The sequence below is a fragment of the Apium graveolens genome, chromosome 2 (genome assembly GCF_009905375.1).
Source record: "Apium graveolens cultivar Ventura chromosome 2, ASM990537v1, whole genome shotgun sequence".
In the NCBI taxonomy this organism is placed as follows: Eukaryota; Viridiplantae; Streptophyta; class Magnoliopsida; order Apiales; family Apiaceae; genus Apium; species Apium graveolens.
In genome coordinates, this window is record NC_133648.1 from 230,225,903 (window position 1) to 230,297,991 (window position 72,089).

At 38.0% G+C, this 72,089-nt stretch overlaps 3 protein-coding genes, 1 non-coding gene and 1 pseudogene across 4 annotated transcripts; 3 read left to right on the top strand and 2 right to left on the bottom strand.

Annotated features, from left to right (window-relative positions):
- Positions 1-14,226: 14,226 nt before the first annotated feature.
- On the bottom strand, positions 14,227-14,547 carry LOC141697377 (putative mitochondrial protein AtMg00860). Its single transcript, XM_074501729.1, has one exon. It carries the CDS (start codon positions 14,545-14,547, stop codon positions 14,227-14,229), a length of 321 nt encoding a protein of 106 aa, XP_074357830.1.
- Positions 14,548-28,207: 13,660 nt separating this feature from the next.
- LOC141708152 (protein PSK SIMULATOR 3-like) lies at positions 28,208-30,253 on the top strand. Its single transcript, XM_074511631.1, has one exon. It carries the CDS (start codon positions 28,584-28,586, stop codon positions 30,015-30,017), a length of 1,434 nt encoding a protein of 477 aa, XP_074367732.1. The 5' UTR covers positions 28,208-28,583; the 3' UTR covers positions 30,018-30,253.
- A 703-nt stretch (positions 30,254-30,956) lies between these two features.
- Positions 30,957-32,538, top strand: LOC141706185 (uncharacterized). Its single transcript, XM_074509002.1, has 2 exons — positions 30,957-32,041; positions 32,206-32,538. Exons 1-2 carry the CDS (start codon positions 31,196-31,198, stop codon positions 32,311-32,313), a joined length of 954 nt encoding a protein of 317 aa, XP_074365103.1. The 5' UTR covers positions 30,957-31,195; the 3' UTR covers positions 32,314-32,538.
- Positions 32,539-40,019: 7,481 nt separating this feature from the next.
- Positions 40,020-40,481, top strand: LOC141706186 (polyubiquitin-like; annotated as a pseudogene).
- Positions 40,482-44,756: 4,275 nt separating this feature from the next.
- LOC141710297 (small nucleolar RNA R71) lies at positions 44,757-44,863 on the bottom strand. Its single transcript, XR_012570824.1, has one exon. It is a non-coding gene; the product is annotated as a small nucleolar RNA R71 (small nucleolar RNA).
- Positions 44,864-72,089: the final 27,226 nt, after the last annotated feature.

Below are 72,089 nucleotides of genomic sequence, written 5' to 3' on the forward strand. Positions count from 1 at the left end.
TTCCTGTCTATTTTGCAACCTGCATAATCTGCATCTGAGTAGCCAATTAGATCAAAACCAGACTCTCTAGGGTACCAAATTCCTAGATTTGGAGTCCCCTTGAGATATCTGAAAATTCTTTTAATAGCCACTAAGTGAGATTCTTTAGGGTCAGCTTAAAATCGAGCACAGAGACATGTAGAAAACATAATATCAGGTCTACTGGCAGTTAAATATAAAAGTGATCCAACCATGCCTCTATAACTTGTAATATCCACAGACTTTTCAGCCTTGTTTAATTCAAGCTTGGTGGAAGTGGCCGTGGGAGTTTTTGCAGGTGAACAATCCATTAAGTCAAACTTCTTTAAAAGATCATAAATATTTAGTTTGACTAATGAAAATTCCACCACTAACTTGTTTAACTTGTAAACCAAGAAAGTAAGTTAGCTCTCCCATCATGCTCATTTCATATTTACTTTGCATTAATTTAGCAAACTTTTTACAAAGTTTATCATCTGTAGATCCAAATATAATATCATCTACATAAATTTGTACAAGTATCTTAGAGCCATTAACATTTCTAAAGAAGAGAGTTTTGTCAACAGTACCTCTTGTGAAGTGATTATCTAGAAGGAACTTTGATAAAGTCTCATACCAGGCTCTAGGTGCTTGCTTTAGTCCATAGAGTGCTTTCAACAAATAATACACATGGTCTGGAAAATTTGGATCTTCAAAACCTGGAGGTTGGCTTACATAAACTTCTTCCTCCAATTCCCCATTTAGAAATGCACTCTTGACATCCATCTGATAGACTTTGAAATTGGCATTAGCTGCATAGGCTAGAAAGATTCTGATGGCTTCAAGTCTTGCAACTGGAGCAAATGTTTCATCAAAATCTATTCCCTCTTGTTGAGAATAGCCTTTGGCAACCAATCTGGCTTTATTCCTTATGACAATGCCATTTTCATCTATCTTGTTTCTGAATACCCATTTTGTGTCAATAGAACTCTTGTTCTTTGGCTTGGGTACCAGCTTCCACACTTTGTTCCTCTCAAATTGGTTTAGCTCCTCTTGCATTGCTAAAATCCAATCTGGATCCAAAAGAGCTTCTTCCACTCGCTTAGGTTCCTCCTGTGATAGAAAACTACTATACAGACATTCATCTAGAGTAGCCCTTCTAGTTTGTACTTTAGATGTAGCATCACCAATGATCAGTTCAAAAGGGTGATTCTTGGTCCATTTCCTTTGAGGTGGTAGATTAGCCCTTGATGAGGTTGCCTCAGTATTGTCATGATGTGAGATAGAATGTTGATTTGTTGAAACTCCCCCTGAGTTGCTGATCCTTTGAAAGGAATTGGGAGTTCTATCAACCGATGAGGTGTGAATTGATTATCCGTTGACAGGCTGTGATCAACGGATGCTTCGTTATGAACTTCAACGGATGATGCACTTTGTCTTTCAACGGATGCTGCATTGCTTCTTTCAACGGAAGCTGAATTATGACTTTCAACGGATGCAGCATTCTGTGCATTATCCAAAGGCAGACTCTGGTTTCTTCTTGAGATGCCTTCTTCATCATTCTCATCTTCACTATCATCACAATATATCTCAATATTGTCAAATTTGAGTCCTTCATGATGTCCCTCATCTGTTAGTCCATCAATCTTTTTATCATCAAACACAACATGTACAGATTCCATGACAATGTTGGTTCTTAGATTGTAGACCCTATATGATTTTCCAGCAGAATAACCAACAAATATTCCTTCATCAGCCTTTGCATCAAACTTTCCTTTGTGATCAGATTGATTCCTTAAGATGTAACATTTGCAACCAAAGACATGTAGAAAGTTTAAAGTTGGTTTTCTTCTCTTGAATAATTGATAGGGAGTCATGCATTTTGCTTGATTGATTAGAGAAATATTCTGAGTGTAACATGCACAGTTAACAGCCTCAGCCCAAAAATAAGTTGGGAGTTTTGACTCCTCAAGCATTGTCCTTGCAGCTTCAATTAGTGATCTGTTCTTCCTTTCCACCACACCATTTTGTTGTGGAGTTCTTGGAGCTGAGAACTCATGCATGATCCCATTTTCTTCACAGAACATCTTCATGGTTGAATTCTTGAACTCAGTTCCATTGTCACTCCTAATATTCCTTACTTTGAAATCAGGATGATTGTTGACTTGCTTGATATGATTGATGATGATTTCACTAGCTTCATCCTTTGATCCAAGAAAATAAACCCATGAAAACTTTGAGAAATCATCTACAATCACTAGGCAGTATCTTTTCCTTGAAATTGACAATACATTGACTGGTCCAAAAAGATCCATGTGTAGAAGTTGCAGTGGTTCATCAATTGCAGATTCAAGCTTCTTACTGAATGATACTTTCTTTTGCTTTCCTTTCTGACAAGCATCACACAGTCCATCCCTTGTGAATTCCACTAGAGGCATTCCTCTAACTAAGTCCTTTTTGACTAGATCATTCATTGTCTTGAAATTCAAATGGGACAGCTTCTTGTGCCATAGCCAACTTTCAACTGGACTTGCTTTGCTGAGAAGACAAGTAATGGATTCTGCATCTGTAGAGTTGAAATCAGCTAAGTACACATTCCCTTTTCTAACTCCAGTTAGAACCACTTTATTGTCCTTTTTACTTGTGACAATACAGGCTTCAAAATTGAAGGAAACAGTATTCCCTCTGTCACATAGTTGACTGATGCTCAATAAATTATGTTTGAGACCATCAACCAATGCAACTTCATCAATGATGACATTTTCTTTTGAAATCAAGCCATATCCCATAGTGAATCCTTTGCTGTCATCTCCAAAGGTTATGCTAGGGCCAGCTCTCTCCTTAAACTCTGTGAGCAGGGTGAAATCTCCTGTCATGTATCTTGAACAACCACTGTCCAAGTACCATAGATTCCTTCTTTGTCCCTGCACACAACAAAATCAATCAAGTTGATTTTGGTACCCAAGTTTCCTTGGGTCCAGCCTTGTTAGTCTTTTTCCTAGACTTCATTCCTCCTGCATCTTTTGACTTAGGTAACTTTGGGTCAACCTTGGTCTCAGATGTGGTTGGTTGAAGTGTAGGGTTAGTCACAAAATCATTTAATACATTTGATTGAATTTGATAAGGCATAGGTTGTGCAAACATGTTATTCCACATAGGCATATTGTATGGCATTTGAGGCATACTAAATGCAGTAAAGTAAGGATTGTTAATGAATGGCATGTTTGCAAAATGTGCATGGGGATTCTGGTGATACATAACAGGCATAGCATGCAGAGGTGACATAGACATGTTAGGCATGGAGGGATTTGAAGGCATGGGAGCATTTTTAACAGATTTGCAATTATCAGATAGGTGATTAACACTTTTACAATGTACACAACTTTTTCTAGGAGCATACCTATCAGGTGTGTAATTGTTATGTTTATTAATCCCTACCTTCCCATTTCTTTTAGATTTTCTTTTAGTTTCCTTCTTATCCTCAACCAACTTAAGCCTATCTTTCAACTGATCTAAAGTCATGTGTCCTATATTTACCTTACTGACATCTCTGGATGTGCTAGCTCCTTCTTTGACAAAGTTCTTGAGAGTTGAATCATTCTTTTTATTTTTAAAAGAACTTGCATGTTTTAATTGATGAGCCTTCAACGGATGCTCCTTTTCTTCCTTCAACGGATAACTTTCATCATCCGTTGATTCCACATCCGTTGACAATCCATCAATTAATTCTAACTTCTTTTTGTTTTTCTTCCAGGCATCCTCACAGAATGATTCAATTCCCTGAACCTTAGCAATTTGAACACCAACATCCCTAGATGTTTTCCAGGCCTTGATTACCTCTTGCTCACTTTCTAACTGTTTAGAAAGAATTTTTACTTTCTTAACAGCTTCTTCTAGTTCACTCTCAACAGTCAAGCATTTAAGTTTAATCTTTTCAAGCTCAATTACCTGACTCTCTAACACAACATTCCTATCACTTAAAAACACATTATTTTCTTTGATCCTAGTGTTTTCTTTAGCTAGTGATTTAAGAGAAACACGCAAATGATATAATTCATTGGACATATCATTTATGGCTTCATTGCATTCATGTTTAGAAAGCTGAGAGAGATCAGTAGTAATTACCTGGTTGCTTGATGAACTAGTTTCATTTTCATCAGAATTAGCCATCAGGGCTAGGTTGACATATTCCACATCATCATCTTCATTTACCCCATCTGCTGCCCAATCATCTTGAGTGAGAAAAGCTCTTTCCTTTTGTTTGAGCAAATCAAAATACTTCCTTTTGTAATCAACTTGCTCAAATTTCTTTTTCTCAGAATTTGGCTTCCTACACTCACTTGCAAAGTGTCCACTAATGCCACAGTTGTAACATTTGAACTTTGATTTGTCCACCATGTTTTTGTTTGGCTTAGTGAACTTTATGTTTTTCCTGAACTTCATCTTTGCAAACCTCCTGGTCAGAAAGGCCAGATGTTCATCAATATCATTAGATTCATCCTGACTGGAATTGTCTTCATCCTCAGCAACTTGCTCTTTACCCTTGCTTGATTCTGATTTGCTTGTGCCAATTTTGAGACTTGGCATTGTCTTTTCCTCATTTCTGGCTTCAACTTTTTCACTGTCAGCTACAAGTGCAACTGATCCTCCTTTTCTCTTTCCCTTTTCCAACAGCTCATCTTGCTCCATCTCAAGTTCATAAGTCTTCAAAATTCCATATAATCTTTCAAGTGTGAAGTCCTTATAATCTTGAGAATTTCTTAGAGAAACAGTCATAGGCTTCCATTCCTTTGGTAGAGACCTTAGAAATTTTAAATTGGAGTCCTTGACTTGGTACACTCTCCCATACAGCTTTAATCCATTTAATAGTTTCTGAAATCTGTTGAATGTATCATTCAATGATTCTCCTTCTTCAAAATGAAAATATTCATATTGTTGAATGAGAAGCTGCATTTTGTTTTCTCTAACTTGCTCAGTGCCTTCACAGATAAGCTGCACAGTATCCCAAATTTCCTTAGCAGTTTGGCTATTGATGACATTGTCAAACATATCTTGATCCAGGCCATTAAACAAAATGTTCATGGCTTTCTTGTCCTTGTGGACCTCTTCAATATCTTCAACAGTCCATTCTGCCTTTGGCTTGGGAATAGACTGTCCAACAGCAACTGTAGCAGTAGCAGCTGTGGCCACCTTGTGTGGGATATGAGGACCATTCTCAATGCAGTTGATGTAGCTTTCATCTTGAGAGAGAAGATGTAAATGCATCTTCACCTTCCAGTGATGATAGTTATCTCTTTCCAGGATTGGAATCTTTACACCAATATCCTTCTTACTCATGATGTTAGCAGAATAGATCTTTAAACTCTTGTATGTTAAGAGCTTGCTCTGATACCAATTGTTATTCCTAGTGGACTAACAATGAGATTTACAGAAGGGGGGTTGAATGTAAATCTCAAAACTTTTTCAAGTTTTGAGCAGTTTGTAAGACTAAGTATTTGAGTGATCAAATGTGTGAGAATTGCTTGGAGCTGATGCAGACAGATATATATTCAAACACAAATGTAATGAACACAAAGAACTTAAAAACTTTTCTGGTGGATTTGTTGTTCCACCAGAGATGTGTTATTTCAGAAAATCTGTGATTCAAAACTAAATCACAGCTGCTTCCTAGTACAAACTAGATGATTTTCTCTCTTGATATTTCTAAACAGCTCAGGGAAAATTCACATCTAATTACTAGCTACTACTTGGTTTATATAACACCAAGTTTACAAGTGAAGACCAAGATAAAGTACAATAAGACAATAGTTCTCCACTTTTTTCTGTTCCATTTTTATCCAGTGTAATATGGAATTATCTGTTGACTTTCCATTTTGAACCAGACTAAAAATGGCTACTTTTTCTGCTGTTCTTGAAATAGGCTACCACATCTCTGTCAATCCATGTGCCTCTGTCAGCTTTGTTAACTGTCACTATCAACTGCTATGAGACTGAGCATCCGTTGAGGCTTTCATCCGTTGATGGCTTTATCCATTGATGCTCTAGCAGTGCATCCGTTGAAGCTTTCATCCGTTGATGGCTTTATCCATTGATGCTCTAGCAGTTGAAGCTTTATCCGTTGAAGCACTTATCCGTTGATGGATATTATCCGTTGAAGCGTTAGAGACATCCGTTGAAGCTTAGTTTCTTATCCGTTGAAGGTCTTCAATATCCGTTGACACTTCTTCACTTATACAAAATTACAAGGCATGAAATATTTACAATTAGCCCTCCTATTTGTACATCCATTAGTAGTCAACATGACTGATTATCTCCTAACAACATCTAAGAATTACAGCTTGAAACCAGAGAGTGAGATGTGCTACAATACCAAACTTATTGCTAAGTAAGGCTACTCCTTCAACGGATAGCCAAGATGGTCTTATCCGTTGAGGCTACAAACACTAGATTTCTACTTAAGTGTTTTGCTGAACTTATCATCAAACTAATACACATATTCCTAACATAATCGCTAATTGATATGGAATATAATTCTGCTTCCTAAAATATATCAATCAAATATCTTTTCTTCCAAGTATTCTATTCTTTATAGAATTCCTTCTTCATGCATATCTCTTCTTATGTTTATCTCGATCTTCTTTCCTTTAATCAGCTATTGTCCTTATCTGAACGTCATTCACCACTTAAGTTATGATATCCATCTTCTGATGATTATCTCCTGATAATATACGTACTGATATCCTTAAGTCCTGACTTCCAGTAAGTACTGATTTATCCTATTTAAGTAAGATCTGAAAACTAAACATAAATCATATTAGCCATGACATTATCAAATATATCTAACAGTAAGGAATAGAACGAAATGAGAATGAGTATTGATAAGTACGTGTGATGTTTAACAGAGAAAGCGAGACGTAAAAAGGGAAAGCAGTTAGTCAGTGAGTGGGAATCAATTAATAAGTGCTAGTAAAGTGAAAGTGAATCGATAAGGCAAATGTTTCTTTTTCGCTTGAATACTGCAAGTATTTTGGAACGTTTTTCATTGTGTTACAATTACTCTAAACAGTTATTCTTCTATATTGCAAGTACTTTGAAGTACTTAACCTAAACCCCGATTCTTATTGATCTTGAGCCATAAGCCTGTTTCTTCATAAACCGTTGATTGTTGAATTCACATATACAAACCACACCTATATGATACTACTCCACAAATACATACCTACCACATATTGATCTCGGTTACAAAATTGTTTATCATACCAACCCTTATATCTTGTGTAACAGAAGACCAATTCTTGTAACTCTTGAACCCTTGGGTCTTCTGCTTTCTGTTTCTTTCCTTGATTAGAACCCAACCTTTATGATTTCCTGGTTAATTCATAGAATTACAGATCATCCTATGTTTCAAACTAAATGTTGTTTATGATTCACTATTGAGTTACATTGTTTATCATATTGTGATTCTAGAATTGGATTGTTTTTTTTATATGGACCAGATTCGTGGTCAATAGGCCAATGCATACCTTGGATCCAGTATATAGAGCAACGTTGAAACCCTTGCTCGGGGTTAGTGCGTGACTGATCAGCAGCCTAACCTTGGTTTTTAAAATGAAAATGAATATCCAATTCTAATCATTGTTTATCAGTAAACTTAATTCCTTATATCATTTCAATTGATCATTGTTAATCTCAGTTACTGTCTTTGTGACTTGCTGAGCTAGTTAGCTCACTCTTGCAAAACTGGTCATATTCTTTTCCAGTGAAAAAGGAAACTGGTGTAGCGAGGATCCCCAGACAAGTGTGCGAGCTAGGTATCTAGGTTGAGATGGAATAGACTAGCAGATGATGTTTGGCTTGGTTGTGTTGATAGTTTGTAATACAGTTTAAACTTCAGTTGTAAGATAAATAAACTGGGTTTTGGTACATTTATGTAATAAATAAGATTAAGGCTTGTGAACATACTTTAAACTGCATCGATCCGTGGATTATGGTAAGTAGGGTCATTTCATATACATATTATTATATTCATAACAGGTTTAAATATGGTTCGTGTGTGTTGTGGGCCCCAAACTTCTGACCTGGGTTTGGAGGGCGTTACAATTAATATGTCCTAATCTAGCATGCCATAAATTAGGAGACTTAAGCAGTAAGCAGAAGAATTCTTCATTTTATTATCGTCCTTAATTGACATAAAATTGAGCTTAAAAAGCCCATCAGTTACATAACCCTTACCTACAAACATACCACTTTTAGACAAAACAACTTTATCAGACTCTATTACAATGCAAAAGCCATGATTATTCAACATAGAACCAGACACTAGGTTCTTGCGAATATCAGGCACAAAAAGTACATTCTTCAAAGTCAGATTCTTTCCAGAGGTCATCTTCAGAATCACCGTGCCTTCTCCTTCAATCGTAGAAGTTGCAGAGTTCCCCATGTAGATCTTCTCACCAGCATTAGAAACTATGAGGCTAGAGAAAATCGCATTGTCCGAGCAAACATGCCTTGTAGCTCCAGTTTAATCCACCATTCCCTTGGATTTGAGCCAACAAGGTTTACTTCAGAGATTGTAGCACACAGGTCTATGTCACCCATCTCTTTAGACACATCATCAACCATGTTTGCTTCCTTCTTCTTGTTGAACTTCTTGGGCTTCTTGCAATCGGCAGACCTATGCCCCACTTTATCACAGTTATAGCACTTTCCTTGAAACTTCGACGGCTTCAAAATTCCTCCTTTGGGTGCCAGCTTTCCCCCTTTTCCAAAATTGTTCTTCTTGGGCTTGGAGCTCTGGTGCTCCACCATGTTCGCCTTTTTAGTGACAACATTTTTTTTTCCTCTCGGATCCTCTGTTGTCTTATTCGATACGAAGCCTGACGATAAGATCCTCCATCGACATCTCCTTACGCTTGTGCTTAAGGTAGTTCTTGAAATATTTTCAACCAGACGGCAACTTTTCAATCACAGCAGCAACTTGGAATGACTCACTTATGACCATCCCCTCAATATGAATATCATGGATGATCACTTATAATTCTTGTACCTGCTTGACCACAGTCTTAGAATCTGCCATCTTGTTATCAAGGAAGCGACCAACAATCCACTTCTTTGCCCCAGCGTCCTCGGTTTTATACTTATGGTCAAGTGATTCCCATAAGACCTTAGCTGATGATTTCGAGAAATAAACATTATACAATGATCGGCCAAACATTTTAGCACATAGTTCCGACAGATATAGTCAGCGTGCTTCTAGGCATCTGCAGCATACACAGTCTGCATATCACTCTCAGCAGTGAGTAATGGTACTTCCTCCTTGAGATATCGATCAGGGTTCAGTGTGGTCAGATAAAACAACATGTTTTGTTGTCAGCGCTTGAAGTTCGATCCATTGAACTTCTCAGGTTTCTCAGCGTGTGTAGCAGGCACAGCAGGATGAGTAGGCGCTGCAGGATGAGTAGGCGCTACAGGATACGTAGGCACAAAAGCTGTGACAGTCGTAATAGGTGTCTGTACTGCCATTGTTTTCACACCAGTATTCTGTCCAAGAGGCACCTGGAACTGTCCAACGACAGTATGTCCCCAAGGCATTCTTCCCCAAGGCACATGTCCCGGAGGCACATCCAACTGTCGGCTGACCCCCATCAGGTACCAGTACCTGTGCGTTAGGGTTTAGCGGCGGCTGGTGATCCCCATCAGATGTTACAATCTGTGCGTTGGGATCAACCACATCATTACCATTCATATTGTTCACGTTCTCTGTTAGTTTGTTAAAACAAAAAACCACGCAAGACAGATTTGTTAGTCACGGATTAAAATTAATAAGCTTTAAGATTGTTACCAACAATCTGTGTAAAAACAAATATACATAAAGGTGTGTGCGTGCAAAACAGATAACCATAACTGGAATAGAATGGAGACATGAAGTGTATTACGAATGATATAAAAACCCGAGTCCAGTGCGAAACTGTCTCCTTAAAGCTTATTAGCCCTCACCGTAATGTGCGAGCAAAAAGCCTCCCAGGATAAAACGGATTGCAGTGGCGACGCCGAAGGCCGGCACTCTCAGCGAGCTTGAAAGCGAGCAAGAAACTATCACGGGTTAGAGGGTAGGTGTTTAAGAATGGCGGTGTATTTGTGTGTTTAACCCTAACGCCCTAGAGGTGTTTATATAGGGAGGAAAAAATTGTGCACTACACAATTACCATAATTAACTAAAACGCGTTAATCAATTAGGTCGGTGGTCAATTAATTATCATTAATTAATTAATTCGACCGACATAAAAATAAAAATGTAGGCCAATTTTTTATTTGAGCCCAGGCCCAGCGGAAAATAAAAATTAGAAAAACTAATCCGGCATTATTCGGGCCAATTTTCTGCTACATTCGTGTCCGCACGTTGCACACGCGGGCAAGCTACTTCGCAAGCCTCGGATTGCCCCTTGAAAGCCCACAATTCGCACCCCCCTTGCGCGCCCACGTAGGTGATGGAGCAACACATAGACAACACAAGTGAACACTACATATGTGTGTTGCTATATAAAGCTAATGAAATCTCTTTTCCTTTCCAATGTGGGACTTAAGATTTGTAAAATATTTTACACTCTTAAGGAACCATCTTTAGATAATTATATCTCACTCATCCCTTAATCATTTTGAGTGATTCAAAGTGCCTCGGAAAGCTCTCGTGAAGCAGAACACATTCCAAGCATCACTCATTGCACACACACAACAACCAACCACTCAAGTGCGGCTCAAAATGACTCGACAATGTGGGGTGTAATACCCACATTTTCTAACACCCATAACATGATGATCTTTGATGACCCACTGCCTTAGGGGCTTTCAAGCGATAAGAACGCCCAATGAGCTGGGCTCGTGGGGTCGCTATACATAAATTATGGTATATGGATCCAAATGAAGAAGGTTAAGTGTATAATAGGGGTCGAGCCTGTGGGCTCGCATTGTCCAATTCTTGGATTAGTAGGCTGCAGGCCTACAACATGACATACCTTATGTAAAAGGACACTGGCTCGCATCGTTCACGAGCTGGGCCACAGGTTTGATAAAAGGAGGGTTGTTTTTTACGAGCGGGGCTCATGAGCTGACATCGCATGAAAAGAGCATGTAAACAAGTTAATTGACAAATAGAGGAAAGACCGGACGGGCTCACCTCTCCACTTTCTAAGTAATTATTGTTAGTGCGAGCCAAGGTGACCAGGCCGGCTTGTATCATTTAGATTCTAGCTTCATTATGGAAAATGACTCATAGATGACTAGGTTATTCGTAAATTTCGGGACCGACGCGGGACATTACTACAATCACGGGAAGAAATGTGGAGATGCCGCAAGATTGTAGGAGCCGTGTGGGATCGATCAGATTTGCGTGACTAATTGGCTAAAGGACTCATTTGGAGATGGGCTTGGGCTGCATAGGTCGATAAACCCTAGCCCTAGCCATGTAACTTGTTCCCCAAGAATTATCTAAGGCTTGATCCCTATAAATAGGGTATACGTAAGCACTTGTATGATGAGACATGTGGGGATACTTGATGGAAAATAAAGAAAACCGAGGAGTCATCATATAATTCAGCCATTACCATACACAACCTCCAAAACAGCACCGTTAATCTTTATTCCAGCCATCAACCTCCAAAACACTGTTAACGAAATTCTTTCATTTACCATTGTCCAAGTCAGATCTGTGCCGGTAATTATAGGATAATTAAATTCATTAAAAAAATATATAAAACACTAGTAGCGTGTAGCAAGTTTATATATAGAAGACAGATCGAGTGCAAACATGTAGGCCTGTGCAACCTATATATAAAATGCCAGAAAGGCCAACATTAAAAAAACAGAAGAAGAAGAAGAAGAAGAAAATGTGCAGTACCATGCAAAAAGAAAAGGAAATAACAAAAAAGGAGAGGGGTAGCAGCTTCTTGTTGCAAGAAAAAAATACAGTAGTGGTCGAAAACAGTTAGAGGAAGTGTGTTTAAATTCCGTGGAGTTCAAAACAACGATAAAAGGAAGAGATGGAACATAAATCACGTGTCTAGTGAAATAGAACAAATCAACAATGCAGAACCACGGGTCCAGAACGCGGATGTTTAAGAAATAAGCACAAGAGTGTAATGAACTCAATTTAACAATAATAACTACTCAACTTCACACCAAAGATAGAACAATGAAACACAAAAGAACTCAATATGAATTAAAGGACTTGTTCGAAACCCTAACACTAATTATAATTCCCGAGCCTTCGAGTCGCCGGGTAACTCCCAATTCCCTCTGCTAGGGTTTCTTGACTAAACAACGCATGAAAATCCCTTCTCCCCCTTTTTCTCTTTTTATCTATTCTCCCCTTTTTTTCTTATGTCAATTGACCAAATTACCCTTTCTTTTTAAAACGGCTACGTACAAAGGTCAAAGAGTCAAAAGGCTTATTTCTATTTATTTCATTCGTTGCAATATTCCCCGCCAAAACAGCCACCTTGTCCTCAAGGTGGAAAGATGGAAATTGTTCTGCGATGACCTCTGCTTGTTCCCAGGTGGTTTCAAACTCCTGCAGGCCCTCCCACTTGATTAAGACTTCCACTATAATATTCTCTCCATTGCTTTTGTTTCGCACATCCAACAACCTTTCAGGCTCTGTTTTTAACTCTCCTTCTGCAGTAAGTCGAGTGGGAAAAATAGAGACAGTTGGTTTGTTTCCTAGAGCTTTTTTAAGCTGTGATATATGAAATACAGGATGGATCTTGCTTCCCTCAGGTAAGGCCAGGCGATATGCCACTTCCCCAATGCGTTATGTCACCTCAAAAAAGCCGTAAAAATGGGGTGCTAACTTCTCAAACGGTCTCTGTGCAACTGATTTTTGTCGGTAGGGCTGAAGCTTTAAATAAACCATCTCACCTACTTCCAGGGTGAGCTCTCGCCTTTTCTTGTCTACTGCATCCTTCATGATATGCTGGGCTCGTAACAAGTACAGTTTGAGTTCATCTAAAATTGCGTCACGAGCCATGAGCTCTTCCTCCAGACTGTCCACCGGTGTGTGCCCTGCTCCCAACCTTAACAAATGAGGTGGTTGCCTTCCATAGACCACCTGGAAAGGGGTCATGTTAGTATAAAGATGGGAAGAAGTATTGTACCAATACTCCGCCCAAGCGATCCACTGTGACCAGGTATGTGGATGTCCTGAAACGAAACAGCGTAAATAAGTTTGGAGGCACTTGTTGACCACCTCGGACTGTCCATCTCTTTGGAGGTGGTAAGCAGAGCTCCGTTTCAAAGTAGTGCCTTGCAGTTTAAACAGTTCACCCCAAAAATGGCTCATGAAGACACGGTCTCGGTCTGAGATGATTGCCACTGGAAACCCATGAAGACGCACGATGTCCGACACGAACACCTTTGCCACTGATATCGCAGAAAACGGATGTTTAAGCTTGAGAAAATGCCCATACTTGGACAGTCTGTCGACGACCACCAAGATAGTATCAAAACCGTTCGACTTAGGTAGCCCTTCGATGAAGTCTAATATGATATGAACCCATACTTGAGTGGGCACAGGCAGTGGTTGAAGAAGCCCAAATGGGTGCTGATTTGAGGCCTTATTTTGTTGGCACACTACACATTCCCCGACATAATTTTTTACATCTTTGTGAATTCCTTGCCAAAACCATTCGGTGGTGATCCTCAAGTAAGTTTTCAATTCGCCCGAGTGGCCCCCCACTACTGAATCATGACATTCTTTAAGGATAATAGGAATGTAGACAGAAGTTTTAGGAATTACCAGTCGATCTTTATACATGAGTCGCCCTTCCTTCAGTTCGAAACCCGAATAATCTTCCTTCTTTCGTCCAACTTCTTCTTTAAGCCTGGAAATAAGTTGATCTTCGTTTATTTCTCGAAATAACCCGCTTCAATCAATCTTGCTGGTTGAAACTATAGCATTTAACACCACCTCTCCTTCTTCTTTCCGAGATAAACCGTCGGCCACTCTATTCCCTGCCCCTGGCTTATACTTAATCTCAAAATCGAAGGCCATTAGCTTACTAACCCATTTCTGGTAATTCGCCCCTATCTCCCTTTGATCCATAATGTATTTTAAGCTTTGTTGATCTGTGAAGATGAAAAAATGGCGTCCAAGCAGGTAACTTTTCCACTTCAACACTACTAGACAAATGGCTATGAGTTCCTTCTCGTAGATAGCCTTGTTCCGAGATCTTGGGCCTAAAACTTTACTGAAAAACGCAATTGGTTTTTATTTTGCATCAACACCGCGCCTACGCCAAAACCAGATGTGTCTGCCTCAATAACAAACGGAACCTTGAAGTCGGGCAATGCCAACACAGGAGAGGTTACCATCGCCTGTTTAAGGGTTTTAAAAGCTTGCGTGGCTTCGGAACTCCACCCAAATTGATCCCTTTTTAATTGGTTGGTAAGAGGTTGAGCAATCTGAGCATAATTTTCCACGAATTTCCGGTAGTATCCGGTGAGCCCTAAGAATCCCCGGAGTTCTTTTATCGTTTTAGGTTGTTTCCACTCAACCATAGCTTGAACCTTTCCCAAGTCCGCCGAGACGCCCTTTTCTGAAATAATGTGACCTAGGTATTCATTTTATTACTCCCAAACTCGCACTTCTTTTGATTAACCACCAGACTATGTTTCTCGAAGGTGTCCAAAACAGTAGATAAATGGGCTGCGTGCTCCTGTTCATTACTGCTGTACACTAAGATGTCAAAAAAAAACAAGACGAATTTTCGGAGAAATGGCTTGAAAACCGAATTCATGAGAGATTGAAATGTTGAGGGCGCGTTACACAATCCGAAATGTATTACTACAAATTCGTAGTGTCCCTCATGAGTACGAAATGCGGTTTTGTGCACGTCCTCACTCCTTACTCGAATTTGGTGGTACCCTGCCTTAAGGTCCAACTTGCTGAAAACCCTTGAACCCTGTAGCTCGTCCAGCAGCTCATCTATGACAGGAATAGGGAACCGATCAGGCACATTTTCTTTATTTAAAGCCCTGTAATCTACGTAGAAACGCCACGATCCGTCCTTCTTTTTAACCAACAGGACCGGACTGGAATACGGACTGGTGGATGGTTGTATGACCCCTGATTCGAGCATCTCATGTACTAATCTCTCTATCTCATCTTTATGTATTTGGGGGTATCGGTAGGGCCGGACGTTGATTGGATTACTCCCCTCCCTCATTACAATATTGTGCTCATGACCTCTAAACGGAGGCAAATATTTACCCAAAACAGGATGCAAATATAATGGTACTCTTTTATGTGAATGTTCCTCCCTGCCTTGTTCCGCTCTTTCGATTTGTTTAAGTTCCAACAGCAACCCACACCCAGTTTTCCTCACTATTTTAATCATTGCCTTTAACGAGATGCGTGTGTGAGTGAGGGTGGGATCCCCTTGCAAAACTACAGTTTCCCTCCCTATCCTGAAACTCATTTTCTGCGATTTCCAGTTGGTTGTAACAGCCCCCAGTTTCTCTAACCACTGCACCCCAAACAATACATCAGAATTGCCCAGATTAAACGGCAAGAAATCCTCCACAATGTCCACTTCATCCAGTTGTACGCGTACCCCCTTGCACTCTCCAGAGCCATTTATAGACTCCCCATTCCCCAACGACACCTCAAATCCCTTTGTTTTTTCCATTGGCAATTTCAACTTTTCTATCAATGCTAAAAATATGAAATTATGGGTTGCCCCAGGATCGATCATGACAACTACCTCTTCTCCAGCAATTAATCCCCGAAGACGCAGCGTTTTTGGCGAAGATAAACCCACCACTGAATTTAGGGACACTTCGGGTATGCAAGTTTGTTCTTCCCCTGTGGCCACTGTCACTCCCTCTTCCCCAGCTTCCAATTCGTCTTCATCTTCCTGAGTTAACAGAACACTCAGCTCTTTCTGTTTACAACGGTTCCCAATGGCCCTTTTCTCGTCACATCGAAAACACAAACCACGATCACATTTATGCTGTAATTCTTTCGGAGACAACCTTTTAACTTCCCCCAAAGGTTTGGCCAATGGAATGCTATAATTAGCGTGTTTGGGACCGTCTTGAGGGGCCTGGCTAAACCCACTTGGTGACCAGGAGCTCGGTGACGTTGACCTCGATTCTGATTTCGCCCCCCAAGAAGAGACTTTCGTGACTAATGGCGAATAAGCGGAACTTCCAAACCTTGAACCCCCTGTGGTTGGTACGAATGGGTTTGGCCGTAAAGCTGTGAACGACGAGGATTTGCTGTTTCCAACCTCAAAACTTCGCACCCTATTTTTCTCCTCTACCTTAAGGGTTGATTCCATGGCCTGTTCCAGGGTATACAGCCCTAACATACGCACCTCCGCCTTAATGTCATCTTTCAAACCATTTATGAAATGAGCCAATAAAATCGCCTCGGGCACTTGCTCCAAAGGAGCTGCCATCTCAATAAAACTCCGTCTAAACTCCGCCACCGACCCCGTTTGTTTGACAGCTAACCACTGCTCACACAGCGTTCCTGAATGCAAGGGCCTGAACTGTTTTAATATCAAACTTCGCATATCCTCCCACCCTCGAATCGGACGTCTGCGGTGTTCCCATTGATACCACAATAAGGCATCCCCTTCAAACCCTACTACCGCCGCCTCCAATTTCTCATCGTCATTTAATTGATAGAACGTAAAATACCTTTCTACCCTGAGTATCCAGCCATCTGGGTTTGTTCCATCAAACTGGGGAAGATCCAGCTTACGGTATTTCCAGTTATTCCGATAATTTTCATTGAACCCCTTTCCCAAATCTTCATCTCTACCCCTTTTTCCCCCTGGCCTCCGCCAATACCACTTCCGTACAGCCCCGTCCTGTCACCAGACCCTCCACCCTCACTAACAATACGATGCCCATTACCCCCCATACCTGATATAGTGGACGATCGTAGTAGCGAGACTGTGGATAGCATCTCCGATTGAAAGGCCTCTTGTTTCTTCTGGATCTCTCCGATTAGGGTCTCATTGGTTTCTCTAGCTCGTTCGACACAGATTTGTAGCTTTTGTGTGACTTGATCAAGGGTAGTGGTGATTTGAGACACTAGGGTTTGCTGCATCTCAATAGCGGCGCGATTCACCGCCTCTGCGACCTCTCCGAGTAACGTTCGCCGTAATTCAGTCACAGATTCCTCAATCTGCTCGAGCCTCTGCGTTTGTCTGGTTTCGGGTTGAGGAGCCATGGATCCACTCGCTCTGATACCAAGTTGTAATGAACTCAATTTAACAATAATAACTACTCAACTTCACACCAAAAATAGAATAATGAAACACAAAAGAACTCAATATAAATTAAAGGACTTGTTCGAAACCCTAACACTGATTACAATTCCCGAGCCTTCGAGTCGCCGGGTAACTCTCAATTCCCTCTGCTAGGGTTTCTTGACTAAACAACGCATGAAAATCCCTTCTCCCCTTTTTCTCTTTTTATCTATTCTCCCCTTTTTTTATGTCAATTGACCAAATTACCCTTTCTTTTTAAAACGGCTACGTACAAAGGTCAAAGAGTCAAAAGGCTTATTTCTATTTGTTTCATTCGTTGCAAAGAGCCCTGGAACTGCTGTCAAGTCAGAAGAGTGAAGCGGACCTGTTATGTCAATTTAAAGAGAAGTGGTGCAAACTGGTTTCCCAAAAGCCAAAATTATGCAGAATTTATGATGGATCGATTCGAAACATTAAAACCAATTCTTCAGTGGAGAATACACCTAGCTGAAGGAAGAAGTATGACAAGTAAAAAGAAAAAGAAAAGGATGCACAAATGCTGACAATGAAAAAATAATTACCGATGATGATCTGATTATGTGCTGGCAAGGCATTGTAAAGCAATTGAGTGCAACTCGTATATTAGAAAGGATTGCAGCAAGAGCAGAGCCGAATCTTTTTTACTGGAAACGTAGCACAGGTGGTCTGATGTTTGTCATGAGTGCCAGAAACGACCGGCAAACTCAACTTGTCATGCAATACTTAAACCATATTATTTCCTGTAAACCCCTGAATTATAATCCATTTGCTAATGACACAAAACAAACATAAGATTAATATATTTAAAAGCACTAAAATATAATCCTTTTGAAGAAAAGTAGCACTATTGTATACTAGACATGGAATTTTGTATATTCTGGTATAATATTGATCACTTCAATTTCACAGTAAACGTGCCCATTTTACAAGAAGAAGCATATCTACTGACGTAGCAGAGATGGCAGGGTTCGCTAACATGTTGTGGACAAGCGTTTGACACTTCTGTTGTAACCTTACTAGATTTCACTGTTACCAATTGCAATAGTAAATTTAACGACAGCACCTACAACTACTCTTGACCACTTCTGCTGAAATGTTAAAGCAAAATATAGTTGATTGTTCAATGCTGATTTGTCCATCCAAGTAATTGTAAAAAATGAAGTTAAGATTACATGTAACTGAATTTCCTCATTGTCAGAAACATCACTGACTTAAGATAATGAATGCTCATTTTCGGATGTGGTGAATTAAATAAAACCAGAAAAAGTTTTGAATTCCAGAACAAGTCTCCCAGCCATTCATCACTGCTAAATATAGTCGATTGTTCAATGCTTAAATTACGCATCCAGTGCCTTGCTAAAGAGCACTGCTAAATAACGTAGAAGATTACATTTTTTTAGTTCAGGCCAGGCGTGGCTGAAAACAGTTTAGTGAGGTTCGGATATGGGATAGCGCCTGCAGATCCCAATTTATAAATGTTCTGCTTCATTGTGTGATATTGATATTAAGGATGCTAATATGACAGGGGATGTTGAAATGTAGCTTGCTCTTCCAAATTTTGACATTGCAGTAAATGCATTACATGTCATGTCATTCCTGTTAGCTAATGTATTCTATGTGCTTATGATTAAATCTATGAACTTTAGGTGAGGCCGTGGAAGTAACACTTGCACATATTTCTTCTGGAATTAGGGTCATAAAGGAACCAGCTGGTCCCAATATTATGGCTGCATTTGGTTTTGACAATAAGCTAAGAAGATTGCCAAATTTATAAGCTTCAACATGAAATTCTTGAGTGCGATTAAAATGACTTTCTTTCATGGTTGTAAATTGTAAATGGTTTGTTGATGATGTAATTGTGATTTATGCAGATGGACCAGGATATAGCTTGGGTCTTTAATAAGAGAAGTTGAAGAGCTTCCTGCAGTGAAAGTAGCTCTTGCTTAGCAATCTTTTTAAGAATTTTCCGAGACATGCTTTGGTTTATCCAATTGTCCATATATTAAATTACAGCAAATCAAATTCAAGCTATAAGAGATGTACCTGTTTGCATACAATGTCATGTTGCCGATCCAAAGTACTATGATAATGTAGTGACGTTGTATCTTAAAGACTTCTTAATTATCCCTTGGACATTGGATTCGATAACACTACAAATTCTCAACATGATTTAGTTCTAGAGAGGTACTACCACAAAAAGAATGATTTGATTTGGGTGGGATAAATATGCATTATACTAATTTCTTTCAACAAATTTAAAATGCAATGTTCCCCTCAAACTGAAATGATGGTAGACAGTGTCAAATCTGATTGAGCTACAGCCTGTTGAGACGTAACTAGTTGCTTGAATCGGAAGAACAGCATATTGAATTAGAATGAGCTAGTAGTGGAATCTATCTTGTTGTGTTAATGTAATCTTATCGCATCTCACCAGATATGTCACTCATTCGTCTTTTCTGCCTAACAGTTGGCTAGATAGAACTTGTGTATTTCTCAATCATTTCTATTAGCCTGTTTTTATTTTAAAATTCAGAGCATATTCTCTAGCTCATTTTATATGCAGAGCTAAATTAAGTTTGATGTCTTGTAGCAGTTATTCATTAATATTTGTGATTACAATTGTTGATACTATACACAGCTTCTGAGCATCATGCCAAATCTCGTTTTAGACTTTTTCTGCAGAACTGTTTTCAGTTGTTTATATTATCGATCGATAACTAGTATTTAAAAGTTGTCATGAACCATTTAAAGTTCCACTCAGCCAAAGTTACAGGAGAATGTCAAATGAGGCCTAAAAATTACGCTGAATCTATAGTAACTTTTAAGTGGATTTGGTAAAAGAGAATGACTGGGATTCCTCTTTGGGTGGATGAGTATGAAACAGCAGCACCACTACAAGATGTTTGTGTTTAGCCAAATTAGCGTTCATCAGTTTGTATTGCGCAGTAATCTAGATGTTAATGCAGACTTTGAGGCAACTGATATCTTGCAAGAATGTGTGGCAATATTATGCAGCTGCTTTACGCAAAATCTTTTGCAATATCTCGGTACAAGTTATGTAATGGTGGGGATGAATTTTAAGTTAATTTCAAAATTTGACTAAGGGGATGAATTTTATGTTAATTTTATCGTGTCAAAATCTTATTTTATGATATACCGGATAGGTCTTGCAACCTATCTCGGGTACCTCAATTGGTTGAGACCGAGACTTTAGGGGTTTACCACTCTTTATTCTAAAATCCTAAGTCGGTTCAGCTAGAATTAGTCGAGATGTCTGTAATTTAACCTGAACACCTGATTATATATATATATAAAAAAAAGTCATGCAATTGATTTATTTTTTTTGAAATTTATTGGTTCCCGGAAGAAAAATGAATGATGACACACGTGGGGTGGCTAATGAAGTGAGGTCTAGGACATGTATATGCACAGGGGAGGGGGTTGAGTGCATGGTGGGGTCATGTTTAGGAATGTTTTGAAGTGTGATTAGTATTTGACCATGTATAGGTATAGCCCCCCTCCTCCCTCGAAGAATGTATTGCAAAAGTGAAACAAACCTCGTTGAGTACTTTGAATATTCAAGGCCCATCATTTGTAATGCCCTCACGCGTTTTACTCCCTTTTCAAAAGAGACTTGTACTGTATTTAGCTATTTACAGTTTCATTACAACTGATTTGGCTCATTAAAATGTCATTAAGGTAGCTATTTACACTTACACTCGTGTGTTTTAATTTGTTTTTCCTAGTCAGAGGCAAAATGAGTGGGAAATTGACATGCATTATACATGTTGTGAATCAGTGATCTTCACATTCATGCATCTCAGGAGTCGATAAGCCCGAGTTAACTCGGTCTGTCGTCTTTTTCTTTTAACTCGCTCTCCACATTTTATCGCACCCAAAAATCGTGCTGTTGGGAAGTTCCCCCCACCTCAACAAGTACACAATAATAATATTTGGTGATAATTGAAGAATGTAGGGAATTTAGGTCAGGTGAATATGGAATGGTCAAACGATTCGAAAAGTTCAATTACAACATAATATATGAAGGAAAATCATAAGGTAAATTTGCAAAGAGCAATTCTATAATGTAACTGGACTCAAAATTAATTCCAAATTTATTCTTCAATTATACTTGACATATTTTAATTAGTAAAATTTATATTAATATACACTTAATTCAATTAATTTATAAGAGAATAATCGATTATTAATTAACATATAATTATTTCGAAAATCGTTCAGAAACTTTTTGTATAGCAACAATTTCGGGAAATATAACATTTTAGTGATTAACTGCAAATATAGAAATCTCATAATTAACCGGGGACGCATGTACGCATATAATTATGAAATGCAATATATTAAAATGAAGTAAACTTTAAGAACATGCATAGGCATAGAAGTACACATTGACTTGCAGAGTAATTATACAGCTTTGTGAATCATGATCCTCTCTTCATGCTATAGTACTCATATATCGGTTATGTTTGTCCAAAACCACACAATAAACACTAAATTTTATGAGTTTGGTGTATTTTTATTGATGGAATTGTTGTAAATGCAGGGGGTTCATCAATATTTATGATTAGAAAATTAATCAAAATACATCAAATTCATGAGAGTTAGCACTTATCGTGTGCCCTTGGGCACACATTAGAAGAATCGCTCGTATATACCTCCATGTTAAATTTAGTCAACTTTTTTATGATATGTACATCTGGAGAGCCGGGGCTGTTCGTTGACTAATTATTAGTGCTGTGAAAAATGAAAATTCAAATCTTCCTAAGAAAGGTTAATTTTTTATGTTCTTATAGTACACGTAAATAAATTAGAGATAATTACGGATATTATGTACTTTTATTTTTAATTAGATCTTTCAGTCACACTCAGTTAAGATACCACAATTGATAATTATAAATTTGATTATAAAAATGAGAAGAGTTAGGTATCCCAAATATTTTTTACAAAAATTTAGTTAAATGATGTGTCTGACACATAGGCTGATTATGATTCGTGGGCGTATATAAATATATGTGGAGTCTTATATTATTATCAAAAAGATTACCAACTATTCATGTGATATATCAAATTTGAGAAATTGTTTGAACTAAAAATTTAGGATCTCTGGTATTTTCCAAAACTGAGTGTAACCTATGTATTGATATATTCAAAAAAATGTTAAGAGGCCTGGTAATTCGTAAAAAAATCAACAATCTCACCTAGTTTACCGAAGACCAGCATAACGTCACACCACCACTTAAATTTGAGTGTTTATTAATTCAAATTAAATCTAGGGTCTTCAGATAGTAAAACTATGAAATTCGGAGATGATTTGAGGTATATCTTATACGAAAAAGGAAGTAGAAATATAAGTTAAACATTTTAGATTAAGATTTAAGATTTGTAAATCAATCAGCCCCATTGACATTTCTCATATTCAATATATTCTGTTTAAGTAGTACGTACGTGATTAGTCAATTGTCTTCTTTTCATTAGTAATTTTCTGTCTTGTGCTTTGGGGATTTGGTTTTGGAGAAACAAAAGGGTCCGGAAAAATCAGTTTATTAATCTCAGTATAGCCATGGAGAATACGTTCAAGATGTATAAAGATTGGAAATCTGCTCGCAAATCAGATGCTGCTAGGAGGAGTATTACTAACAGTGGTGTCAGCAACTCGAGAAGATGGCAACCTCCAGAATCAGGGGTCTGAAAACTCAATGTCGATGCATCTTTCTTCCCAGGGCAAGAGAATTTCTCAGTTGGCATGGCTCTGCGTGATCACGAAAGAGTGTTCATGGATGGTAAGTGTATGTCTTTTCCCAGACCTGCAACTGTGATGGAAGCTGAGTGTATTGGTGTGAGGAAAGCTTTGTCCCGGATAGTAGAGCAAACGGATAAAAGAGTAACTATAGAAACTGATTCTTTATTGGTGGCTCGAGCGTTGAAGAATGGTACATCGAATTTGCTCGAAGTGGGCCATGTTCTTGAGCACTGCAGATTGCTCCTTCAAGAGTATCCTCGAATTAGTTTATGTCATGTTCGTAAGCAAGCTAAGAGGGTTAGGGGTGTATAGACAAACCGCTCAACCGCATCTAACCGCTCAAACGCTCGCAACCGAACCGCATTTGCGGATAATCGCGAAACGCGGGTTGATTTTGGATTTAAACTTTAAAAACCGCTCATTCGCGGTTTGGATGCGGTTTTAAATTCTTGAAAATCGCAAAATCGCAACCGCAACTCGCAACATATATTTATAATAAAATATGTTTCCAAAAATGTAGTTGATATCATATAAATTAATAAGTATACACATTTATTTACTAATTTTAGGTTAATGTTAAGACTTCGTTTATAAGATTTACGATCATTATAAGATATATAACGAAACAAATGAAAAATGTAATCAACATGTAATTTTTTTTATCCATTTCTTTTTTCTTCTCTCTCGCCTCCACATTTTTGTATGTTTTTAATATACTTACTCCACACGGAGCATTAGTTTATATTTTATTTTTGAATGTAATTTATCACGTAACTTAAATTTCAATTTATTAATATTCCGAATTTATTTTTTTGCAAATTATTAATTATTTTAAAATAAGTGGTTGAGCCGCAAATCGATCCGCAATAACCGCAAATTCGCAACCGCAATTGACGCGGTTAACCGCACCCGCATTTGCGGTTGCGGATGACAATTTTCTAAAACTGCTCTTCGCGGTTTGGTTCGACTTTTACCCCAAAACCGATCCATCCGAACCGCGTACACCCCTATAGGGTAGCTTATAGTTTACAGCTCCCCCTACTCATTTGGTGGAGATTATTTTGGATGATTTGAAGAAGTAATGAAAGTCTTTGTTTTTAAAAAAAATACACGTAAATAAATTAAAAATAATTACAGATATTATGTACTTTTATTTTTAATTAGATCTTTGGGTCACGCTGATTTAAGATACCACAATTGATAATTATAAATTTGATTATAAAAATTAGGAGTGTTAGATATCACAAATATCTTTTCCAAAAGTTTAATCAAATGACGTGCATGATACATAGGCTGATTATGATTCGTGGACGTATGTGAATATACGTGGAGTCCTATATTATTATCAAAAAGATTACCAACTATTCATGTGACATATCAGATTTGAGAAATTTTTTGGGATAAAAATTTAGGGTATCGTATTTCCCAGAAATGAGTGTAATTGTATGTGTTGATATATTCAAAATTTTTTTTAAGAGGCTGGTAATTCGTAAAAGAATCAACAATCTCACCTAGTTTACGGAAGACCACCACAACGTCACACCACCACTTAAATTTGAGTGTTTATTAATTCAAATTAAATGTAGGATACTCAGATAGTAAAACTATGAAATTCGGAGATGATTTGAGGTATATCTTCTACGAAAAAAGAAGTAAAAATCTAAGTTAAACATTTTAGATTAAGATTTAAGATTTGTAAATCAATGAGCCCCATTGACATTTCTCATATTCAATATATTCTTGTTTAAGTAGTACGTACATGATTAGTCAATTGTATTATTTTCACCAGCAATTTTCTGGTTTAATGCTATTGTAATATTTAAATATCTATTACAAGAAAGTCAATGCCATACACACAGATTACAGAGATCCGAGGTCACGGAAATTGGTATGCATGTCATGCACTTGCCACACGGTCTGCCGGCCAAATTGGAGTTGATCGTTGAAAAGAGGCGAATAGCGAATAATTCGCGTGCCAGACGAATGACTTATTTGCGGTTAAAACATGTTTTTTGCTGCTCTATTCGTTTACGAATTACACGGTCCGGGCCGAGCCGGTTCCGGGCCGATTCCGATTTCCTCAAATGCTATTCGTGTTCGGATCGTTGGATTAGACGGTTTGAGCCGAATAATTATTCGTTCATTTACGAGCCGAATTATACGAATTTTAACGAGCCGAATTACGAACGAGCTGAGCCAAACCGCTCGTTTGCCAGCTCTAGCCACACCACGATATGCAATATGTCCAGGAGCGGGTGGCTATACATTCAACTCACTTCTCCTCATGCACCAAATACACACACTGACACGCACAGTTTATACAAAATATTCAAGTTGCATTATGTTTATCCAAGTGCTGCCCAATCTGCATGACTACATTTAAAGACTTGTAGGTGCATTAACATTGATAGAATCACCGTGATAACTCGGTGTATCAACCTAATTAACAAGGGGGCTGCTTGTAATCCTGCAGGAAGATCATTAGTTTCTTCCTAATGAGTTGATTAATGTCAAGTAATTAACAATTTTGGATTCTTATTGATCTTGTTATGCATATCCCGTTGCTCCCGGGCTCCTATCAACTTCATAACACACTCCTATAGGGTTTTGCATTTTCTACTCATGTTCAAATCAGTATGGACACACACTCATTTTGTTATGTGAGTATAATTTTGTGATAAGAAAACAAACACTCTAATCAAGACATAGAGATGTACAATGGTTGCTATGTTTACCGACATAATGCTCTTTAATTGGTAGGCTTAACTTAAATTTATCTTGTTTAATGTACATGCTTATGTTTTAAACTAATCACCTGTTAAAATGATTAGTCATAGTCCTCTATCTCCGACTCTCCTCGTTACGCTTAAAATAAACAGTTTTCTTCTAATTTTTGTCTCAATTTATAATAATTTTTTTTCTTTGTAAATTTTAACATGAATCCCGCTAAGCTAAGGGTCACTTTTTATCTTTTTTGCTAAGCAGGTTGCAGGTAAGGGTCACTTTGGCTTAACTGTTAAGAAAATTTGAGGCAAAATGTTGGGTAAGAAAAGAATTGTATACCTCTTTTTTTTTCAATACAATAGGGGAAAAGTGTTTGCTACTCCGCTCTCTTTTTTTTTATTACGTCGTTTAGACTTTTGTGCATATATATACACTTCCAAGAATTTTATATAAAAGTCCCTGACTCTACTTTGGGGACGTGGAATTCGACACGCATTTTAATGCTCCTATAGTTACATAAATTATTTAAAAAAATATTTTAAATAAAAATTTAATATTTAAAATTTAATACAAAAAAATAAAAAAATAAATTACAGAGATATATTTTATAAAAAACATGTATAAAATTGAAATGGATGGAAGGAGTAGTTTTATTATATATATTTTATGTAAATATGTATTGAGGGAAAAAACGAGATAAAAAGAAATTAAAAAGATATAAAAACGACGAAAAGAGAAAATTTGTGGAGGTAGAAAAAATACGAGTAGAGGAAATTAGCGGAGAAAAAATCTCGTATGTTTTTAATATAATAAATTAGTGGAGCTAGTCATCTAAGCATATATAAGGAGAGAAAGAAAAGTTTCTAATTTCATAAATGTATCCTAATATTATGTTAAATAAAGGGTTAAATATCAAAATGGTCATTCAACTCAACGCCATATATCAGTTTAATCATCAAAGTTAACGGGGTATCATTTGAATCACTAAAATTATAATAAATATCATACATATACCTCAAAATATGTGTTCGAGAATTAAAATTTATTTTATGGAGTTCTATATATTTTTCTTGAATCCTATTACAACCAAATGAAAATGTATGAATTCTAGTATTTTCTATAATATAATAAGATTTTTTAAAATTTATCTACTATTTATTTTTAATTTTGTAGTCATTTGCTTTATTTAAATAAAAATAATTAGTAGATAAATTTTAAAAATCTCAAAAAATCATCTAATATACTATGAATTCATAACTTTTCATTTGGTTGTAATAAGATTAAAAAAAATGTTTAGAACTCCATAAAATAAATTTTAATTCTCGAGCACATATTTTGAGATATCTGTTTGATATTTATTATTACTTTAGTGATCCAAATGATACCCCGTTAAGTTTGATGATTAAACTGATATATAATTTTCAGTTGGGTGACCATTTTGATATTTAACCCGTTAAATAAATAGTCACTCTAGCAGGGGTGCAGAGAGAATTCTATACCAGGATGTTATAATTTTCATGGATGTTTTATTTTATTGTAATACAAAACACTTTTGTCAGGTTTTAACACGAAAAAAATAAAAAATTTGCTGGAAAATAGGGGAAATATATTGAAAGATATAAGAAAACAAAACAAAACCAAACGCGGAGATGAAGTACGGTGGATTGAAGGCAACAGTTCATCCACCCAATCCACTTAAGCTATGTATGTGAGTTGGAATGCGTAAGTGGGGAGTTTATCAAAACCCCTTTTCTTCTTAGCCAGCCCCCTAATGCTTGGCCTTAACGCTTTGCTTTTCACCAAATCATTTTGTGTTATTCACATCAACTTGTAATGTATCCTCTTCATCTCTTATATCCCCCTTGTCACCTTACTATTGTCCCCTAAGCAAAGCCACTGTATTGGTCAAACTCCTCATCCAAAATTACTTTCACTTGCCAGTTGCCACTACATACTTAGCTTATTCAGGATCCCTAGCAAATGTTGGTTGGCATCAAATTATTTTCACTGAGATATCCTGGACCATTTCTGAGATATCCTAGTAATGTAAGGCATTTTTACGATATTTTACGAGTTATATTTTTTATCAATTAACCTAAATATTAATTTATGACATCTCTCGAACTTGCTATGATACTTGGTTTTTCGTATCCAACTACAAAAAGACAAAAATTAGAAATAAAGCTTAAGTACCCTAGTTACATAAGACTTGGAAAGAAAGATTAGACCTGAACTTGCTTTTGATCTTCAGCGTAGGTAATAGAAAACAACATCTTTACTATTATTAACAATAAAACAGAGAAAATAAATCAAGATGTATGAAAACAAATCCGAATGGACCTTACACCGACTAAAAGATACGATAATGAAATTAAACAAACTCGATATATATTACCTTAAAAATATACTCGATGAATCTTATATGAGGCTGCTCCAAAATGACCACTTTCACCAAAGCATTTTTCAACCCCCCATGCTCTCAAACCAATATAGATTTCTATGTATCATATCATGTTTGTGCAAATTCACTATTATTTCATTTTACACTCCATGGAGTTGGACCATAGCATGTGGCTATAGTATATTATAAATCTTCATCTTAAACTACTACTATATGTAAAGCTTTCCAACACCCCACGAGCCTCAAACTCCACTTCTTTCTTCTCATCTTTTATGCTACTCTTTACACCTCTCTTTCAAATCACATTGATCAACCTTGTATCATCTTGCACTCTCTGCATCTTTCTATAAGTACTCTTCCACCTAATTCTTGATCATTTTGTATCGTATCGAAAATAAATATATCCATGGCGCTCGAAACATGGTTACTTAAGGTGAAGAAAAGTATATCACACACTTTCAATTCCACACCACCGAATACAAAATATATGAAGAAATCATCTAATGTTGGAGTCCTTGCCATAGAGATAGCTAGCCTCATGTCGAAAATCCTTCATCTATGGCGATCTCTTTCGGATAAAAATATTACTCGCCTTAAAACTGAATGCATATTACTTGAAGGCGTTCACAAGATTGTTTCTAATGATGAAGCTTTTCTTTTAAGCCTCGCTTGCGCGGAGATGGTTGAAAATCTTAGAGTCTTGACTAAGTCCTTGTCTCGATTGAGCAAGCGATGTGAGGACTCGAATCTTCAGTCGTTTGATCAGTTGTTTGATGAGTTTTCCAACACGGGGCGTGATCCTTGTAACTGGATCATGAACTGGAAACATATGGAGGCCAAGATCAAGAAGATGGACAAGTATGTCAAGGCAACAGCCACACTTCACAGGGAGCTAGAGGAGCTTTCTGCAATGGAAAATGTTGTAAAGAAGTCATTGAAGTCATACAAGGAACATGAGGCATCAATCAAGCAACTCAAGATCATTGATCAACAACAAAAATTAGCTTGGCAAAGACAAGAGGTCAAGTATAAGAAAGAGAGGTCTTTATGGAATCGAAATTTTGATACAGTTACAATTTTACTTGCAAGATCAGTATTCACAATTCTTGCAAGAATTAAGCTTGCTTTTGGAATTGGCCATGCCTATCCAATTCCAGCATCTTCTCTACCTCGTAGCCTCTCCGCTTCTGCAGCTGTCTATCCATCTGAAAACCATTTTGATAATTCTGTTAGCATGGTTTCAGGGCCATTGATCATGATGAAGAACTCGAAACAACAACAAGAATTACAAACACCGTCTCAAGGATTCCTCGAGCTGAACTCTAAGTTACTAAAACCACCTACAGGCACACTAGGCGCGGCTGCTCTAGCCCTACATTACTCAAATCTAATAATTGTGATGGAGAAGATGATAAGGGCACCGCAGTTAGTTGGATTTGATGCAAGGGATGATCTTTACGCGATGTTGCCACAAAGTATTCGGTGGTCTCTTAGAGGTAGATTGAAAGGAGTAGGATTTACGGCTACTGATCCAGTTCTTGCTGGAGAATGGAGAGATGCATTGGTGAAGATACTAGGGTGGTTGTCACCTTTGGCACATAATATGATAAAATGGCAAAGTGAAAGGAGTTTCGAACAGCAAAATATGACACCTAAAACAAATGTTCTTTTGTTACAAACACTGTACTTTGCAAACCAGGAGAAGACTGAAGATGCCATAACTGAGCTGCTAGTAGGTCTGAATTACATATGGAGATTCGAAAGGGAAATGAATGCCAAGACCCTGTTTCAATGCAGTAACTTCAATGGATTCTTGAAGTTACAGACTGATGCTAGTTGATTATTTCGGATTATTCTTCTTCCTGGTTTAATCCTTGGGAAGTATTTTTCTATTTCGTCTCTGATGATCATAAATTAATATCATCAAGATAATTTTCTTTATATTTTTGTTTTTGTAATAGATTGAGCTCATAAGGTCAGATCTGTGAGGTTTTGTTTTGCTTCCAGTCTGATCTGTATGGTGTGAAATATAATGTTAATATATATGACATTATTGAATCAGATGTTAATGAGAAATCTTGATTCATCTACATACCATGTGAAGTGTGAACAGATGCATTTTTCTGTTCTGGTCTCATATTGGCCCTGTGGCAACATTGGATTCTGATTCGATTGGTATTTGAAGATGGTTCAAGAGTAGGATATATATAGCTTTCACAAGTCTTTAACCAACACAATTATTTCAATCAACTGAGTCATTAGTTTAACATTGTACAAGGTCAAACTGTTTGAGGCCTTACTAATGACACAACCTAATCATTCTTAACTAGTCACATGCATAAATTTTCAACCTATTTTTTCTTTAACTAAATAATTTGATTCTAAATTTGAAGACTTCCGGGCCTTATTCATCTGGTATAAATACAATAAGCAAGAACAAACTATCTTAAAAGCCCACAATTAAGGATTTTTGAGTCCAACCATTTGAGGGTATCACAAAATAGGTGATGAGAAGAATAGTAGCCCAGCATTCTGATGGGTAAAAATATGGCCCAAGCTGATAGCCCACAGCAACCATCTCTATAAAGGGCACACCATGTAGGAGACTTTGACATAATTATCTTTTTGTTGTTTAATTAAGTTGGTCTAATCATGGTCAGCTGATGTACTCTAAATTAATATAGGCTTTTTATCCACTAACCATTACTCTTCTAAACATTGAAATATTGATTTGGTGTTCACATTATAAAATCATAATACATCATGTAACTTATTTAGCACATGAGGATTAGTTACAAGAACACAATACCACAGGCAATGTTCTTTTTCTTCTAGATGCAATTGGATTAAAAGTGTAGGTCGACCTAATCTTCAAAACACACCATTAGTGCAGCTGGTATTCTTCACAAGTAAATGGAAAATTTTCTAACCCACTAATAATCCCGGGAGGGTTATTTATATGCATTTTACGAAATGGATACTGGAAGCTAAGAGATCATATTTACTTCCTATTTCACAATGGTAGCCAATCAATATTCTTCTCAAGGTTCAAGTAGGCACAGGATAAAACAGCCAGCTTCTGTTCCATTTCTTTGGGAAGTGAGACCTGGTCTACCTAAAAAGGACTGGAAGCCGAACCCTTCTATTGCAAAAGCTGATCCTATTGATCTGCCTCCTGTTAAATTCATCGCCTCGGTTCCATTTAAATGGGAAGAAATGCCAGGAAAGCCTCTTCCTAGCTTCCCCCAGGCAATGCCAAAGCCAGCTCCGCTACTACTTTTGCCCCCACCACCATCTATGCTAGTTGATTCTCAATCACCTGCACGCACTGTGTACTCTCAGAATTATTGCGATAATTCAGATGATGACATGTATGATTCGTACCTTGATGCATGGGGTTTTGAATTCGATGAGGAGTCCATCAGATCTGCTCCATCATCGCTTGTAGATAATCGCATGATACCAACTTTAGCAATTACTAATGGTGTTCCAGAGGAAGAGAATGGTTTGTTGGATAGCAGAAGTGGCCAGCTACAAGCACCTGGTTCACCAGCATATGAGAGTGACAGCAGTACAAGCAGTTATGCAAGCTATGCAACTGGTAACACAAGCCTAGTTGGAGCACCATTCTTGGAACGTCTTTTCCCATTGCTATCTCCCAAAGCGAGTTTCCTGGGAAAGCATGGATGCCATAAGGGTACAGATTCCACACCGCAGGCAGTAGCAGGCAAGGATCTGGATTTTAATCGTGAACGAAGTCTTGTGGCAAAAAGGCCATCGACTCTTGGAGAGCTAATACTAATGAGCCGAAGAAGAAGCTTTCACAGGAAAGCTAATTTAATGAGGGAACAGGATCTCTCTATGGTAATTTTCATCACCCTAACCACTCTGTACCGGAAACATTTGCATGAACCATTAAGGAACCTCTCTAACAAAACAAAAAACAAGTTGACTCTCTATCATTGGTTTCTCTGTACAATATTTAGAACTTAGAAGGATACAATCTTGCCTAATTATATCAATGACAGGAATTTATGAAGACAAACGTACTTGGATGCTGCATGGTTGGAAGCGGCAAAAGAATCAAAGGATTACAGGGGAAGTGGAAGCAGCAACTGCAACTCAAGCTAAGTTAGAAAAGTTGATCCGCACTTTTAGTTGAAGCAACATGATCTGGGTTGCCTCCCGTGAATCGCTTTGTTTACATTAATTTCGATTTACTTCACAGAATACTTGTCAAAAATACTTTCTTCTGCAGTGCTTATATCTTCTAAAGTATGTAAAAACCTCAAGATGCTTCTCCATTCCAAATTAGAATATATATCATCTTTTATGTTAAATACCACAGTCACAGTTGATTACTCTAGCTCATCACAAGGACTGATGAAATGGTACACTTTCCTGTCATACTCGTCATGTTAAAACCGCATCAAAGATTACAAACTGACTACATGTTTGACTGCAAAACCATTTTATGGAGCTAATTACTAATTTATCCTGGCAAATAAAGAAAAAAGGATGAGAAATTTTGATCAATATGTGCTAAAATACCTAATGATGAAAAATTCAATACTTTCTGGAAGTTGAAATTTAAATTTAAGTCACGTATTTAGAGATATAGAATTTATATCATATTTCAAGGATACTAATTAATCTATTATGTATATCGCAGTAAATTAAGATTTAATAAATTATAAAGAGAATAATCAATTGAACATAAACATTATTAATCTAAATATCATAAACAAAATATAATAGTGTTGTCTTTAAGACACAAACACTGATACTATTACACCTGTGGCACTTGTCATCTTTCGTTAAATGTCTTGCTTTCAAAACACATCTAACAGGTAGTGTTCCTATTCATAAACGTAACAAGAAATGTATTACTTTAGGAGAGACATTCAAGTTCCAGATTTCGTCCCATGCTTGATGTCAATTGTCTAAGTTGCAGGATTTGTCAAGTCTATAGGCTGATGTAACTGTGTAGTTACCATCTTTTGAAAAAGCTTATGCTAGCTTATCCTTCTCTTCACATGCAATTAAAGGGATGGCTAAGATTAGAGATGTACTAAAAGCACGGGCCCGAAAATCTGGCCCGGCCCGATCCGGTCAAAACCCGGTAAGTCCGGCCCGGTCAAAATCCGGCCCGGTCCCGGCCCGGTCAAAGCCCGACCCGGTCCCGGCCCGGGCTTCGGGCCTCGACGGACCCTATATTTTTAGGCAAAGCCCGGCACGACCCGGTTAAAAGCCCGGGCTTCGGCCCGGCCCGACCCGATTAAAAGCCCGAAAAAGCCCGGTTATAATCTGATTATTCTAATATATTTTCTTATATATTTATAAATTCACATTTACTATAAATAGAAATAATACTTTAAACACATATATATTTACATATTTGTGATTAATAATATTATTTATATACTTCGTTGCATAAATAATGAAAGAAGATATAATAAGTACACTATATATATTTGGATATCATTGTTATGAATATTTGGATATCATTGTTATCATAACAATGATAAAGCATATTATTCTATAAACATGTTTATTTTTTGCCGAACTTAAATATTTTTAACGAAGTAATGTTTTTATAAAATATTTCATGTAAACTAATACATTTTTATGATGATCTAGTTGCTAACACATGTATTCTTCGGAATCTCTAATAATACTCGATCCGATTTAAATTAGAAAAAAGCACGGCCCGATCCGATCCGGCCCGAAAAAAAGCCCGGTTAGGCCCGCCTCGAGGGCCCAAACGGGCTCTGACATTTCCGGAAAGGCCGGCCCGGCCCGGTCAAAGTCAAAATCCGAAAAGCCCGGCCCGGTCAAAGCCCGGGCTTTTTAAGACCCGGTCAAAGCCCGGCCCGGTGGGCCTTTTGTGCATCTCTAGCTAAGATACACTTTAAATCCCTCTCACTGAACATAGTTGACAATAGCTCTATATTCTACTGTTTGTTTTCAATCAACTCATTCACATAATTTACATTGATATTTCTAGCATGTGTAATAAATCTTCCACTCTCATTTACAACCCATGGATCATCCTATATTCTTTACTCTCTCATGTTCCAACGCGCCAAATTAAATTGTCTCATGCACAATGACTATATTTTTTCTTTAACATCTATAATTTTAGATAATAACAGTCATACTTTTTGGTTTATAAATAGCATCCCTTAATTTTCATTTATAACACAATTTTTTTCATACTCATATCTTCTTTCGTATTTTTCATATTTTGTTGTGATCATATATATTTCAAGAAATGAGTACTAATTGGCTTTCATTGGAAGATTTACAATTATATAGAAATCTATTCTTGAATGTTATTTGTGGGATCATTAAATAATGGACATAAATTTAAATTTTATGTTGCAAAATATAGTTTTTTTTACTTCTTGAATAGTAACAAATGAACTGATGTAATTTTATGGGTATACAAAAATCAACAAAAATAGTTGATTCATCATGAATAGTAATCAGTTCCATTAATTAAATCCATGAATTGATGAACAACGGTGCATATGCTATTAGAGTAGTCTATGAGCTATTTCACATGTTTTTTTTGTACAGAGCTCACATGTTTGATTATGTTTTGTGATTTATCTAGATTAAAAATTGTATGAACTTAATATTTGGTCTACAAGTTGAAGTTAGAAATTCTGAACTATTTTTTTTTCTTTGAATTGATGTGATCATGAAGCATGTCTTATTTCTTTAAAATGAAAATATTAAAACCAGAAAAAATTAATAGTTTGTTTTCATTATCATCCATCAATGCAAGATTTTGCAATTCCTCAAATTAAGATAGGTTAAACTACAAAATTAACGTACATTAATTAATGAGTTAGTTTCACGTAGGGTAATCACGGTTCAGGTTAAATCGCGTAATATGCATAAACCGATCTGATATATTAAACCGAAACATAAATATGATTTGCAGTTTTGGTCCAACTATTTTAAAAATCCGTAGGTTATGGGTTGATTTCGGCTTGACTTTAACTCAACCCACTTTCAATCTGAACCGTATCAATGGACCTTATTTATCACGATTTTATGTTTATGATTATATAACCTAAAGCAATTTTATCCTATAATCATAAACTAAATACGTGTTAAATTTCATTAAATAATTACCAACTTATCCTACATTTCAATCGATTTTGTATTGCTTTACTCCAAAAATAATGAAGATTTTTTTTTTATTTTTTTGCACCAAAATTTATTTATTGCAACTAAATTGATCAACATATTATTAAACGTTAGTCATTTACAATTAATTCGAGTGATTTACTTTGCTTGAAAGAATGAGTTTTTTTTACTAATTTGGCTTATATGCCTTACAATTGAGTAAATGTCCTAACAAATCTCGGGGGTGAGCGAGAATCGAACCCATGAGACGACAAAAGATAAGCCCTTAACCACTTGAGCTATCTTATCACGCTCGAATGATTTTATTAATTACGTGAATTTTAAAAAGAAAGTTAAAATAGAAGAAACAGTACTTTATTTCTCAAGTTCACTAATAAAAAATGTCATAATTCATCAAAATCCGCTAAACTGGACATAATAAAACTGAATCAAGTGGTCTGGTTTTATTGGATTACGATATTCAGGTTGGTTTGATTTTTTTCAATATCGCAATTATACGGTTTGATACTGATTTGACATTTAAGCCGAATTAAACTGAACTGCGATCACCCCTAGTTTAAAATACCCCAAACTTTCCTATCTGGTAGGGTTGTTAATTGATCCGGACTATCCGGCATCTCGGATTATATCGAACTCGAAAAATGATATTTGTCTCATACCCGTTTTATATATGATCCAAATATGGAAAAAAAATTGAATAAAATATGAGGATGAATACGAGTATTTATATACCCGCTCAATTTTGTCTCATATTATTTTTTTATAAAATAATGCTACGATCTGGTCCATGGTTTGTGCTCTAGTTTTGGTTGAAATCCGAATATGAATTATTTTTATATTTGTTACATTTCTAAGTAAATAGACATTTTATAACTTCTCCTGTACCTCCCATAAATTTGTATTTTTACAGAATATATTTTATCCAATCTTCGTATAAAACAAATATTATTTTTATATTTATGTTTTTGATTTGTGATTAATATAATTATGTAGTACTATATCAATATTAGAATAAATATTAATTATATATTTCAAATAAAGAAGAATTTCACTGTTATTGGATCATATTCGACACTATCCGGCTGATCACAAAAATTACCCGGTTAAAAAAAATTACGATACTAGCTCATATCCCTTTTGAATGTTCATATCCAAATAAATCATTTTCGGACCAAATCTGGACAATATAAAAATAAAATGATCCAAAATATCAAGGTTTTTGACAAATTTTAACCATTTTTTTAGAAATATTAACAAAAATACCCATTTTTGAAGTTAGTAGTTATTTCTATCCAATAGGATATCCATTTGGTAGTTGAATATCTCATTTTATACCAAATACACATTTGTCAATTGGTTATTCCAAATTTTTATTTTGAGATATCTATTTGTGAATGGGGTACCTAATATAATATATTTTATCATATTCATTTGTGAATTATGTATCTTATATAAATGAATTATGTATCTTATGCAAAAAATATTTATTTATTAATTGAATATCTAAATAAAATTAATAATTTTTATTAATTTTCACCGAAAATTAGGTATTTTCAACATTATTTCAAATATCAACTAGAGATCCACGGTTGAACCATGATCATTTTACCCTTAGTCTCTCGTGAATTTGGAAAAAAATTGGTTAGGAAAAGAGACGTATGCGTAGTTGACCAACTTGGACAAACTAAAATCGAAATCGATGGCGGTGCGTAATTTGATGTAATCAACAACACAGTTCAGTAGAATATTAAGTGGAAACTCCTCGACAGTCCAACAGGAGGACACTCAGGCCAAGAAGTAACAGTGAAGAAGGTGGCACAATTCTTTTATAGGCCTAAAATGAAATCTAAAATTGTGGAGTATGTGAGAAACTATGATCTATGCCAAAGAATTAAGTTTGGAAATCAGTTTCCAGGGGGACTTCTTCAACCCATGCCTATACCAGATAAAGTATGACAACATATAACCTTAGATTTTGTAGAGGGACTGCCAAAATATACTGACAAGGACTGTGTGATGGTGGTCATTGATAGGCTGACTAAAATGGGCTATTTCATTGCTCTCTCACATCCTTATAGTGCTACTACCATAGCACAACTGTTTCTCGACAATATTTACAAGCTGCACTGGATGCCACAATCTATTGTGTCAGACAGAGATAAAATATTTACAAGCTTATTTTGGAAGGAGTTGTTCAGTCTAATGGGCACTAAGTTGCAGCTGAGTACTTCATATCATCCAGAATCAGATGGCCAAACAAAGAGAATAAATCGATGTCTCGAGCGGTACCTTAGAACTATGACTAGCCAAAGGACAAAATAATAGGCCAAGTGGCTACCATTAGCCGAATGGTGGTATAATACTACCTATAACAGCTCCATTAAAATGAGTCCCTACGAGGCATTGTATGGAGTGCAACCTAGACAGATTTGTTTGCCTTCTACTCACAGATCAACAGTTGGCACAGTGGAGGAATTTCAGATCAATCGAGAGGCTATGGATCAGCTGCTAAAAAGGGCCACTGTCAGCTCAAAAACAAGTACTAACACTATGCAGATAAGAAACGAAGAGAGGCTACATTTAATGTGGGTGATTGGGTTTTTTTAAGTTGCAGCCATATAGGCAGCTATCAGTTGCAGTACGACGATACTTAAAGCTTTCTCACAAGTTTTTTGGTCACTACAAGATTATTGAATGAATTAATTCGGTGGCATATAAATTGGAGTTGTCAGCATAGAGTCAAGTCTACCCTGTGTTCCATGTTAGCTTGCTGAAGAAAAGGGAGGGGAGTAAATATAGTGTTGCTACTGAACTATCCAGGTTGGGAAAGGAGGGACGGTTCGTGGTTTACCCTATTAAGGTGTTATAGATCAGGATGGTAAAGAAAAATAATGTAGTTGTTACTCAATGGTTAATTCAGTGGTCTCATGCTATACCGGAGGATGCCACCCGAGAAGATGCTAATCAAATCAAGGAACAATACCCTATATTTGATCCTTGAGGACAAGGATCATTTGAAGGAGTGGCGATTGTAACCAGCAGTCCAGTGGAGCATACTTTATTAAATTAAATACTTAAACGGTGTCGTAGCATAGTTGTTAAAATGATAGCGTTTAACCATTTCAAGTGCCAGAGCCTTTTAGTCATTTGACATATTGTTAAATAAAACAATTTGTGTGTTGGCCAAGGAATTTATGGGATCGCGTGCACTGTGAGTCTCCTGTAGGAAAGTGACACGTGGTGAGGGGAAAGAACAAATAGAGAGGAAGGGAATAGAATCGAGTAGATTGTTATGACCTTGTTTTTATCTTCTTGTTTATGTATTGTACGAAGGATATTGAATCAGTAATTTTAATGAATATTATTTTATAGCTTGTTGATTAATTGTTAGTCTCTGTAAGAATTACTATTATTGGTTATATTATGATATTTTATTAATCAATTATAGGTTTCTAATATGTTGATCAATCTTCGTGTTTTATTTTTCAATCATTAAATTAGTTTGTGTTTGAATAATTGAATATCATGCTCATACTATTTTAGATAAAATCACTTATATATCCGGATCTAATTGTTTGATCTGGTTTCCTCTCGTTTGCTATTTTCATTGATTTATATTCTTCGGTTTTTTAATTTTTTTAATTTTTAGGGTTTAATGCCTTTAATATCCTGGTATGGAATTGTTTATTGGTAGAATTAGGGTTCATATTCATTACATACTATTTAACTGTTTTTTATTTTATTTTTTTATTTGTTCAATTTACGAACTACCAATTGGGTTATTTTCGGGCAAAATATACAATACGAACTAGTGATAATTAGAAGGGACTGTTTCGATTATGGAATCTGTAACTAAAATTGATGATGAATTTCTATGCAGAAGAAATCCCCTGATCTTAACGGCACCTGGGCTAATTTTATGCTTAAGATAATGTATGCGGTGTGTTTATCTGACTTTTAACTTAAAAAAGTTGAAAGGGTCTAATTTTTGTGTTTATTAGAGAGAGTAGCGGATCACTAATGTTTTTGCAATTCTTTAAGTTTTGTAGGAATTTACGGGTTTTAGTTGATAAGAATAGAATTAAGCACTTTATTGCATAAGTAGAATTTGTTTTCTCGGGTTTCTGAAATTGTAGTTCTTTATTGTTAGGGTTGCTATTTTATTCAGATATTTTTATGGGAAAACTTTTTGGTGGTTTGTTTCGCAAGTCTGATTGTTCTTTTCTTGTGAAACAACAGATACAGATATTCGTTAAGACCCTTACTGGAAATACTATTACTCTGGAGGTTGAAAGTTCAGACATAATAGACAATGTCAAGGCTAAGATTCAGGACAAGGAGGGTATCCCTCCATATTAGCAAAGGTTGATCTTTGCTGGTAAACAACTCGAGGATGGTCGTACCTTGGCTGATTATAACATTCAGAAAGAATCAACCCTCCATTTGGTGCTTCGACTCCATGATGGAATGCAATTTTTTGTCAAAATGCTTACTTTAGAGGTTGAAAGCTCGGACACTACTGATAATGTTAAAGGATAAGATCCAAAATAGGGAAGGTATTCCTCCAGACCATCAGAGGTTGATATTTGCTGGAAAGCAGCTTGAGGATAGTCGTACTTTGGCCAATTATAACATTCAAAAGGAGTCCACCCTTTACTTGGTGCTTCATATTCGTGGTGGGATGCAAATTTTTGTCAAACCCCTTACTGGAAAAACAATTACTCTTGAGGTTGAGAGCTCAGATACCATTGAAAATGTGAAGGCTAAAATTCAGGACAAAGAATGGATTCCCCCTGATCAGCAGATGCTTATCTTCGCTGGTAAGCATTTAGAGGATGAAAGGACCCTGGATGACTATAATATTCAGAAAGAGTCTACTCTTCACTTGGTTCTGAGGCTAAGAGAATGTATGCAGATCTTTGTAATAACGTTGACATGAAAAACTATCACATTGGAGGTCGAGAGCTCTGATACAGTTGACAATGTGAAGGCTAAGTTTCAAGGTAAAGAGGGGATCCCACTGGATAAGCAGAGGTTTATCTTCACAGGGAAGCAGTTAGAGAATGAAAGAACTTTGGAGGACTACAATATTCAAAAAGAGTCTACTCTTTACCTCGTCCTCCGTCTTCGTGGCGGATACTAGTCTGAGTCTCTCGTGTGTGTTAGAATTCAAACCCTTCACATGTGTAATAGTGAAAAGTGGCAACTTTTAAATGCATAATAAAAGGCGGCTTCATGTATAACATGGAAGAGTCAGCGCACAATTCATATAACAGAGCTAAAGTCCTGGAATTAAGATAGGCAACAAGTTTACAAATTCTAAATTATGGTGAAGACTTTCAAATATTACTGTAGTAGTCTCATGTTCATACTGGCAGTGCATTAGAGTTAGCTAAATAAAATGTGGCTAATACTACATGTGGGTGTTGCATAGTTCCAATGCTTGTGGATGGTACATATTCTCAAGGCATAAAATAAGGTAGGCTAAGTTGAAGTTTCAAGTGAACGGCTGACCAAAAAATAAAGAACTAAATAACAAGTGATGTAAGAGCTAATCTATGTGTTTGTTTACATCCTATAAATAGCATATTTCCACGACATTTGTATATCACCTGAGTTAAAAAAAACACAAGTAATAGAGTTGAGAAAAGAGAGAGCAGAATCTCCGTGTGTCTGAAAAATGAAAAAAGGTAATAGCCTTGTGTGTGAAATATAAGTTGTGACTTTGTTTTATATGAAATAAAAGTATTGTGTTTGTTTCATATCAAATTTACATCATAAATATATATATAGCAGGTCTTCTGAAGTTTGAAAAATTAAGCTAGCAAAGTTCATCATGTTTCCAACAAGTGGTATCTGAGTCAAGGTTACGTTCGTGAAAAATGTCGAATATGGTGCAATCCAACATTCCAAAATTGACGTCCATAAATTACAGGAATTGGAGTATCCAAATGAAGGTGTTACTCGGTTCTTACGATAATTGGGAAATTATCGAAAATGGGTTCAACGAGCCCGCTGATGCAGCCGCTGAAGCAGCACTTCCAAATGTCGAGAAGACGGCGTTAATGGAGATCGGAAAAAGATAAAATGGAGTTGTACATAATTATTCAAGGTGTTGATGAATCAACCTTTTAAAAAATTTCTGAAGCAAAAATGACAAAAGAAGCGTGGGAGATTTTGCAAAAATCATTCCAAGGAGTTGAAAAAGTTAAAAAGGTGCGGCTAGGTCCTACGCGGAGAGTTTGAAAATTAAAAAATGAAGAGTTTTGAAAATATTGGTGAATTTGTTACACGCTTGAAAGCCGTGACAAATGAGATGAAAAGAAATGGTGAAAGTCTCGATGATGTTCGGGTCATGGAAAAACTACTTCGTTCGCTGACCAGAAAATTTGATTATGTTGTTACTTCTGTCGAGGAGTCAAAGGACTTGTCCACAATTTCCATTGATGAGCTCATAGGTTCATTTCAAGCTCACGAGCAACGGATGAACCAATATGATGATGCAAGCCATCTGGAGAAGGCATTGCAAAGTAAGGTATCCATTGGTGACAGTTTTGGAAGTAGCAGTTCTGTATGTGGCATAGGTGGCTTTAGAGGTGGCTACCGAGGTGGACGAGGGCGTGGAAGACAGTATTTTAACAGAGGCTAGAATTCTGAAGGTTATCAACCATCTAGTCATGGTCAGAATTTTAGAGGCCGGGGAAGATGTGGATTTCAACGAGGTGACAAATTTCAATTTCAATGTTATAATTGTAATAAATTTGGTACTTCAGTTATGAGTGTAGATCTCCAAAAGTAGAAGAAAGGAGTCATTTTGCTGCAGCAAAAGAAGACAAAGATATTGGCACTGCTATGTTCCTCACTTATAAAGGAGACGAGGAGAACAAGAAGAATGTTTGGTATCTTGACTCAGGATCCAACAATCATATGACTGGCCATAAAAATTAATTTACGGAGATCGACGTGACCATCAGCGGAGAAGTTACTTTTGGTGACTCGTCAAAAATTCCGGTCAAAAGAAAAGGTACAATTACAATTGTGTCAAAGAATGATGAGAAAAAGTATATAAATGATGTTTATAATATACCTTCTTTGAAAAGTAATATCATCAGTCTTGGCCAACTTTTGGAGAAAGGGTATAATATTCAGATGTAGGATAATTCTCTCATCATCCGGAATCAGGTTTGAGAATTAATTGCAGATGTGGAGATGTCAAAGAATCGTTTGTTCACACTTGATATGCAGAAGAATGTGCAGAAGTGGTTAAAGATAGTCATTAAAAATAACTCATGGTTATGGCATTTGAGATATGGTCATTTGGGATTTTCTGGCTTGAAATTGTTGTCAAAGACAAAGATGGTGGATGGCTTGTGTTAAGTGGCATTTATATCCACTTCGAACGTCCTATAAAGGCTTAAATTGATGTGTTGTACTCGAGTTATTTGTGTATTTGATATGTTTTTGTAGTATTTTGCATTTCAGGCATAGTTGAAGGAATCAGGAGGTTTAGCATTGCTTTGGTGCTAAATTGGTGTTAGGAATGTGTCTAGGATGAAAGCTCGTGGAATGCCATCTCAAAGCAGCAAAGAAAATAGAAAGAAGAAGATTTTCCAGAAGGTCAGTGCGCCCGCGCTGTGATAGCGAGAATTCTGTTTTTACTTGGATTTTGAGAGTTTGAAGACCGACTTGATTCTACAACCTATATAAAGCCCAGAAAAGACGTTTTTAATAAGAAGCACGTACCAGAGCTTAAGGAGAGACATGAAGAAGACCTAGAAACACGTACCAGAGCTTAAGGAGAGACAACGAGAAGAACTAGGAGCACAAATTCAACCAAGGCGAATATGATTTAGTTTATTCTTGTGATTCTTTGTTTTAAGTTGTAATCTTGGATGCTAGTTATCTTGTTTGTTCAACCTATTACTCTTGTTAACGTACTTTGGTTTATTATTCAGTTTTATAAAGACTTAGTTTATTATACCATGCTTTCATCGGAACCCACGGTGATGATGAGTTCGGTTATGGGCTAATCATTATCGTGGGGTTCTAACGGATTTACTTGTGGATTTTAATAGTTAATTTGTTTCGATACCTTAGTGTGTGGTGATTGTATGATATCCTAGTATTGGTTGTGCTTATTCGCCTTTTGAGCGTCACGAACTTATAATATAGCGTGTTAATCTCTATTGAAACGAAAGTGAATATAGGGGTTTAGAACTTGCCATGTTAGCATAGGTTCATGTATTTGATATGCATGATTCGTATGTAATTTTAACCATCTTACTTGTCCTATGTAATCATGATAGATAACTTACGCATTAACCCGTTATGTTATCAAATTTTATAGACATATAGTGTCTCAATATATTTTGTGTATATTCAGCTTCCATCTCTTTTGTGGATGCCTAGTAGTAGGGTATTCGTACAATAAAAGTTGGCGTTTACTAGTTTCGTGTTATCTAATTAGTGTCATCACCATTGCATGCTAAGATTAAGAACAAGAAGGCTATTGAATGAAGTATCTAATGAAGTTAGAATCCCATGTTTGTGTTATATAAGTAAATCAACCTTAATTCTTGTAGTTAATATTAGTTAGCATAATCTCGTTGTTATAAACAATCTCAACTTGTTATCATCTTAGCATTGAACAATAACCATACCATTATTGCAGAAGTGCATAAATTGAAGTTAACTTAAACCAGTCTCTGTGGCAACGAACTAGAAATAATTCTATAGTACTTGCGAACGCGTATACTTGCGTGTAATATTAGCGCGTGTGTTCGTCCTAACAAGTTTTTGGCGCCATTTCCGGGGACTTGGTGGTTATTTTTAGTTTATGTGCTTGACATCAGTGGTCGTTAAAGTTCACTGACTCGAATATTTTACTTACTTGTTTTCGTGTTACTTTTTCAGGTACTCTAGAGAGCGTGTATACTAACGCGTTCTCGATCTCAAAAGAGAACACTGGATAAAGAAGAGGAAGAAGTTCTTGTAGAGGAGAAAGTTGAAGAAGAAGCTCTTATTACAATGGGTGAACCAGAAGCGAATACATAGGCTTTGATGGACTGTTCTCAGCCGAAGATCAATGATATTCAGTCTAGCATTATCAGACCATCCATCGCGGCTAACACTTTTAAAATCAAGGTTAGCACAATTCAGATGGTGTAGAACTCGGTTCAGTCTGGGGGTTCTCAGACAGAAGATCCCAACATGCATATTAGAGATTTCATCGAGATCTGAGACACATTCAAATTCAACAATGTGTTTGAAGATGCTATAAAGCTAAGGATTTTCCCCATTCTCTCTAAGGGATAAATCTAAGTGTTGGTTGCATTCTCTACCACAAGGCTCTATCACCAAATGGGAAGATCTTGCTCAAAAGTTTCTTACTAAGTTCTTTCCTATGACGAAGACTGCTACAATCAGGAATGCTCTTACTCAATTTGCGAAGCAATCAGGAGATTCTTTGTGTGAAGCTTGGGATCGTTATTAGGAGATGCTTAGAAAGTGTCCTCATCATGGGATGCCTGACTGGATGATTATTAACTACTTTTATAATGGCTTGGGAGAACAGTCTAGACCCATGCTCGATGCAGCATCAGGAGGAGCCTTATGGGCCAAGAGCTATGATGAAGCTTATGAGTTGATTGAACTGATGGATGCTAATGAATACCGGAACCTTTCTCAGAGACTAAATCAAGGCAAGGTAGCAGGATTTATGGAGGTAGATGCAGCTATTGCTATAGCCGCTCAGCTTAAGGCTTTGACGATGAAGGTGGATTCTTTGGCTAATTATGGGGTTAATCAGTTCACTAGTGTCTTTGAGCTTTGTGCTGGTGTGCATGAGACAAAGCAGTGTGCTATTTCTAGTGAATCAACTCAGTTCGTGAGCAACTTTTAGAGGTAGCAGCAGCCAGTTCCAGCCACCTATCATCCCAACAACCCCAATCTTCCTAACTTCAGCTGGAGCAACACTTAGAATGCGGTGCAACAGCCTTATCAGCAGTATGCAGCAAAGCAGTATAACCCTCCTAGTTTTCAACAACCGCAATATGCTCCAAGACAACAACTCCAACTTCAGCAGTTACCACATGAAGGTACAATTCAAGCTAATGAAAAATCTGAATTGGAGGAGTTGAGGCTCATGTGCAAGAGCCAAGCGGTTTCTATTAAGACCTTGGAAAATCAAATTGGGCTAATTGTCAATGCCTTGCTGAATCGACAACCTAGGACTCTCCCTAGTGACAGAGAAGTTCCAGGCAAGAAGGAAGCTAAAGAGCAGGTTAAGGCAATTACATTGAGGTGTAGGAAGGTTGCAAGCCAAGAAAAAGCTCAAGTTTCAGAATCTGAAGATGTGGCTGAAGAAGAAGTCCAGAAGGAAGCAGAAGTGGAACTAAGGAAGAAAACTGTGGAACACACACCTCCTGAGGGTAATACATGGGAGAAACAGGTCTATCCTCCTCCTCCTTTTCCTAAGAGGCTGGAGAAGCAGAAGTTGGATAAGCATTTTGCGAAGTTTCTAGAGGTGTTCAAGAAACTTCATATCAATATACCTTTTGCTGAAGCTCTTGAACAGATTCCTAGCTCTGCGAAGTTTATGAAAGGTATTTTCTCTCGGAAAGTGAAGCTCGATGACTTAGAGACCGTTGCTCTAACGGATGATGCAGTGTTGTGCTGCAACAGAAGTTCCTCTGAAGCTTAAAGATCGTGGAAGCTTCACTATTCCTTGCACTATTGGAAACTTGTCATTCGAAAAGTGTTTTTGTGATTTGGGAGCTAGCATCAATCTGATGCCTTTTCCTGTCTTCAAAAAGTTGGATTTACCTGATCCAAAGCCTACTTATATGACCTTGCAGTTGATCGATCGTTATATTACATATCCACGAGGTATTATGGAGGATGTCTTGGTCAAGGTGGATAAACTCATCTTTCCTGCTAATTTTGTAATTCTTGATTTTGAGGAGGATAAAAAGATTCTCATAATCTTGGGAAGACCATTCTTGGCTATTGGCCGAATCTTGATTGATATGCAGAAGGATGAGCTCACTATGTGAGTGCTGGATCATGATATAATGTTCAATGTGTTCAATGCCATGAAATTCCCTACTGATAATGAGGAGTGCTTAAAAGTGGAATTGGTCGATTTTGTGGTTACTTCAGAACTTGATCACATGCTGAGGTCTGATTCCTTAGAGAAGGCCTTGTTGGGGAATTCATATAGTGAAGATGACGAAGGTGATGAACAGTTGCAGTATTTCAATGATTCTCCTTGGAAGCGAAGGCTGGATATGCCTTTTGAATCTCTTGGAATGTTAGAACTGAAAAATGCTGAGGGGCGTCTGAAGCCATCTATCGAGGAAGCTCCTACACTTGAGCTTAAACCATTTCCTGAACACTTAAGGTATGCTTTTTTAGGTAATGAATCTACTTTTCCTGTTATTATTGCATCTGACCTTTTAGGTAGTGAGTCCAGTTCAGTGTGTGCCGGAAAAAGGAGGTATCACAGTGGTTGCTAATGAGAAGAATGAGCTCAATTCTACTCGAACAGTCACGGGGTGGAGAGTTTGCATAGATTATAGGAAGCTGAACAAAGCCAAAAGGAAAGATCACTTCCCTCTTCCATTAATTGATTAGATGCTTGACAGGTTAGCTGGGCATGAGTACTACTGTCTTCTGGATGGCTATTCGGGGTATAATCATATTGGTATTTTTGCTTTCAGGAGAGTTTCTTTTGGGTTATGTGTTGCACCTGCCACATTTAGGACATGCATGATGGCTATCTTCTCTGACATGATTGGTCAGAAGGTGGAGGTGTTTATGGACGATTTCTCTGTGTTTGGTGATTCTTTCGATGAGTGCTTGCAATATCTTGGTGCCGTTCTTAATAGGTGTGTTGAGACCAATCTAGTTCTCAATTGGAAGAAATGTTACTTTATAGTGCAACAGGGCATCATTCTTGGGCACAAGGTCTCTAGTAAAGGTCTTGAGGTGGAAAAAGCCAAGGTGGGGGTCATTGAAAACCTTCCTCCACCAATTTCTGTTAAAGGAATCCGCCTCTTTCTAGTTCATGCGGGTTTTTATAGGCGGTTCATCAAGGACTTCTCTAAAATCTCTAAACCATTGTGCAATCTTTTAGAGAAAGATGTCCATTTCAAGTTTGATGACGAGTGCCGGGATGATTTTGAGATCTTAAAGAAGAGTTTAGTCACGGCACCTGTCATAACTGCACCTGATTAGAATGAACCTTTTAAAATAATGTGCGATGCAAGTGACTATACAGTTGGAGCAGTTCTTGGGCAGAGGAAGAATAACATATTCCATGTGGTCTATTATGCTAGTAAGACCCTCAATGGCGCTCAACTGAATTATACTACTACTGAGAAAAAACTCTTAGCCATTATTTACGGTTTTGAGAAGTTTTGATCTTATTTGCTTGGGAAAAAAGTGACAGTTTTCACTGATCACGCTGCTATTCGCTATCTTGTCTCGAAGAATGACTCGAAGCCTAGATTGATTAGATGGGTTCTTTTACTTCAGGAGTTTGAATTGGAGATCAAGGATAGGAAAGGTACTAAGAATCAAGTCGTTGATCACCTATCTCAGTTAGAAGATCCAAGTACAGCTTCACAAGATTAAACATTGATAAATGAGTCTTATCCCGTTGAGCAGTTGTTTAGGGTGCAAGAAGAAGAATCGTGGTTCGCGAATATTGTGAACTACCTTGTGAGCAATATGATGCCTCCAGACTTTTCTTTTGCTGAAAGGAAGAAGTTTCTTCATGAGATGAAGTGGTACATGTGGGATGAACCATTTCTGTTTAGGCGAGGAGCTGACCAAATCATCAGGAGATGTATTCCATACAGCGAAACAGAGGGTATCTTGCGAGACTGTCATTCGACTATTTATGGAGGCCACTATGGTGGAGAGAAAACAACAGCTCATATCCTTCAAGCAGGATTCTTCTGGCCTACATTGTTTAAGGATGCACATCGGTTTATTTTGAAATGTGATCGTTGCCAGCGTGTGGGTAATATGTCTAAGAGGGATGGGATGCCTCTTAATGTGCTTCTCGAGGTTGAGGTCTTCGATGTTTGGGGAATTGACTTCATGGGGCCATTTGTCTCATCTTGGAATAATCAGTATATTTTGTTGGCGAATGATTATGTCTCGAAATGGGTTGAAGTCAAGGCTTTGCAACCGAATGATGCGAAGGTAGTGCTTAATTTTCATCATAAGCAGATATTCACAAGATTTGGGACTCCAAGAGTCATAATCAGTGACGAGGGATCGCATTTCTGCAATCGCAAGTTCAGTGCTATGATGCAGCGATATAATGTGAATCATCGCAATGCGACAGCCTACCATCTCAGACTAATGGTCAAGCTGAGGTGTCTAATAGAGAGATCAACTGTATTCTGGAGAAAGTTGTGTGTCCATCAAGGAAGGATTAGTCTTTGAAATTGGATGAAGCTATTTGGGCGTATCGTACAGTGTACAAGACTCCGTTAGGCATGTCTCCGTTTCAGTTGGTTTATGGTAAGGGATGTCATTTGCCTGTGGAGCTAGAGCACAAAGCGTATTGGGCTTTGAAGAAGCTGAACCTTGATTTGGATGCAGCTGGTAAGGAAAAGATGCTTCAATTGAATGAACTCGATGAGTTTCCACTTCAAGCGTATGAGAATAACAAAATGTATAAGGAGAAAGTCAAGAGGTGGCACGATAGGGGTCTAGTGCTCAAATCATTTGTGACAGGGCAACAAGTTATTTTGTTTAACTCTCATCTCCGTCTTTTTCCTAGGAAGTTGAACTCGAGGTGGTCAGGGTCATTTGTTATCAATACTGTGTTTTCACATAGAGCGGTGGAGATTTTTGAGAATGATCCGGGCCAAGCATTCAAGGTAAATGGACAGAGGTTGAAGCATTACTATGGGAATATGGAAAACCGTGAGGTGGTTAGTGCCATTTTATTGTCCACTTGATCTCGGAATTTTTCGTCAACCTAGCGACGTAAACCAAGCGCTTCTTGGGAGGCAACCCAAGTTTGTTGTACATTAATAGGTGTTAGGAAGAAGAAAAGAAGAAGACAACTCCAAAAAAATCAGAAAAATTAAAAATTTCAGTGTCAACTACAGTAGCACGGCGCGGCCGCGCTGAGCAGCGGGGCGGCCGCGCTGAAAGTATAGTAGCTAAGCGCGGCCGCGCTGCCAGGCGGGGCGGCCGCGCTGGTTTTCCAAAAACACCGCGCTGGTCCCCTAAAGCTGAATAAAAAACAGAAAATCAAAAAATCAAAAATAAAATCAGTCTATACCCGAATTTCCCTCTCCCACCTTCCATATTTCCCTCTCCAAATCAGTTTCAATACCCCATTACTCCCATTATTCCCTTAATCAAATCCCACTTCTATTCTAAACCTAATTCTCTTCCTATATATACACATACTTATACACAATCATCTCCATCACTTCTCAATTCTCAAACACACAAATCTCTATTAAACACATCTTTTCTCTCAAACTCATTCGATTTCCATGGCACCCAAGAGGTAAAGAACCCAAGTTAGCAACAGCACCACCAATTCTTCTAGTGTTGGGGGTGTGAGGCCCAGGTTTGCAACTCCGGAGGCTGAGGCGGAGTATACAAGGCTGCTGTGGAAGCCCATATCCAATGAGTGAGATTTTATGCCATCGGGGAGAGATGGTAAGTTATTGGAAATGAATCTCGAGATGGGTTGGGTTGCTTTTTTTTTAGGCACCCGCTGCTGTGCCCATGAGTGTGGTTCGCGAGTTTACACGAATGTGAAGGCGGAGAAGAACGGGTATTCTGTGGTTAGGGGATTGACAGTGGATTATACTGTGGACGTGATTCGGGGGGTGATTAACCAGCCCGAGAGACAGGAGGGTCAGGATGATTGGGTGACAAAGACGGGAGAAGATTTTGACTTGGACTTGATTGTGGCTACATTGTGTGTCCCCGAGACTCATTGGAAACTCAAGAGGGGTACGAATGAGTATGCTACTTTCCCTGCGTCGTGCATGAACAGGTAAGCCTGTGCATGGAACTCGTTTATTTATGCTAACATTATGCCTTCATCCCATGTGATTGATGTTACGATCGGGCAAAACTGTTGTGGGGTATACTGCAAGGTGATTATGTGGACTTGGGGTCTATTATTTATCAGGAGATTTTGAGGTTTCTGCAAGGGTACGGGTGCTATTCCGTATGCGTTGATTATGATGAAGCTGTGTATGGCAGTTGGAGTTCATTGGCCAGCACACGAGCAACTGCAGATGCCTAGTGTCCCGATTGATAGTTTGACCATAGAAGTGATGCAGGAGTGGTAATGGGGAAAGGCTGATGAGAAGGGGCTTGGTTATTTATATGAGCACTTGTCAGGTAGACGGCTAGCTGATCAGATATATACTGGTGGTTCAGCCCAGGATAGTAGAGCAGCTTGGAGAGCGCAGAGAGGTGTGCCTAGTTCTTCACAGCAGTAGGAGCAGGATGTTGAGGGCGATGCTGGTTTGAGTTCAGCGTAGTGTAGGCACTTGATGAGGAGGATGGATGCAATGCATGACATCCATGGCATGTTTGCACATGACCTTACCCATGCTTTGGGGACTGCATTCAGAGCAAAAGGAGTTGACATCCAGTGGCCAGTATTCAGTGATGATGCTGTGTACCCGCTTCCTGACACACCACCCGTTGAGGGTGATGACCCTGATTCTGAGTAGGTATGCCTGATTCCTTACTATTACCTTCACTGAGGATAATGAATATTTTAAGTTTGGGGGTGGTAGTTAAGGAATATATGTTATGTGTGAGTCTCATATAGTTGCATATTCATGATAGTTTAGTTCATATAGTTGCATATTCATGATAGTTTAGTTCATATAGTTGCATATTTGCCATGTAGTAGTTTTTTATTTTTATAATTTTGCATGTTAGTATGTTACATATAGTTGCATGTGCATCATATCAGGATCCCTTAAGTTTACTTTACCGATGGATTTATGATTTTGATGCTAGTGTAGTGATGTCGTATAGAGTGATGTTAAGTCTTATCGAGTTGATCTGTATGCTAGAAATAATAAAAATTTCACTAAGTCTTATAGGTTGCTTGAGTGCTAGATCATGGTCATGGTTTGTTTGTTTGTCAAGATTTAATCACTTGTTTATAATTAGAATGTATGAGATTCTCTTAATGATAAAATAACATGGATATTTAAAAATCGGAGAAAAACATTGGATTTCATTGCTAGTTGTTGTGGCTAGGTGTCAAATGGCTAGTTGTTGGCTCATATTTATTTGAGTAGTCTAGGGTTGAGCGAGATGGAGCGAAACACACTTGATCAGAAATTGTTGAAAAAAAGGAAAACAAAGAAAGAAAAAAGAAAAAATAAAAAAAATATGTGTTGATGCATAATTGATCACGAGTGGGCTCTTTAATACTCGAGTTATTAAGTTCTTAGGGGACTTTGTGCCTAGTGACCTAAGGTTGTTATAGTCTAGGATCTACTAACATAACGCTCGCTATATGGGTATTATTGTATAAGTCTTTTGTGGACCTCACTCATTGCACGGTCAAATAAGCATGTTGTGTTTGTTTATGTGTTATCAATAAAAGCCTGAATTCATGTATAACTCCTATATAAAAATTGAAGTGTTGTCAGTCATTTTGAGTTTAGCATTTATTCTATTTATAACCTTGTGATTGCCTTGATGAGTAGTAAGTCATGATTATTGATCTAGTGACGATAGTATAATAGTGAAGCATCTGCACACAAGCACGTTTCTGGCTTGTGAGTTGATTTGTGAGATTTGATTGATCTTTGTGTGAATAACTGCATTTGTTGAGATGTTGCTCATTGGTTGGTTTAGTTATTCTGAGGGGATCGTTTGCATTCATATAGCTTGCATACATGCATTTTTTTCATTCTTTGAGTCTGTTTATGCTTGAGGACAAGCATCGGTTCAAGTTTGGGGGTGTGTTAAGTGGCATTGATATCCACTTAGAAAATCCTATAAAGGCTTGAATTGATGTTTTGTACTCGAGTTATTTGTGTATTTGATGTGTTTTTATTTAATTTTGCATTTCATGAAGAGTTGAAGGAATCAGAAGGTTTAACATTGCTTTGGTGCTAAATTGGTGTTAGGAATGTGTCTAGGATGAAAGCTCGTGGAATGCCATCTCAAACCAACAAAGAAAATAGAAAGAATAAGATTTTCCAGAAGGTCAGCGTGCCCGCGCCGGGTTGGAAGAATGACAACGCGCCTGCGCTGGAACAACGTGCGGCCGCGCCAGGTCGGGATTTCAGAGATTTCAGAATTCTGTTTCTACTTGGATTTTGAGAGTTTGAAGCCCAGCTTGATTCTACAACCTATATAAAGCCCAGAAAAGAAGTTTTTAATAAGTAGCACGTACCAGAGCTTAAGGAGAGACATCAGGAAGACCTAGAAGCACGTACCAGAGCTTAAGGAGAGACAACGAGAAGACATAGGAGCACAAATTCAACCAAGGCGAAGAGGATCTAGTTAGTTCTTGTGATTCTTTGTTTTAAGTTATAATCTTGGATGCTAGTCTTCTTGTTTGTTGAACCTATTACTCTTGTTAACGTACTTTGGATTATTATTCGGTTTTATAAAGACTTAGTTTATTATACCATGCTTTTATCAGAACCCACGGTGATGATGAGTTCCGTTATAGGCTAATCATTATCACGAGTTTCTAACGAATTTACTTATGGATTTTAATAGTTAATTTATTTCGATACCTTAGTGTCTGGTGATTGTATGATATCCTAATATTGGTTGTGCTTATTCGTCTTATGAGCTTCGTGAACTTATAAGATAACATGTTAATCTCTATTGAAGCGAAAGTGAATATAGGGGTTTAGAACTTGCCATGTTAGCATAGGTTCATGTATTTCATATGCATGATTCGTATGTAATTTTAACCATCTTACTTGCCCTATGTAATCGTGATAGATAACTTGCGCATTAACCCGTTATATTGTCAAATTCTATAGACATATAGGGTCTCAATATAATTGGTGTATATTCAGCATCCATCTCTTTTGTGGATGTCTGGTAGTAAGGTATTCGTACAATAAAAGTTGGCGGTTACTAGTTTTGTGTTATCTGATTAGTGTCATCACCATTGCATGCTAAGGTTAAGAACGAGAAGGCTATTGAATGAAGTATTTAATGAAGTTAGAATCCCATGTTTGTGTTATATAAGTAAATTAACCTTAATTCTCTTATTTAATATAGTTAGCATAATCTCGTTGTTATAAACACTCTCAACTTGTTATCATCTTAGCATTGAATAATAACCATACCATTGTTGTATAAGTGCATAAATTAAAGTTAACTTAAACCAGTCTCTATGAGAATGAACTAGAAATAATTCTATAGTACTTGCGAACGTATATAATTGCGTGTAATATTAGCGCGTGTGTTCGTCCTAACAAGTTTTTGGCGCCGCTGCCGGGGATTCGGTGGTTAGTTTTAGTTTAAGTGCTTGACATCAGTGGTAGTTAAAGTTCACTGACTTGAATATTTTACTTACTTGTTTTCATGTTGCTTTGTCAGGTACTCTAGAGAGCGTGTATGCTAACGCGTTTTCGATCTCGAAAGAGAACAATGGATAAAGCAGAGGAAGAAGTTCTTGTAGTGGAGAAAGTCGAAGAAGAAGCTCTTATTGCAATGGGTGAACCAGAAGCGAATACATAGGCTTTGATGGACTATTCTCAGCCGAAGATCAATGATATTCAGTCTAGCATTATCAGACCAGTCATCGCGGCTAACACTTTTGAAATAAAAGCTAGCACAATTCAGATGGTGCAAAACTCGGTTCAGTTTGGGAGTTCTCCGATAAAAGATCCCAACATACATATTAGAGATTTCATCGAGATCTGTGACACTTTCAAATTTAACAATGTGTATTAAGATGCTATAAAGCTAAGAATTTTCCCATTCTCTCTGAGGGATAAAGCTAAGTGTTGGTTGCATTCTCTACCACCAGGCTCTATCACCAAATGGGAAGATCTTGCTCAAAATTTTCTTACTAAGTTCTTTCCTATGGCGTAGACTGCTGCAATCAGGAGATTCTTTGTGTGAAGCTTTGGATCGTTAGTATGAGATGCTTAGAAAGTGTCCTCATCATGGGATGCCTGACTGGATAATTATTAACTGCTTTTATAATGGCTTGGGAGCACAGTCTAGACCCATGCTCGATACAACATCATGAGGAGCCTTATGGTCCAAGAGCTACGATGAAGCTTATGAGTTGATTGAACTGATGGATGCTAATGAATACCATAACCTTTCTCAGAGACTAAATCAAGGCAAGATAGCAGGAGTTCTGGAGGTAGATGCAGCTATTGTTATAGCCGCTCAGCTTAAGGCTTTGACGATGAAGGTGGATTCTCTGGCTAATTATGGGGTTAATCAGTTCACTTGTGTCTGTGAGCTTTTTGCTGGTGCGCATAAGACAGAGCAATGTGCTATTTCTAGTGAATCAACTCAGTTCGTGAGCAACTTTCAGAGGTCGCAACACCCAGTTCCAACCACCTATCATCCCAACAACCCCAATCATCCTAACTTCAGCTGGAACAACACTCAGAATGCGGTGCAACATCCTTATCAGCAGTATGCAGCAAAGGAGTATAACCCTTCTGGTTTTCAACAACCATAATATGCTCCAAGATAACAACTCCAACTTCAGCAGTTACCATATGGAGGTACAAATCAAGATAATGAAAATCTGAATTGGAGGAGTTGAGGCTCATGTGCAAGAGCCAAGCGGTTTTTATTAAGACCTTGGAAAATCAAATTGGGCATATCATCAATGCCTTGCTGAATCGACAACCTGGGACTCTCCTTAGTGACACAGAAGTTCCAGGAAAGAAGGAAGCTAAAGAGTAGGTTAAGGCAATTACATTGAGGTCTAGGAAGGTTGCAAGCCAAAAAAAAGCTCAAGTTCCAGAATCTGAAGATGTGGCTGAAGAAGAAGTCCAGAAGGAAGCATAAGTGGAACCAAGGAAGAAAACTGTGAAACACACTCCTCCTGAGGGTAATACATGGGAGAAACAGATCTATCCTCCACCTCATTTTCCTAAGAGGCTGCAAAAGCAGAAGTTGGATAAGCAGTTTGCAAAGTTTCTGGAGGTGTTCAAGAAACTTCATATCAACATATCTTTCGCTAAAGCTCTTGAACAGATTCCTAGCTCTGCGAAGTTTATGAAAGGTATTTTCTCTCGGAAAGTGAAGCTCGATGACTTAGAGACCGTTGCTCTAACGGAGGAATGCAGTATTGTACTACAACTGAAGTTCCTCCGAAGCTTAAAGATCCTGGAAGCTTCACTATTCCTTGCACTATTGGAAACTTGTCATTAGACAAGTGTTTTTATGATTTGGGAGCTAGCATCAATCTAATTCCTTTGTCTGTCTTCAAGAAGTTGGATTTACCTGATCCAAAGCCTACTTATATGACCTTGCAGTTGACCGATCGTTCTATTACATATCCACGAAGCATTATGGAGGATGTCTTGGTCAAGGTGGACAAACTCATCTTTCCTGCTAATTTTGTAATTCTTGATTTCGAGGAGGATAAAAAGATTCTCATAATCTTGGGAAGACCATTCTTGACTACTGGCCGAACCTTGATTGATGTGTAGAATGGTGAGCTCACTATGCGAGTGCTGGATCAGGATGTGACGTTCAATGTGTTCAATGCCATGAAATTCCCTACTGATAATGAGGAGTGCTTAAAAGTGGAATTGGTCAATTCTGTGGTTACTTCAGAACTTGATCACATGTTGAGGTCTGATGCCTTAGAGAAGGCCTTGTTGGGGAATTCAGATAGTGAAGATGATAAATGTGATGAACATTTACAGTATTTGAATGATTCTCTCTGGAAGCGAAGGCTGGATATGCCTTTTGAATCTCTTGGAATGTTAGAACTGAAAAATGCTGAGGGGCATCTCAAGCCATCTATCGAGGAAGCTCCTACACTCGAGCTTAAACCATTGCCTGAACACTTAAGGTATGCTTTTTTAGGTGATGCATCTACTTTTCCTGTTATTATTGCATCTGAACTTTTAGGTAGTGATGAGGAAAAGCTCTTGAGAATTCTGAGAGTATTCAAATTAGAAATTAGATGGACTATAGCAGATATCAAGGGAATCAGCCCTTCTTATTGCTTGCATAAAATTCTGCTAGAGGAAGGAAGCAAGCCAACTGTTGAGCAACAGAGAAGGCTAAATCCGATAATGAAAGTGGTTGTGAAGAAGAAAATTATCAAGTGGCTAGATGCAGGGATCATCTATCCTATTTCTGACAGTTCTTGGGTGAGTCCAGTTCAGTGTGTGCCGAAAAAAGGAGGTATCACAGTGGTTGCTAATGAGAAGAATGAGCTCAATTCTACTCGAACAGTCACGGGGTGGAGAGTTTGCATGGATTATAAGAAGCTGAACAAAGCCACAAAGAAAGATCACTTCCCTCTTTCATTCATTGATCAGATGTTTGACAGGTTAGCTGGGCATGAGTACTACCATCTTCTGGATGGCTATTCAGGGTATAATCAGATTTGTATCGTTCCAGAAGATCAGGAAAAGATGACCTTCACTTGTCCATTTGGTACTTTTACTTTCAGGAGAGTTTCTTTTGGGTTGTGTGGTGCACCTGCCACATTTAGGACATGCATGATGGCTATCTTCTCTGACATGATTGGTCAGAAGGTGGAGGTGTTTATGGACAAATTCTCTGTGTTTGGTGATTCTTTCGATGAGTGCTTGCAATATCTTGGTGCCATTCTTAATAGGTGTGTTCAGACCAATCTGGTTCTCAATTGGGAGAAATGTTACTTTATAGTGCAACAGGGCATCATTCTTGGGCACAAGGTCTCTAGTAAAGGTCTTGAGGTGGAAAAAGCCAAGGTGGGGGGTCATTGAAAACCTTCCTCCACCAATTTATGTTAAAGGAATCCGCCGCTTTCTAGGTCATACGGGTTTTTATAGGCGGTTCATCAAGGACTTCTCTAAAATCTCTAAACCATTGTGCAATCTTTTAGAGAAAGATGTCCATTTCAAGTTTGATGACGAGTGCCGAGATGATTTTGAGATCTTAAAGAAGAATTAAGTCGCGGCACCTGTCATAACTACACCTGATTGGAATGAACCTTTTAAAATAATGTGCGATGCAAGTGACTATACAGTTGGAGCAGTTCTTGGGGAGAGGAAGAATAAAATATTCCATGTGCTCTATTATGCTAGTAAGACCCTCAATGGTGCTCAACTGAATTATACTACTACTGAGAAAGAACTCTTAGCCATTGTTTATGGTTTTGAGAAGTTTTAATCTTATTTGCTTGGGAAAAAAGTGACAATTTTCACTGATCACGCTGCTATTCGCTATCTTATCTCGAAGAAGGACTCGAAGCCTAGATTGATTAGATGGGTTCTTTTACTTCAGGAGTTTGAATTGGAAATCAAGGATAGGAAAGGTACTAAGAATCAAGTCATTGATCACCTATCTCGGTTAGAAGATCCAAGTACAGCTTCATAAGATTAAACATTGATAAATGAGTCTTTTCCCGATGAGCAGTTGTTTGGGGTGCAAGAAGAAGAACCATGGTTCACGGACGTTGTGAACTACCTTGTGAGAAATATTATGCCTCCAAACTTTTCTTCTGCTAAAAGGAAGAAGTTTCTTCATGAGATGAAGTGGTATATGTGGGATGAGCCGTTTCTGTTTAGGCAAGGAGCTGACCAAATCATCAGGAGATGTATTCCGTACAGCGAGACAGAGGGTATCTTGCGAGACTGTCATTCGACTATTTATGGAGGCCACTATGGTGGAGAGAAGACAACAGCTCGTATCCTTCAAGCAGGATTCTTCTGGCCTACATTGTTTAAGGATGCACATCGGTTTGTTTTGAAATGTGATCGTTGCCAGCGTGTGGGTAATATGTCTAAGAGGGATGGGATTCCTCTTAATGTGCTTCTCGAGGTCGAGGTCTTCAATGTTTGGGGAATTGACTTCATGGGGCCATTTGTCTCATCTTGTAATAATTAGTATATCTTGTTGGCGGATGATTATGTCTCGAAATGGGTTGAAGTCAAGGCTTTGCCGACGAATGATGTGAAGGTAGTGCTTAATTTTCTTCATAAGTAGATATTCACATGATTTGGGACTCCAAGAGTCATAATCAGTGACGAGGGATCGCATTTCTATAATTGCAAGTTCACTGCTATGATGCAGCGATATAATATGAATCATCGCATTGTGACAGCCTACCATCCTCAGACTAATGGTCAAGCTGAGGTGTCTAATAGAGAGATCAAGTGTATTATGGAGAAAGTTGTGTGTCCGTCAAGGAAGGATTGGTCTTTGAAGCTGGATAAAGCTGTTTGGGCGTATCGTACAGCGTACAAGACTCCGCTAGCATGTCTCCGTTTCAGTTGGTTTATGGTAAGGGATGTCATTTGCATGTGGAGCTAGAGCACAAAGCGTATTGGGCTTTGAAGAAGCTGAACCTTGATTTAGATGTAGCTGGTAAGAAAAGGATGCTTCAATTGAATGAACTCAATGAGTTTCGACTTCAAGCGTATAAGAATAACAAAATGTATATGGAAAAAGTCAAGAGGTGGCATGATAAGGGTCTAGTGCTCAAATCATTTGTGTCAGGGCAACAAGTTCTTTTGTTCAACTCTCATCTCCGTCTTTTTCCTTGGAAGTTGAAGTCGAGGTGGTCAGGGTCGTTTGTTATCAAAATTGTGTTTTCATATAGAGCGGTGGAGATTTTTGAGAATGATCTGGGCCAAGAATTTAAGGTAAATGGACAGAGGTTGAAGCATTACTATGGGAATACGGCAAACCGTGAGGTGTTTAGTGCCGTTTTATTATCCACTTGATCTCGGGATTTTATTGTCCACTTGATCTCGGGATTTTACGGCAAACCGTGACGTAAACCAAGCGCTTCTTGGGAGGCAACCCAAGTTTGTTGTACATTAATAGGTGTTAGGAAGAAGAAAAGAAGAAGACAACTCCAAAAAAATCAGAAAAATGAAAAATTTCAGTGTCAACTACAGTAGCACGGCGCGCCCGTGCTGAGCAGCAGGGCGGCCGCGCTGAAAGTACAGTAGCTGAGCGCGCCCGCACTGCCAGGCGGGGCGGCCGCGCTGGTTTTTCAAAAGCACCGCGCTGGTCCCCTGAAGCTGAATAAAAAACAGAAAATCGAAAAATCAAAAATAAAATCAGTCTATACCCGAATTTCCCTCTCCCACCTTCCATATTTCCCTCTCCAAATCGGTTTCAATACCCCATTACTCCTATTAATCCCTTAATCAAATCCCACTTCTATTTTAAACCTAATTCTCTTCCTATATACACACACACACTTATACACAATCTTCTCCATCACTTCTCAATTCTCAAACACACAAATCTCTATTAAACAAATCTTTTCTCTGAAAATCATTCGATTTCCATGGCACCCAAGAGGCAAAGAACCCAAGTTAGCAGCAGAACCACCGATTCTTCTTGTGTTAGGGGTGTGAGGCCCAGGTTTGCAATTCCGGAGGCTGAGGCGGAGTATACAAGGCTGCTGTCGAAGCCCATAGCCAAGGAGCGAGGTTTTCTGCCATCGGGGAGAGATGGTAAGTTGTTGAAAATGATTCTTGAGATGGGTTGGGTTGCTTTTTGTGAGGCACCCGCTGTTGTGCCCATGAGTATGGTTCGCGAGTTTACACGAACGCGAAGGCGGAGAAGAACGGGTATTCTGTGGTTAGGGGATTGACAGTGGATTATACTGTGGAGGCAATTCGGGGGGTGATTAACCAACCCGAGAGACAGGAGAGTCAGGATGATTGGGTGACAAAGACGGGAGAAGATTTTGACTTGGACTTGATTGTGGCTACATTGTGTGTCCCCGAGACTCATTGGAAACTCAAGAGGGGTACAAACGAGTATTCTACTTTCCCTGCGTCGTGCATGGACAGGTAAGCCCGTGTATGGAACTCATTTATTTGTGCTAACATTATGCCTTCATCCCATGTGATTGATGTTACGACCGGGCAAAGCTGTTGTGGGGTATTCTGCAAAGTGATTATGTGGACTTGGGGTCCATTATTTATCAGGGGATTTTGAGGATTGCGCGAGGGTACGGGTGTTATTCCGTATGCGTTGATTGTGACGAAGCTGTGTGTGGTAGTTGGAGTTCATTGGCCAGCACACTAGCAACTGCAGATGCCTAGTGCCCCGATTGATAGTTTGACCATAACAGTGATGCAAGAGTGGTACTGGGGAAAGGATGATGAGAAGGGGCTTGGTTATTTATATGAGCACCTTTCAGGTGGATGGCCAGCGGATCAGACATATGCTGGTGGTTCAGCCCAGGCTAGTAGAGTAGCTTGGAGAGTGCAGAGGGGTGAGCCTAGTTCTTCACAGCAGCAATAGGATGTTGAGGGCGGTGCTGGTTTGAGTTCAACATAGTATAAGCGCTTGATGAGGATGATGGATGCGGTGCATGACATTCATGGCATGTTTGCACATGACCTTACCCAGGCGTTGGGGACTTCATTCAGAGTAACAGGAGTTGACATCCAGTGGCCAGTATTCGGTGAGGATTTGTGTACCCACATCCTGACACACCACCCGTTGCGGGTGATGGCCTTGATTCTGAGCAGGTATGCCTGATTCCTTACTATTACCTTCACTGAGGACAGTGAATATTTTAAGTTTGGGGGTGGTAGTTAAGGAATATATGTTATGTGTGAGTCTCATATAGTTGCATATTTTCCATGAAGTAGTTTTTTATTTTTTTATTTTGAATGTTAGTATGTTGCATATAGTTGCATGTGCATTATATCATGATCCCTTAAGTTTACCTTACTGATTGATTTGTGATTTTGATGCTAGTGTAGTGATGTCGTATAGAGTGATGTTAAGTCTTATCGAGTTGATCTGTATGCTAGAAACAATAAAAATTTCACTAAGTCTTATAGGTTGCTTGAGTGCTAGATCATGGTCATGGTTTGTTTGTTTGTCGAGATTTAATCACTTGTTTATAGTTAGAATGTATGAGATTCTCTTAATGATAAAATAACACGGATATTTAAAAATTAGAGAAAAACATTAGATTTTATTGCTATTTGTTGTGGCTAGGTGTCAAATGGCTAGTAGTCGGCTCATATTTATTTGAGTAGTCTAGGGTGGAGCGAGATGGAGCGAAACGCACTCGTTCAGAAATTGTTGAAAAAAACAAAGAAAAAAGAAAGAAAAAAGAAAAAATAGAAAAAATATGTGTTAATGCATAATTGATCACGAGTGGGCTCTTTAATACTCGAGTTATTAAGTTCTTAGGGGACTTTGTGCCTAGTGACCTAAGGATTTTATAGTCTGTGATCTACTAACATAACGCTCACTACATGGGTATTATTGTATAAGTCTTTTGTGGACCTCACTCATTGCACGGTCAAATAAGCATGTTGTGTTTGTTTATGTGTTATCAATAAAAGCCTGAATTCATGTATAACTCCTATATAAAAATTGAAGTGTTGTCAATCATTTTGAGTTTATCGTTTATTCTATTTATAACCTTGTAATTGTCTTGATGAGTAGTAAGTCATGTTTATTGATCTAGTGGCGATAATATATCTGTGAAACATCTGCACACACACGCGTTTCTGGCTTGTGAGTTGATTTGTGAGATTTGATTGATCTTTGTGTAAATAACTGCATTTGTTGAGATGTTGCTCATTGGTTGGTTTAGTTATTCTGAGGGGATCGTTTGCATTCATATAGCTTGCATACATGCATTTTTTTCGTTCTTTGAGTCTGTTTATGCTTGAGGACAAGCATCGGTTCAAGTTTGGGGGTGTGTTAAGTGGCATTGATATCCACTTAGAAAATCATATAAAGGCTTGAATTGATGTTTTGTACTCGAGTTATTTGTGTATTTGATGTGTTTTTGTTTAGTTTTGCATTTCAGGCAGAGTTGAAGGAATCAGGAGGTTTAGCATTGCTTTGGTGCTAAATTGGTGTTAGGAATGTGTCTAAGATGAAAGCTCGTGGAATGCCATCTCAAACTAGCAAAGAAAACAAAAAGAAGAAGATTTTCCAGAAGGTCAGCGCGCCCGCGTCAGGTTGGAAGAATGACAACGCGCCTGCGCTGGAACAGCGCGCGGCCGTGCCAGGTCGGGATTTCAGAATTCTGTTTCTACTTGGATTTTGAGAGTTTGAAGCCCAACTTGATTCTACAACTTATATAAAGCCTAGAAAAGAAGTTTTTAATAAGAAGCACGTACCAGAGCTTAAGGAGAGACATCAGGAAGACCTAGAAGCACGTACCAGAGCTTAAGGAGAGACAACGGGAAGACCTAGGAACACAAATTCAACCATGGCGAAGAGGATCTAGTTAGTTCTTGTGATTCTTTATTTTAAGTTGTAATCTTGGATGCTACTCTTCTTGTTTGTTGAACCTATTACTCTTATTAACGTACTTTGGTTTATTATTTGGTTTTATAAAGACTTAGTTTATTATACCATGCTTTCATCGGAACCCATGGTATTGATGAGTTCGGTTATAGGCTAATCATTATCGCGGGGTTCTAACGGATTTACTTATGGATTTTAATAGTTAATTTGTTTCGATACCTTAGTGTGTGGTGATTGTATGATATCCTAGTATTGGTTGTGCTTATTCGTCTTATGAGTGTCGCGAACTTATAAGATAGCGTGTTAATCTCTATTGAAGTGAAAATGAATATAGGGGTTTAGAACTTGCCATGTTAACATAGGTTCATATATTTGATATGCATGATTCGTAGGTAATTTTAACCATCTGACTTGCCCTATGTAATCATGATAGATAACTTGCGCATTAACCCGTTATGTTGTCAAATTCTATAGACATATAGGGTCTCATTATAATTGATGTATATTCAGCTTCTATCTCTTTTGTGGATGTCTGGTAGTAGGGTATTCATACAACGAAAGTTGGCGTTTACTAGTTTCGTGTTATCTGATTAGTGTCATCACCATTGCATGCTAAGGTTAAGAACAAGAAGGCTATTGAATGAAGTATTTAATGAAGTTAGAATCTCATGTTTGTGTTATATAAGTAAATCAACCTTAATTCTCTTAGTTAATATTAGTTAGCATAATCTCATTGTTATAAACACTCTCAACTTGTTATCATCTTAGCATTGAATAATAACCATACCATTGTTGTATAAGTGCATAAATTAAAGTTAACTTAAACTAGTCTTTGCGGGAACGAACTAGAAATAACTCTATATTACTTGCGAACGCGTATACTTGCGTGTAATATTAGCGCGTGTTTTCATCCTAACAGCTTGCCAGAAATCAATGAACCAGAAAATTTGTGTGAAGCATGTGTCAAAGGGAAGCAACATCGACAAAGATTTCCAGTTGGAAAATCATGGAGATCCAGGAGGCTATTGGAGATTGTTCATACATATATAGTTGGTCCGTTTAATATTCCATCACTTGGAGGTAATAGATTTTTCCTAACTTTTATTGATGATTTTAGCGGGAAAAGTTGGGTGTATATCATAAAAGAAAAGTCAGAGGGTCTTGATAAATTCAAGGATTTCAAAGTATTGGCTGAAAAACAAACTGACCAGTATTTGAAGACACTCAGATCAGATAGAGGAGGCGAGTATACTTTAAACTTGTTCAGAAGTTTCTGTAGAGCTCATGGAATTAATCATCAGTTGACAATGACATATACTCCTTAGCAAAATGGCATTGCAGAAAGGAAGAACCGCACAATTCTTAACATGGCAAGGAGTATGGTGAAAGCAAAGTACTTGTTCTATGTGCAGTTTATTTGTTGAATCGTTGTCCAATAAAAAGTGTCAGAAACAAAACTCTAAATGAATCATGGAGCGGGAGCAAACCATCAGTTGGACATCTCAGAATTTTTTGATGTATTGCTTATGCCCACATTCCTGATCAAAAAAGGAAGAAGCTGGATGATAAAGGCGAGAAATGCATCTTTACCGGATATGACAAAAGGAGCAAGGCATACATACTCTATAATCCCCTAACAAAGAATTTAATCATTTCTCGAGATGTTGAGTTTGATGAATCAAGATAGAGCGAGGAAGAAAGAAAAGTTGTCGGTGTATTCTTTAACGATGATGATAATGACAGTGACGACTCCAACATTGAAGATGAGGAGATGATGATCCAACTCCTCCACAAAGTCCGACTCAACAAACTCCTGCGTCGACACCATCGACGGGAGGAAGACGCAGTTTAGGGGGAGCACCAAGAAAGATGCAGAGTCTGGATAATATCTATGAAGCAACAAGTCCGGTACAAACATCCTTTGATTATTTTATGTTTTATTTAATGGTTGAATGTGATCCGGCTATATTTGAAGAAGCTTCTGAAGAAAGCAAATGGAATAAAGCCATGGACGAAGAAATTGACGCAATCGAGAAGAATGATACTTGGGAGCTCACAGATTTTCCAGATGGACACAAAGCAATTGGTGTCAAGTGGGTATATAAAACTAAGACGAATCAAGATGGAGAAGTGGAGAAATACAAGGCGAGGTTGGCAGCTAAAGGCTACAAGCAGAGATATGGCATTGACTATGACGAGGTATTCGCTCCAGTTGCAAGAATTAATACCATACGACTTCTGAAAACAATTGTATCTCAGAATCAGTGGAAGATATTTCAGATGGATGTCAAGTCAGCATTTTTGAATGGTTATCTTGAAGAAGAAGTCTATATTGAGCAGTCTCCCGGATATGTTCAGAAAAGCCGGACAAACCAAGTCTACAGGCTGAAGAAAGCCTTATATGGTTTGAAGCAAGCTCCGCGAGCATGGAATACAAAGTTTGATAAATATTTTCAGAGAAATGGTTTCGTGAAGAGTCCATACGAGCATGCCCTCCAAACAAAGACAAATTCGGGGGAGATATTATGATCATGTGCTTGTACGTGGTTGACATAATCTTTTCCGGAAATAACCCTGGTACGCTCAACTATTTTAAGAAGGTTATGACTAACGAATTTGAGATGAAAGATATTGGTAAAATTTCATACTTTCTTGGAGTCGAGGTGAAGCAAAGCAAAGACGGGATTTTTATGTCGCAGAAAAAACATGTGGAGCAGATTTTGAAGAAGTTTAGAATGGAGGAATGCAAGCCAATAAACACTCCAGCAGAACCAAACTTTAAACTCAGAGTTGATTCAACAAGGAAGTCGGTAAATCCGACGTTGTTCAAAAGTTTGGTTGGAAGTCCGAGGTGCCTAACTTTTACTCGTCCATATATTATGTATGCGGTTGGATTGGTTAGTAGGTACATGGAAAAGCCGAAGTAAGATCACTTCATGACAGCTAAAAGAATTTTGAGGTACATAAAAGGTACGCTCGATCATGGCTTATTTTACATGCATTCTCAAGATTCAAAATTATTTGGCTATTCAGACAGTAATTATAGTAGTGACTTGGATGACGAGAAAAGCACTTCGGGATATGCTTTTCATATCGGAACCGCGGTATTTTCGTGGTCATCAAAAAAGCAGCAGTTGCCCTCTCAACATGTGAGACGGAATACATGGCAGCAGCAACATGCGCATGTCAGGCTATGTGGCTAGGCTACATATTGGGCGAGAAATCTTGCGAAGGAAGGTCCAATTAAGATTTATGTGGATAATAAATCCGTAATTTCTCTAGCAAAAAATCCAGTGTCACACAGTCGGAGCAAGCACATCAATATTAAATATCACTTCCTTCGAGAACAGGTGAACGAGAAAATTGTGGAGCTAGTACACTGCAAGACTGAAGAAAATTTAGTGGATATTTTCACCAAGCCATTGAAGCCATATGTATTTTACAAAATGAAAAATAAGCTTGGAATGCAAAGTCGGGTTTGAGGTGGAGTGTTAGAATTCAAACCCTTCACATGTAATAGTCAAAAGTGACAACTTTTAAATGCATAATAAAAGGTGGCTTCACGTATAACATGGAAGAGTCAGCGTACAATTCATATAACAGAGCTAAAGTCCTGGAATTAAGGTAGGCAGCAAGTTTACAAATTCTGGATTAAGGTGAAGACTTTCAAATATTACAGCAGTAGCCTCATGTTCATATTGGCAGTGCATTAGAGCTAGCTAAATAAAAGGTGGCTAATACTGCATGTGGGTGTTGCATAGTTCCAATGCTTGTGGATGGTACATATTCTCGAGGCATAAAATAAGGTAGGCTAAGTTGAAGTTTCATGTGAAAGGCTGACCTGAAAATAGATAACTAAATGATAAGTAATATAAGAGATGATGTATGTGTTTGTTTACAGCCTATTTATAGCATATTTCCACGGCAATTGTATATCACCTGAGTTAAAAAAACACAAGTAATAGAGTTCAGAAAAAAGAGAGCAAAAGCTCCGTGTTTCTGAAGAGTGAAAAAAGGCAGTAGCCTTTTGTGTGAAATATAAGTTACAACTTTGTTTTATATAAAATAAAAGTATTGTGTTTGTTTCATATCAAATTTATATCATAAATATATATAGCAGGTCTTTTGAAGTTTGAAAAATTAATCTAGCAAAGTGTTATAGCCAAAATTTGGTACGAAAGTTATCCGGGTCAAAGTCGGGTCAATATAACTCAATTTGGATGGACCCAAGAAAACAGATTTCACGGACAGCCAAGGATGGATGACCAAGGACGAACGACCAAGGAAGGACGTCCAAGGAAATGGATTTTTTCTAAAAAAGTTAGGGCATGTCCAAACCTTGGACGAGTTAGGGCGAGCCCAAACCTTGGACAGTTTGGCGAGCCAAAACCCTTGGATGAGTCAGGGCAAGCCCTTTCCATTAGAAGAGTTAGGGCGAGCCCTAAATATTTGATTGACAGATTCCTTGGACGAATTCCTCAGACATGATTGCTTTGACGGATTCATATATTGGCTTTTCTTGGACAGAGTTAAGGCGAGCCCTAACCGTTGAATAAGTTAGGGCGTGCCCTATAAAGATATCAAATGCTGATAACACAAGGTGGTGCCAACATACAAAAATGTTTGGGCGCACCTTTAGATTCTACTTGGTGCGGAATACAACCTTTTGACATGTTGCTTGAACGAGGACTTTGGATGCTTTATGGAGGAAGAAGATTATTATTACTAACATTTTTTTTGCAGGTACTCTATTGAAGAACTCCTTCCTGTAATGCAACCACATGAAGGCGGTGTCCGTGGTCAGAGACCTCAAGGGGTATGCCTGGACGGAAGGCTTCCTCCTGTAGTCAATGAGTATCCTCATTGGGGATTTGGTGTAAACTTTGGTGTGTGATTTGGGAGCTCTGTCTCTATAGTCAACGGGTGTCCGTGTTGGGAGACTTCAGAGTATCCTGCACTTTGCACCCAAAAGCTTGGGATCACTTGTCCTGCAATCTGGTAGGGGCTCCTTATCTGAGGGACAAGGATGCGTCCAATATTTGGGGTGAACCACGACTATACCTGCGTCCACGGATTAGAGAAACAACTGGTAGCGGAGGGTTATCCTTGGCCAGGGAGATGCCTTATCCGCGACGTCTCGAAGCCGCGGACGAGCCTTGGGCCTTTGTGGTTGGGCCTCATCGAAGGACATTCCTAAAACTAGTAGAAGACGGTTTTCAGTAGGTTTTCTACTGGGCCTCGGGACAAGAGATCTAAGCCCATTAGGTTTCTTGTTCCCCAAGAGCTACGTTGGCTTGATTCCCTATAAATAGGGATATGTAGGTAAATTGTAAGGGGTCAGAAGCGATAGCGTAAAAGGAGCCACCACTAACCCTAAGCAATCTTAGCCACCAATAACCACCACCTCCGAACACTATTCATACTTTCCGACGAACACTGTTCATTAAATCCAACGATTAATGTTCACGATTCTGACGAACAACCACCGTCACGGATCTTGTTTCCGGATACGAACCTCAGACTTTGTTGTTCCCAAATTCCTCCGTCAATAAATTGGAGCTAGAAGGAGGGGCTCTTCAAGATGTGCATCAAGGAGGAAAGATGTCTCAATATCATGATGAAAGTTCTTATGATGGAGAAAGCTCTGAAGAAGGTTCTAATCGTGAGTATGATCAACATGAACCTTATGTTCCTACTGCCATGAACCGCCCAACTCTAGACGTTGGGGGCCAACCACCGGTTCTGATCAGCAACATCGATCTGATGGAGCAGTTATATCGTATGGGAGATGCGCTAAACGGCTTTGATTCAAGATTAAGCACTGTGGAGCGGCGCAAAACCAGGATAGGACTCTATCAGAACCGCCCTGTTCATACATCTGGCCAAGCCCCAATGATGGAGGGAGATGCTCCGGCCAGACGTGGCCAAACTAAAGGCGGACATGTGCCTATCGCCCCACATCGTTTGAATTATTCAAATGATATGGTCCCGATCGTTGTGCTTATTGATGACGATACTGATGGGATAGAAGTGCCGTGGATATATGATTGGGTGGCGATTCACCCGCATCATTCTGGGAGAACTTTAAAAGAACGACGCCAGGCTGAAACTCTGTAGTCGGGAGAGCAACGAGGTTTTGCTGCCTTGAAAGATAGCGTGAGAATTCGTTTTGGAGATGATGACTTGAGGATGTTGCTTTTAGAATGGCAAAGAGATACCTTCCGAGATGAAGTGACGCCCCGTGGTTCAACGCGTGTGCCCCTGAATCCCCCCGAGGATCAGGAGCGACACCGCGACCATGAGAGAGCGCCTCATCAGAGGTCAACCGAAAGATATGGCAGGGAACATGGGAATGATCGCTGGAGAGAATTTCCGCGGCGTGGAAGAGGCGGAGGTCGCGAAAGGTACTTGGATGTGAATCGTCGCAACTATAATCACTATAGAGATTCCCAAGACCGATGCGAAAGATACTTAGTTGTTTCACTATCACGATATATGTTATGATGAAGAAGATGACTGCAATTTAAGGAAGTTCTGGGTATCGTTCCACGCCCCATGACCCTTATGTTATAATAAAAATTCCGAAAGAAATAGCAAAAAATAGAAATAATGGAGAAGCGCAGCCCCGTGATTCTACGCGTGTGTCCCCTAATTCCCAAGAGAATCATAGGGAGCGGCACTGCGGACACGAGCGAGCCCCTCCGTGATATGTAGGTGAAAAACCTGATCTAAGTTATGTTATGTGATAATACTCGCTACGTAAGGGTACATCAAGAAGTAAAGAGTAATTAATAAGGTCATAAAGGTGATAGCCATGTAAGGCTTCTTCCTTGACCATATTATTATTATGGAGAGAGTTACTTGTTTATTGCGTGAATATGGAAGCATAAAGAGGTGATGTGCAAATACAAGGACAAGCCTATAGTTATAGAAAATAAAAATAAAGAAAGCTATACATGACAAGGTAAGTTGATGACCATGGATTAAAACTAGAAAATATATACAAACAAGTAAATGGAGTACAAGAGTTGGTGGTCAGCCTAAGGCGGGCCCTAGCTTATTGAAGTAAAGAAAATATTATGTATCAATGAGATGTGAAATCAAAGGATGTGGGTAACTCTTCTTTTAATATTAATATAAAATATTTTAATATTCATATAAAATATATAATAACATATATAAATTTTTATATCCATATAAAATATTTAATGTAATCTTAGTTGTTTCAAAATAGAGTTTTTAAAACTTATTTGTAAAGTTTATTAATAATTTTTGTTTCAGGCGTAAAACTAGGTCTTTGGTTCCGTAGATATTTTAAGCGGAACCTATCTCTTAACTTTCTCTGTCCGCTGTTATTTATAGCGGAAAGGCTTATTTTTTTTTAAATTCTGACCTTTAAAAAGTTCATCCAACGACAGAGAATTATTGTTTTAGATAAATGGCTCTTAACACGTGATTGTTAAAGAATAGAACTCATCCTATCCTGCAGTTTGGACAAGTAATTGAAGTAATCAGGTGTTTCGATATTATGGTGCATCAAATTAAAGTAATAATGTGCTAGCAAAAGTAGAGCAGGAGTGGCATTGTTAAGTGTGCTTCAAACCAAAAATAGAACATGCCTGATATAAAAAGAGGTGGTTTTAAGAGTGTATGGTAAAATAGTTAAGAGTAGTAATTAGTTTGTACAGGGGGTTCTTTCTTTGACTATCGAAGCAACTGGGGTTGAACTAAACAAAGTGTGAAGTAAAGGTGGCGATCTGACGCGCATGGTAGGTTGGTGGTTGACTGAATTTACACGGAGAGGGAAGATAATCTGGTTTTGATTCTTCTAGGTTCCTAAAGACGCGCCCTTCTGTTTAAAAATTGATGGCTAATCTACAGGGACGTAGAAAGTTAAATGTATTTTGAAAAGAAAGTGAAGCACCAGGACGCGTCCTATGTAACGCAAATAAGGTTCATCTTATAAATTTTGGTGGATGGCTAGTTTTGCAAAATAGAGGTCAACATAGAGAAAGAAGAAAAGGTGGAAGCCCATTAAAAGAAAGCTGGAAGGTTGTATAGCGTGTGGTGTGTATGGTTGCAATTTAAACAAAACTGAACACCATGTTGAGACAAAAATACTCAATTGTGAAGACACGAATATGTAATATGTGAGTGTCCTGTGTTTGGTACATTGATTAATGGAGTGGCAAAATCAACTTGGTCAGAAAATCAAGATAAAGCGAGGAGGTTATGTGTACAAGAACTGAAGTACACTACGAGTAAACCGAGTTCGTGAAGAAAATTTGACGATTTCTTAAAAAACTATCAAACTAGAGTCCAAGTGGGTGGATAAACTTACATGTACAAAACAGACTAGTGTAGATTGGATGAGAAGAAAGAAAAACTTAATGAAGTGTTTCTTTAGAAGAGCGCGTCCTCATACAGATAAAGGGAAGAAAATTAAAGTCATTTAGATTAAAGGGTGATCAAACTAGGCGAACTAAGGTATGATGGGCATGACGTGAAATAAGATGATTGAAGAATGTGTATATATGGAGCCCGCATGAGTTACAAAAAAAAATGCATGTAGCTACGAACATGATGCGTCGTAGTAATCCCGTGTGATGCTGATTGATAGGCTGCTGCTAGTAAAATCAAACCCTAAAATAAATGTGCATGACTGAGGAAAGAGCAGGTCGGGGTCACTTCCCCTCTTCCCACTTACACATTCTTGCCACCTCACACCCAAATGGTTTTATAAAAAAAGTGACCCCCATTCATCCAATACTAGAAGCCCACTTCCCATATTTTATAGGACCCATTATATTATTATTATTATTATATATATTTAATATAATGAATTGAACTTAAATTTTAAATTTAATTTATTAGTAAAACTATTTTAATAATTCTATTTTTCTTTAAACTTAATTTTATTTAAATCTAATTTAATGTTAATTTAAACTTAATTTAATTTAATGTTTTAATTTTAAAAATATTATTAAAATAAAACACATGTCTCGTAATTAAAATGCATCATATTATTAAAAACATTAAATAAAAATACAGCACACAACACAATATTAAATTTAAACGTTACAATTTAACGATTCTCGTTGAACTGCGAGATATGCTCAACCAAGTCATTTTGAAGCTGACGATGTGCCCGTCTATCACGCATTTGCATACTGTTTTGAATATACATTTCGTACGGGACAAAGGGTTCTTCACCTAAAGTTGGTTGCGATAGACCATTTGTTGCATCGTCATAAGTTGGCAGTGGACCAAATTGAGTGGCATATGTGTCCCTCTCGTCCAAAATAGGTGCGCC

Excerpts from the sequence above, each read along its gene's own strand:
- LOC141708152 (XM_074511631.1), top strand. The coding sequence starts at position 28,584 with ATGGCGCTCGAAACATGGTTACTTAAGGTGAAGAAAAGTATATCACAC.
- LOC141706185 (XM_074509002.1), top strand. The coding sequence starts at position 31,196 with ATGGTAGCCAATCAATATTCTTCTCAAGGTTCAAGTAGGCACAGGATA. Across the intron at positions 32,042-32,205 it reads GGGAACAGGATCTCTCTATG|GAATTTATGAAGACAAACGT; the intron begins GTAATTTTCATC and ends TATCAATGACAG.
- LOC141697377 (XM_074501729.1), bottom strand. The coding sequence starts at position 14,547 with ATGGTTGAGTGGAAACAACCTAAAACGATAAAAGAACTCCGGGGATTC.